General features: G+C 36.5%; 2 protein-coding genes and 1 long non-coding RNA gene across 4 annotated transcripts in view; 2 read left to right on the forward strand and 1 right to left on the reverse strand.

Moving 5' to 3' along the window:
• Positions 1–16,968: 16,968 nt before the first annotated feature.
• On the forward strand, positions 16,969–39,706 carry LOC103656321 (sulfotransferase 1E1). 2 transcript variants are annotated; one of them, XM_008683687.1, is made up of 8 exons: positions 16,971–17,347; positions 26,700–26,862; positions 29,348–29,473; positions 30,604–30,701; positions 34,245–34,371; positions 36,249–36,343; positions 37,476–37,656; positions 39,545–39,706. In XM_008683687.1, exons 2-8 carry the CDS (start codon positions 26,715–26,717, stop codon positions 39,655–39,657), a joined length of 888 nt encoding a protein of 295 aa, XP_008681909.1. In that variant the 5' UTR covers positions 16,971–17,347; positions 26,700–26,714; the 3' UTR covers positions 39,658–39,706. The 2 variants fall into 2 exon arrangements, with proteins under 2 accessions (XP_008681910.1, XP_008681909.1); XM_008683688.1 differs by lacking the exon at positions 29,348–29,473 and having other exon boundaries at positions 16,969–17,347.
• A 7,846-nt stretch (positions 39,707–47,552) lies between these two features.
• Positions 47,553–72,089, reverse strand: part of LOC103656320 — a 58,867-nt gene continuing 34,330 nt past the window's right edge. Inside the window, exon 4 of the long non-coding RNA XR_566595.2 lies at positions 47,553–47,687. This is a non-coding gene — a long non-coding RNA (uncharacterized LOC103656320). The remainder of the gene's footprint in view (positions 47,688–72,089) is intronic.
• The window catches only part of LOC103656319 (sulfotransferase 1 family member D1), a 16,453-nt gene continuing 12,352 nt past the window's right edge, over positions 67,989–72,089 (forward strand). The window contains exon 1 of the mRNA XM_008683686.2: positions 67,989–68,136. Coding sequence (XP_008681908.1) covers positions 67,989–68,136 — 148 coding nt within the window. The remainder of the gene's footprint in view (positions 68,137–72,089) is intronic.

Genomic DNA, 72,089 nt, shown 5'->3' on the forward strand with positions numbered 1-72,089 from the left:
GCATTAGCTATAATGAAAGTAGAGAAGATAAGAATTCCAAGAAATCTTATCAGCATAGAGAATAGAGAGAATGTATTTCCAGTTAGGATATTCAAGAAAGCTTGATGAACAGGTAGAATCAGAAAAGAAACTTGGCAAGTAATGGTAGGTAGATATTATTGAATTACGTTGAGAAGGTAAATCTTGTTATGTCTCTGTAAGACTGTCAGTGTTAGGCATTAGATGAAAGTAATTTAGGTTTATTTATATGATATTATATATGTATATGCCAATGTATGTAATTTACATGTGTGTGTTATAGATATAGATAGGTTATATTGATATTAATCACTTGTGCTTGTGTGTGTGTGTGTGTATTGAAATTTTATTGGAAAACCTCCAGGATTTTTAATGATTATATTACTCTCTTCCCACCTAAAAAAAACTCCATTAAATTTTTTATTAAAATAGTAATACATGTTCATTGAATAATTAAAGTTCCAAGTATTTTACATTAGTTATGCCTTTGAATCCTTACAACAACCTATGAAATTATGTCTAGTTTATAGTTGTTTTCAGTCGATCTGAAGAGGGTTGAACAATTTGCTCACAGCAAGATAGAAAGTGGCAGAGCCAGGATTTGAACCTAGATATGCAGCCTCAGAGCTAACACTACCATGATATATAATGACTGTATTTTCCATAGCAAGTTCTTTTATCTGTAAAAGTGAAGAAAGCATTCAAATACAAGTCCATCACAACTCAACAACTCAAGGACTTATACTTTTCTCATCTGTTTGTTAGCATTCTTGAGCCCTCTTCTTAGAAATGAATAGCACCCTCCCACTCCCCTGAATTCTCAGCTGACGGTGATAAAAACAAACAAACAAACAAACAAACAAACAAACAAACAAAACATACAAGAGTTTGAATATTCTGGAACCTCTTCTGTGGAACATTAAATTATTCACTTGAAATAAGAGGAATTACATCTTAATACAACCATAACATATTAAATAATGGAAATGTAAGGAAGAAAATCATGTATTATATTAATCAGCTGGTTAGTAAAACTGTATTCTTTGTGTATTCTTTTTTTTTTTAATTGTATTTATTTATTTTGAGTAATCTTTACACCCAATGTGGGACTTGACTCATGCATCCAGATCAAGAATCACATGCTCCTCCAACTGAGCCAGCCAGGCACCCTTTTTATGATACTATTCTTAACAATGAATGTTCTCAGGAGGCCAAGGGATCTTTGATTTGTCACTTTTCAGTAACCCCTACATTCAATTAAATACAAATATATCAGAGCTACCCTTTCAGTCTATTCAAATCAGCCTCCTCTTTCCCTTCAATATAATCATCCCACTTCAGCAGAATCCATCTCTCTTGGTTGGTTGGAGTGACCTCCACTGGACCTCACTTTTCATCCTGCAGCTTTGGTGATGTTTCTAGGGCTTAAATGAATAACGTCACTCTACTGCCTAAACCCCTAAACTTTCCATAATCCCTAAGGCTATTTAGGTGCCTCTCCTCTGTACTCTTAACCTCTCATGCTTATCCTTATCACAACACTTATCTCGCTATATTGTCTATTTACTTATTTTTCTGGGACTGTGAATTTCTTTAGGAAGACAAACAACAAGGCATCTTTAATACATATTCTACTCTAGGGCTCCAAAAGTTTCTTGGAATAATGTCCTACACATACCCTGCTTCATTCTTACTTCCCATTCCTTATGTACCATAAATTTGCCCTTTGCCTCATTATCCCCGGGAGCTGCTTCCTCTAGGATATGATTCCTTCTGTTGGGTTCAGAATGGTATCCTAGACTATCGTGCTAAATTTCTGTGCATATTTGTGTCACTGATTCTCCTATTTTCAAAGAACACTCTCTTCATATGTCATCCCTAAGAACCATCCTTCTATTCCTCTTCTCATTTTCCTTAACCATCTCTTATATTTTGATATTTTCAGGATTTTTTTTTTTTTAAGGAGCCATTGTAGGAGATACTTTTTATGTGTGAGTGATATTTAACTTCGTTGGAATGCCATCTCTATATTTTGCTAATTTCTCATCTTATGCATCCTCATCTCATGATGGAAACCTAAATGTTACTTTGTGAGTCCCCCAACTACTACTGCCAGGCATGTGACCTAGGTTCGGCCCATCAGATTCACTGTCGAGGTCTACAGTTGGAAATCCAGTGAACACGAAGAAGCAGTATCTGGGAAATTAACCTCTTAGTGAGGATGATGCTGAGGACTCTAGCTCTTTGCTGGCAGGTGGCAGACTTCTGGTGTTTATTCTCCAGTATCGTCTATATGAACTATAAATCCCAGGGTACTGGCATACGCTGTGTGAGCTTGTGTTTTCCCTAGAAATGCCATGTTTTAGGTTGTAGCACTGATCCTATCTAGTGCTAGACCTGGATCTCTGAACCAAACTTTGTAAACTCCTAAAAATCTTTCAATTTCCTTTCTGCTGAAGCACAGAATAGGGTTTATGTCAGCAACTGAGAACAGTGATCAATACAGCCTTGATTTTCCTCCTTCTTCCTTCCCTTCCTATCTTTCTTCTTTTCCACTCTGCATGCACTTCTCGAGTGATCTGATTCATTTCCATGACTGTGATTATTATTTTTATTCTAAAGACACCTAAATTATATGACCCATGCAGATGTGTTTCTTACATCTTCACATCTGTATAAAGACCTGATACCTCGCTGGTTCATCTCTCCACTTAACAAGTAAGAAGCATGTGTTCACCGTCTGCCAACATCAGACTAAGTTCTAGAAACCCAAAGATTAGCTGAAATCAGACTCATGAACGCTGACCCTTAGTGTCAGAGACAGGATCAGTGTAAACACATGCAAAAGTGCAGTTTTGAAAGATTCACAAAGCAGAGGTGCATGCCCTGGGTGCCGTGACAGAGGTGCTTGATCTAGACAGGTCAGTTCTTGAAGGCTTTTAAAGCTTTAGTCAATAGAATGAGAGAGTTGAAAGAGTATTGAAGACATTTCTGCAAAAATAGAGCCTGAGGAGGAGTAGACCTGTGAGGGAAGATCAGATGCAGCTGAGGACTGACAGACTGGCTGTTTGTTGGGTGGATGGAGGACTGGGGGATGGGAAGCAGAAAGGGATGTGTGATATGTGAGCTTGGCCATTCAGGGATTTGTAGGCCAATTTAAGGATTTGGCCTTAATCCTAGAACAACAAGCACTGCAAGGTTTTAAGTAGGATTATGGTGGGAGGAAGATCAGATTTATGTACTAAAAATGCTCACTCTGGCTTCAGAGAGGAGTGAAAGCAGGTAGACAGTTCAGAGCCTTTTGAAGTGATCCAAATAAGAGATGATAATATTTAAATAAGAAGGTTGGTGGGAATGGAAAGAACTGACAGGTTAAAGAGACCTCCGAGAGGAATATGTGGATTGAACTTGCAGCAATGATAAGGAGGGTAAGGAAATATCACACGCGTGGATTTAGAGCCTTCCACTGACATAGCCAACTCAGGAAAGATGAGGAAGGGCCGGCACTAAACTCGGTGTCTAGAAGGAACACACCACCTCTGCCTGAGCCTGGCTCTTGTTTCTCTAGATCATTCCCTCGATTGCTCAGGTCAGACACCTCTATCTCTTTTAACTGCCAATCTCGTAATGGACTTGAGGCTACCTACACAAATGTCCTCGGTGAACGCTCATGAGCACTTGTGAAGGCGCACACAGGAATTGTGTCTTTCCACAATGTCAGTTTTATTCAATCTGAAACAAAGTTAATCACAATTATCAAGCAGGTTCAGGATTCCAAACTCAATGACATTTTACCACGTGTGAAAGCGCATATTGCATGGCACACAGAGCAGGGCATAGACAAACCACACAAAGGAGAGACACAGCAGGATGCAGCAGTTAAGGAACCAAGGCGAGTCAGTCTGTGGGCACGCAGTTGAGATAGGGCTCTGTGATCTGGTCCGGTCAGCTCTTTGGCACTAGCTCTTATGTTCAAGCAGTGAAGGATCTTTGTTCTTTTCAGAGAGCAAGTGTTCAGAGCCTGGTGGCAGCTGCCTTTTAAGTGCTCAGACATAGAGAGGTCATCTGACAGTTAGCTGCCAAAATCCTCCCCTCTTAAAAGCGATTCGGCTCTCAGGCCTCTGACTGCTCTGGTTCTGCTTGGTGTCGCTGATGTGGCCCCACAATATCTTGTAGCTGCAGAGCCATTGCTGACTCAGGAGCCTACTTGACATGAGAGACTCCATTTTGCTCTCTACAGTAAGCCACCATCAACTCTCTGGAGGGTTGTCCTTTCACTCCTCTCACTGTGTCTAATATTGTTCCTATCTGATCTGTGTTCCACACCTGAGCAACAACGAGTCTCCAAAATGCAAAGCTGACCATGCGTACCTGTTTTTCCACTGGCTCCCCATTAAATAATGTATTCTTCTCTAAACTCACCTATAAATCCCTGCGTGATATGAGCACTGCGACTTCTTCAGCGCCACCTTTCACCAACCAGCACACTGTCTTTTCTGAAGGACACAGCCACAACAATCTTCTTGTGCTTTCAAGAGTGCATGAAGCTCCTTCTCCATCAGCCACGTTATTTCCTCCCCGTGGAATGTTTCCATGTTCTATGACAGCACTGCTTCCCTCTTTCCTGGCGAGCGCTGCCTCGTTACCACTTCCCCTGCACTGCTTAAGTGACCCATCCTTAGGTCTTTTGGACAGTGTTTAATTTCCATGTGGTCAGCATTGTAATCTATCAGCACCAGTTGCTGCTTGTACTTTTTGTCTTCCTTCTTATTTGTGAAATCTTGGAGGGCAAGGACAGACATCACTGTTTCCTCAAACTTTAGCACTTGAAATAGAAATTGAACTGAAATTGAATTAGCTATCCATCCCTAACCTAGCCTTGACATAAACTCAGGACAACGAATAAGGACATGCATGAAGGTAACGAATTCATTTGTGCATTTTGATGTCTAGTAACTAATGATTTTAAATATCAAGTACCGATCCATTGATAATAGAAATATCTGGAGCAAATTCCAATTAGCGATGCCTATTTTTTTTTAGCAAAGGTAAAATAATTCACGTGATAGTCATATAGGCTTTGTAGAATTTTTAACTAGTAATTTTTGCTATGATCTTTAGTGATTGAGAGGTTATCCTTCAGAAAATTTTAATAAATCTGTTCAATATTATTTCAGTCCAGTCCTGCCTTAGTAGAGATGATTTGTTGCTGAACATGCTCAGCTTTTCTTTTACATTTATCTGAGCATATTATATTGCTCTTTGGTGCCACCTAATGATCAAGGTCTTTTTTTTTTTTTATGGAACTACCATTCTAGCAATTCCACTTCTGGGAAAGATTTTTTTTTTTAAAGATTTTTTATTTATTTGACTAGAGATAGAGACAGCCAGCGAGAGAGGAACACAAGCAGGGGAGTGGAGAGGAAGAAGCAGGCTCCTAGGGAGGGACTGATGTGGGGCTTGATCCTACGCCGGGATCACGCCCTGAGCCAAAGGCAGATGTTTAAGGACTGAGCACCCAGGTGCTTTAAAGGGGTACTCTTTCCTGAAAAGAAGGGAATCAAAATAAAAATAGATCTATTGCCCCTTCTCAAGTCTAGAGGGTAGAGAGGGGATTAAGTCTCCCTTGGTTGTGTGTGTGTGCGCATGCGTGTGCGCGCATATGTGTGTGTGTGTGTGTGTGTGTGTGTGTGTGTGAGAGAGAGAGAGAGAGAGAGAGAGAGAGAAGGTAAGGAGAAGGAAGTGGAAGGGAGGAGAGGTAATCCTTTGCAGTTTCCCTTAGTCCATTCATTTAACATTGTTTTGCCACCACAACTCTTCCCCAGACACAAAATTCAAACATCTTCTTTAAGAGGAAAACACCTAACCTAGAACGCAAAACTTGGCTCAACACTAGTATGTTTCACAAAGGTGTGTGGAATTAAATCTTGAAGTCTGGATTTGCCCTTAGCTTTCAATGTGTCTTCTCTGCTGCTTCCGATTAAAATCCTTAGGTTTTACCTCCTCCTACTGGAACTAAAGAGAACATCACTTTCAACACCATCAGAAATGGAAATAGCAACAATTATTTTTAATTTAAATATTTAATAGACCTCTCCTGTGAAACTGTCAAATCTGATGCTTATTTGCTGTAAAGTACTAAATAACTTTTTAAGTTTCTTCAAAGGCTGTAGTATTATTTAACTGGTTATTAAATTATGAAATTTCTTAAGGTCGTGGTAACACAGTATTCAAGACTCATCAAGAAATGGAATAAAAACAATGTTTTGATGTTTTCTTTGTTTGTTGCTGATTAGAATCATTTTGTCAGGGATGTCTCCATTTCATCTGCTTTAATTTACTGACAAAAACAAAGCTGTTCACAGATGTTTTTGTCAGTTCCGTGTTATAAATCACTTGTTCGCATTTCCAATATTGTTCATACGTGTGATATTTTTATCTTTGTTCATTTTGCTTTGATTTCTTCCATTTTAATCTTTATCTTAAAGAGAAAGATTGTATGCCTTTGTTTTTCTTCTCTAAGTAGTCTTTCATTTTCTACTCTTGTTTGTAATTGAGTTCTGCATACTTGAAATTTACTGATATACTATTCTTTTTTCTAACTTTTAAGTTGAATTATCTCATTAGTTGTTTATTTTAATAGTCTTTTAATTTTAGAACAGTTTCATAGTTATAGAACAATTGTGAAGAGTAGTTTCTCACATAACCCAACCCAATTTTCTCTTCTAGTAACAGCTTGCATGACGGTTGTGCATTTGTTACAGTTAATACACATACTGGTACCTGATATTATTATTTACTGAAGTTCGTATTTGATTCAGATATTCTTAGTTTTCCTCAGTGTCTTTTTTTGTTCCAGGATCCTATCTAGGATACCAGATGACATTTAGCTCTTATGTCTCACAGGCTCCTCTTGGCTGTAACCGTTTTTCTTGTTTTTGATGACCTTGATAATTTTGAGGAATAATTGTCAGGTAGAAGGTAGAATGTGGGATTTGTCTGACGCTTTCTCATCATTAGACTGGAGCCGTGAGTTTTGGGGAGGAGCACCGCACCAGTTAAGTGCTGTTTTCATTTCAGCATATCAAGGACATACACTATTACCATGATTTGTCACTGTACATACTAACAGCTGGAATCACATAAGACTTTGTGGAAAACACCATGAAACCTGCAGAAGGCTGAAAGTGAAGACTTGAGTAATTGAAAGATTCTATGATTTTGCACAGGAAGACACAAACTCATACACCTGACAATTTTTCCTAAGGTAGCTAAGGAAGCATTCAGTCTCAAATCATTCAGTTTAGGTAGGTAGCTCCTTGGTGGCCTGGCCTAATCCAAGGGTAACATTTTAAATACCCAGAGGAACAGATAGAATCCACTCCCTTCAAACAACTGTCCATAAATATTGCTTATCATAACCAGGCTTTTGAGAAGTACTGGACAGCAGAGAATTCAAAGTTACTAGTTCTAGCAAGTTAAACTTAATTACTTTTCTGCTCGAGCAAGATGTGGAGGCAAGCTTGGGCAGAGGAAGCAATGTGTTCTAACAAACTAGCAAAGAAAGAACATGGGGCTCTTCTTGTCCCTTTGCATCTCTGCGTTCACTCTTCTGTTTAGCCAACGTTCATGCTACGCATATTAAAATAACATGTGTGATGTTTTTCAGTTTACAGAAATTTTAGTAATAATTACCCCTTTCCACTTATAGGGGGGCTAAATAGTATAATCTGTTATATTAAGAAATACTAAAGTAATTACTTTGCATCACTCAGTTCATAGTAAGCAGGGCGGGCAGCCTCATTATCAGGTCGCTCTTATTCACTATCCTGTGTTGTACAGTGTTCCATGGAGGGTACTGTGACCTCTTGAACATTTCATTCCTTATCTCAGTGTATTTACAGTTTTGTGACACTGCTGATGATGTTGAAATTTACCTGAACGCCACGTTCCTGGGAAAAAGGGGAGGTTGAAGGAATCCCTTCACCATTTTGTGTCCCAGAAAAAGGCTTACTGCAAAGAAACACCCTTCCCCATAGGACTCAGATGATACTCAGGGATGGCCCCTTGTTTACAGACAAGGCCAGACACAGACATCCCAGTTTCCTATTCTTTGTCATGTAAATGATTAGCTGACCAGGTGTCCGGCTATCAATGGGAAGAAAATATTTCTTAACTAAGCTTTGGTTAAGATTCCTTCCTTCCAGTATGAAATAATAGAAAATATATATTGGTTTCTGCTCCTGGTTCCTGGCACAAAACCTTTAAAACCCTTATCATTTCCTGAGTGATAGAAGCATCTCCTAAATCCACTGGAATTTCCCGGGTGATTGGAGCATGTTTTATTTCTAATGAGGTGACTCTGGGTGGGTCCTGGATGGCTCGTGGATGGGGGTTGGTTACCAGAAAGACAAAGCCATGATTAGAAGCTTGGCTCTTTCAGCCCCCACCCCCACCCCAATCCCCTAGAAGGGAAGGTAGGAATGGAAATTTAGTTAATACTTGATCACAGCTAAGTGATGAAGTCTCCATAAAAATCCCGAAAGTACAGGTTCATAGAGCTTCCAGGTTGGGAACACAGTCACCTACTGGGAGGGGGCACACCTCAAATCCACGGGGACAGAAGCTCTTATGCTCAAGACCCTTCCAGACCTCCTTTAAAATACCCTTTGAAATAAATTGGCAATAGTGGTAAAAAAGATTCCTGCCTTCCCCCTGGACTCTGAACTCTCGCTAACCCTCAGCTTGAATCAGTTAAAACCCCTTCCTTAATAGCCCATTCTGAGAATAGATAGGCTGGCCTCAGGATAAACATTCTCTTATCTGCTTTCCCTCAATGCCATCCTCTCACCCCACTTCTCCATGCATGGTTCTTTCTAGCCTTGTTGACTTCTTTGTATGAAAGAGAATCCCTTTTGTGTAACTCCCTCCCACCCCATTGTCAGTTTAACAGAGGCATAACGGACAAATACAAATTGTATATATTTAAGGCGTGCAATGTGATGATTTGTTATAAGTATACACGGTGACGTGATTGCCACGGTCAGGCTAATGGATGCTTGTATCACCTCACACAGTTATCCCCCCTTTTTTGTGTGCTTGGTGAGAACACTGAAGATCTACTCTTTTGGCAAATATCAAATGTACAATACAGTGTTATTGACTATAGTCACCATCTTGTACGTTAGATCCCCAGAATTTATTCATTTTATAAACTGGAAGTTTGTACCTTGTGACCAGTATCTCCCCGTTGTCCCCTACCTTCCAGGACCCTGGTAACCACCATTCTCCTCTCCGATTCTATGAGTTTGACTTTTCACTTCCACATATAAGTAAGATCATATAGTGTTTATCTTGCCTAACTCTTAAAATGCTTGCTAATCTCACAGAACTCAATGTTCTCCCTAGTGTAATAGTCCCTCTCCCACCAAGGGCCCCAGCAGCATGCAATAATTCTTTCAAATAACGTCCCTTCTTACTATGTCCCTTCTTACTTACTTGGGTTGAGAGGTTCTTTTTGACATTACAATATTACAATCTAGAAAGAACATTTTCCCTGTCACTACCTGAGCCAATGCTTTTTTTTTTTGAAATATTAATCTGACCTTGATATTCCTATGTTCTTAACTCTAAATATTGGATTAATTGCTATTGCCCAATCTTCAAAGTATCAGCCCTGAACTTTCGTAGCCTTTTATAGCTCCCTACCTTAGATAAAAGAAGAGAACAAAAAGCACAGAAGTCCTGATTACTTTCGTGTCTTTTGTACTATTTTGCTAAAATGCAGTGTTCTTCCCTTAATCTACATCACATATCATGATCTATGTTGATATAACCGTTATTTATTTAATTAGATAGGTTCATTTGGAAAAATTTAACTTAATTTTTTAGGACTCCTTTTTTAGTTGGCATTTTTGGAAAAAACACACAACTGCAAAACAGTGACTTACAATGAGAAAAATTAATTTCTTGACCATGCTGCTTGAGGGCTGCCACTCAATTATGGCATAGCTGGGCTCTGCTGAATTTCATGTGTCTTCTCATTGGGGTACCGAAGGTGAAGGAAGAACTATTATCTGGGACATTATGTTCTTACAGTAAATGATTAGAACAAAGGTGACAGCCAAAACAGGCAAAGATTTTCCAAGCTTTTGTTCAGACATAGCCTATTGTCATTTCTGTTCATATTCAATTAGACAAAGCAAGTTATGTGGTCAATTCTAAGATTATCGGAGTGGAGAACTATATTCTACCTGCAAGTAGCAAGGGCAGTACATTAGTTTCCTTGGACTGCCATAGCAAAGTATCACAAACTGAGAGGCTTAAAACAACAGAAATTTATTCTCTCCCAGTTCTGGAAGCTTGAAGTCCAAAATCAGGATGTCAGCAAGGCCATGCTTCCTTTGAGACTATGGGCAGAATCCTTCCTTGTTCATTCCTTCCTTCTGGTGGCGTCCATTTAACCTTGGTGTTCTTTGGCTTGCAGTCCATCACTCCAGTCTCTACCTCTGTATTCACATAGAGTCCTTGCCTTGTGTCTTTACTATTGTCTTCTTATAAGGACATTATCATATTGGGATTAGCACCCCCCCCCCACTACGGTAGGATATTATCTTGACTAGTTGCATCTGTAATGACCCTAAGGTCACATTCTGAAGTACTAAGGGTGAGAACTTTAATATCTATTTTGGGGAGACACAATTCAACCTATAACAGGTAGGGAGGGGAATCCCCACTTATAAACAAATTATAAATCTAGCACCATTTTTCTTCCTTCTGCCCTGTCTCTGACCTTTCAAAAGTATAAACTATAAAACTTACCAGAAATTGAGGAAGTAGAGAATGGGTTGAGATTCAAATGGAATCCTTTCCTAAGAAGTGGGTGAAGTAGGAGAAAGTGGGGCCGACTACGGAGTGGAGATCAGAGCAGAAATCCACAGGTGCTGTGGACCGGCATGAGTGTAAGCTATTTCCATAGCTTCAGATCTTCAGGACTTGCCCCTGGAGTACCAGTCCCCTGATCTTGTTGGCTCTAGGAAAGATTCTTGAGGGAGGGTGCAATTCAAACGTGGGAATTATCCCTAAGTCTCTGCATATGGAAGCAAAAGCCCTTAGGTAGGTGAGAATGATTCTAATGCTCTGTCTTGCCCCTTTCAGAACTCAAGTCTAACTAGGTGATTTCATCAGAGATAGAACTATAGGGAATTGGAAAAATATAAAAGACATGATGCAGCAATTGAATATTTTTAAATGTCACCAGGTACCACCAGGTTTGAGAATTACTGGACGAGACTAAGCAACTGGAAGAAGTCTAAGAAGCAATCTCCTCCCATCCCCCAAAAGGATTTCTTATCTATCACTGCAGAGATTAGCAACAAGAATCTGAAAGAAGTCCCATAAAGACACACTTAAATCCCAGTCCAAGTCTTTCCGGTTTCCACAGCTTTGGTGTCTTCCCGGTTTCCACAGCTTTGGTGTCTTCCCATGCCCTGATGCCAATCCTGCTAGGATTGAGGAGGAAGTGAGAAGTAGAGGGACGAAGCTAGGGGTGGTGCAGGGAGATTAAGGGTACTTAGCTGCTCAGTCCTTTGGCACAGGGGTCTACGATTGAGTTCTTGGATTAGTTGATTTAGGTTCAAAACCCAAGTCAGCCATGGTGGCTATAAATTTGTGCAACATAACTAGCCTCATTGGGCTTCATTTTTTTTGTCTTACAGTCAGGATAATAGTACTAGTTTGCAAGGCTATTATGAGGATGAAAAGAGATAATCTGTGAACAGCACTTAGCAGTTTCTGAGAAGCAATAAGCCCTTGTGAAACATTAGATATCATTATGATTATTCAGTTATGATTTAACAGTTTAACAAATCAAACAAGGGACTTTTTCTCATGACCCCAAACCTGCTTTATATCCCAGATTCCTCACATATTTTTTTCACATATCTGAATCTTCATCTGAGTACCTTATTTCCTCTCAGATAGGAATTTGACTTGCTTTTTTTCTGTTAGTCCGGCTCCTGAGCTCCAGGCTTGTCGCAACACCTCTACCACCTGCTTAGTACTTTCCTAACCTGTCTGGCGGCTGTCCACATACTGCCTGACCCTTAGAATACCACAGATTCTTCCATGCTCCAATTCCTGACTCCTGACGCCCACATAGCTATTACCTATTACACCATGTTCTCTCCATTCCACCATCCTAGCATCTTCTGCCTATCTGCTGTGTAATCATTATTACTTATTTTTATCAAGATATCTAAGTCAAATCTATATTATCTTAAAGATGAAGAAGATACCTATTGAAAGGGTTTATGATTAGCCCATCATCTCTCTCTTTACCCTGAAGCTTCTTCTTATAGCTGGATTCCAGTATCACAGTATCATCATTCCAGGATCCACCTGCTGAGCAAGTCTCAGAACACAGTTCTAGGACATACCTCCATATGAGAAATGTGATGATCATAGGTAACTATACATAAACTGCATGGCATATAGTAGGTATATTTCTATTTCTTCCTCTTCCAGTCATTGTTGCTGCCGCAGATGCATGAGTAAAGAAAGAGCCCAGTAACTAGATATAGGTTAACATGTTACCAGTAACACGGTTGAGTTATTACAAAGTAAGTATACTATTAATATTTTTTCAAAATATTTTATAATTTGCCAAGGATTTGCAGTAGAGAGTTCAGGAAAGGTTAAAGTGAAAAAAACTGAAACCTACGTATTGGTATCATCTTTGTGAATTAGACTCACTGAGGAGGAAAGGAATCAAAACAATAAAAGAAAAATGTGATTTCACAATCTTCCAACCTGCTGATACTTGCTTGAATTCAAGAGAAAGAAATGCCCACAAAATAAATAGATCCACAAAAAAATTAGGTGATAATATGAGGATTTTCAAAAGTCTTTACCAAATGATCAGTGCCATTTTTTAAGATATAGGAATAATACGCTAATTATGTGATGGCACAGGTAATAAAAGAATATGAATTATAGTCTAATTCACACGTGGCTTATTATTTTTTAAATGTGCAAGGTTGTTAAAATAATTGGATAAATCTAATTCGGAATTAACTATATAATTTTTAGGGCAAACTCCTGTTTTTAGCTTTAAAACTAACTCTAGGGGCACCTGGGTGGCTCAGTTGGTTAAAGATCTGACTTTGGCTCAGGTCGTGATCTCAGGGTCCTGGGATTGGCTGGCACTGGTCCTGTGTCAGGCTCCAGTGGGGAGTCTGCTTCTCCCTCTCCCTCTGCCGCTTCCCCAGCTCATGCTTTCTCTGTCTTTCTCAAATAAATAAATAAAATCTTTAAAGAAAAAAAGACACCTAACTCTAACGATTGGATAACAAAACTATATCTGATAGGAATGACAATGAACAGATAAACTAATAAATTTGACCTTGAAAATATATGAATTCAAGATTTTCTTCTACCAAGATTAAACAAAGATGCTGAGTTTTGTAAATTATTTAAAAATTCCCGACATTAATGTATCTGGCATTTCAAAGTACCCATGTGATCAATTACGTGCTACTAAAAAGTTAGTGTTTATGTCTTTCTTTTGTGATATGACTCCCAGGGACTTCTTCTGAGTGAGAGAAGATTGTAGTCACTTGCTTTTTTAAGCTCACAGAATGTTAAAGAGTGAGGCTACATCGATATACCAGAGCACAGGCACACCCCTGGTTTCAGCTCTGACACATAACGAGCTTTAAATAGTCCCTCCATCCTTGCAACAACGACAGAAACAGCGGTGGAAACCAACCATTCTTAGACTTATCAGAGAAAGGAGGTCACAGGGCAGACTGCAGCCCCCAAAACTGGTGAGGCAGAAATCAGAGAATAAGAGCCAATAAGAGTAGAAGCCACTGGAACCTTAAACTGGTTGGAGTAATTAGTGGTAACTGGTGAAATGCTGGAGGCTGAGTGTGATTGAGTTTAAGAGTTAAGAACTCCAGGGGACCCAGTCTTAGAAGGGCTCCGTGCTTTCCTGAGTTTTACTTCTGGGAGTCTCATCAGCTTATCATGGTGAAGAATGAACGGAGAAAACTCCCCCTGAGCTTCAGGCAGAAGGAGGTGGGGGGAGTAACCATTTAAAAATAAACCTAGAGTGTTCTCCACCACAAAGTCTTGCTATGGAAAAATATATTATCAGAGATTTATCTAACCTGGAAAAAGGGGAGCACATAAAACAGCCCCTCTGGCCTTTCTGTCTCATAAAAGGGGAGATAAAACAAGGACATTAGAGAAAATTGAGATCTGTGGCACCACACCACACAATATCCCAAACTGAGAACACTACATGCTGGTGACAATGTGGGTCAACGGCAATTTTTATTCACTGCTGGTGGGAATGCAAAACAGTAAAGCCGTTTTGGCAGTGCCTTACAAAGCTAAACGTGGTCTTACCGTATAATCCAGCAATTGAACTCCTAAGTATTTACCCAAGTGAGGTAAAAACCTCTGTCCACACAAAACCCTGCACATTAATGTTAATAGCAGCTTTGATCATAATTGCAAAACCTGGAAGCAGCCAAGATGTCCTTCAATAGGTGAAGCAATAAACAAACTGTGGTGTATTCAGACAATTGGATGATGTTGAGCAATAAAAAGAAACTAGCTATCAAGTCACCAAAAGGCATGGATGAATCTTGAATGTATATTGCTAAGTCAAAGCGGCCAGTCTGAAAAGGCTGCATAACTCTTTGATTCCAACTCTGTGACATTCTGGAAAAGGTGAAATTTCAGGGACAGTAAAAAGATCAGTGGTTGTCAGAAGTTCAGAGGAGAGGAGGTAGGATTGATCGGTGGAGCCCAAGAGTTTTTAGGGGGTTGAAACGATTCCAAATGATACCATAGTGGTGGCCCCATGACATTACGCATTTGTCAACCCCCACGGAACTTTACTATACAAAAAGGAAATCTGACTGTAAACTATGGACTTCAGTTAATAGTACTGTATCACTATCGGTTCATCAGTTCTAACAAACGTACCACAGTAATGCAAGATGTTAATAAGTAAGGGAAACCGTACAGCGCAGATAAGCTGTATGAGACCTCTCTGTACTATCTGCTCAATTTCTTTGTAAACCCGAAACTGTTCTAAAAAATCAAGTCTATTAACAAAATAGTTTTTAAAAAGTCATTTATTTTTTTCACAATTAATGCTGAAACCTTGTCAAACTTGACCCAAAAGAAATAAGTATGTGATACAGAAGGAAAAGAAAAAGCTCAGCAGCCACACGTCGGGAACAACCATTGCCTTGGGAACATTTTGTCACACAGATATGCCCATCTTGCATTTGTTTTCGGTGTTTTGGAGAATGACAGTGGTATGATACCAATTCTGCCCAAATGCTACGGGTCAAGATAGACATTTAAGAAAATAGGTCCTTATCTGCATTTTTATTTTTTCTGAGAATGAGGGTACAAAGGAGGAAAGCTCAGACCAAAGACCCAATCACTTTGTAACTTCTGTTCTCCTTGCTCATGGAGGAGGATGAAGGTTAGTTAAGTGGCCATTGTGCCATTGTTTTATCGTGATCAGCAAGTGAATCCTCATCATTTATAAGATTTTCTAGGATTGAATGTGTTTTGGTCTTTGGAGTTGACCAGCATCACATGGTTTTGAAACATTTGTAACATCCCTGTGGCCAGTTGTTTACAAGTGAAAGATAAGAGAGATGTCTGAAGGTTAAACCTGCTCAGGTTAGCTTGTATTTGTATCCTGACTGCTTGGATAAAAGATTATTTTTGGCAAACAATAAAGGAAGCCTTACATATCCTTATTATTAAAAAATAATAATGGAAAGTTAAGCTATGCAACAGGTTTAAAAATGATCATCTATATCAAATGTGTATATTTAATTAAATTTTTAGAATGATCAAATGCTTTTAACACACATTTTATTTAACGAAAAAATAAACAAAAGAGAGTGACAACTACAGAATACCAAATAATCTAAAATCTATATTCAAGCCTCTATGACTCCTGCTATACCTTGATTTTGTATCATGAAAAGCCTCATTTCTCAAAACCACTCAACTGTTCTTTTTTACTTTTGGTAGGACTAGATATTTGTAACTTCTATAGCTAACAATTTTTTTTTTTTAACTTCTTCTGTCTCAAACACATCGGCCGCTTTCATTCAGCTAGTGTGGTAATTACTGAGTAAAAACCCTCTCTGTAACTTATAACCTGCTATTAGGAAGGTGCACAAATAAATTCTAATCACAACACAGTGGACTGAGTGTTAATGAGTAGAGTGTAGGGTCTGAAGGCCACTTAGAGGGATGGTCAGGTCAGCAAGAGTCATGACAGGCCTTTTAAAGGAAGTGCCATCTCCTTAAAATCAAGAGACAAATGAGAAAGAGTCAGGTTTGGAACTATCTGGGTTGGAGGTATTGATGAGGGTAGAGGGGTGGGAGCAAGGGAGAATTTTGGGCTCCACAAACCTTTAGATTTTTATTTTTCATATTCTCTTATCTAAATTCCAGTGATATCAATGGTTAACTTCACACGGAAATTCCACACTATCCTATTACGCATGTGATTGGGTGCAGAGAGAAGTGAGATTTTTAAAAATAATAATCCAAAGGTGAATGATGTCTACATTCTTTCCTTAGCTGTCATCTGTTTTTGATTTTCAGGGCTGCTTCAGAGTTAAAAGCAAAGATCTTAAGTAGGAGGTGTTTTCTGATTGACTTGTTAGGACACAACCAGGCACTACAAAGCCTTCCTTGACAGCTCTCAGTGAACTGAGCTAGGTCTCCTGATCCAGGGTCTTCACTGCCCTCCTGTTTTGTCCCTCCTTTTCTTCTCTCCTCTCACTCCCCCAGGAAGTTAATTCTTTTGAAGGTCAATCTCATTTTATTATTCATCAGTGAGTAAATAAAGGAGCCCCCCCTTCCAAGCTCTCTTATATTTTGCTCCAAACCCCTCTCCCTCATTTCCCCTTCATTTCCTCTCCCTCCCTCTCCCCCACCCACTGATTACTACTGGCAAACTTAGGAATTTGATTATGAGCCAAGAAAGAAATAAACCAGAGGCTTTCCGCATCTCTGTGTGAATGAGCACGACTCCATGGCTAAATGCAGCAGAGGTTATGTATCCGTACCTGCGATACCCCATTGGGTCATAGACTCTAGAAAGCCAACCCACCAATGAACCTCCACCTCCTTCTCTGGCATTGGGAATAAAAGCTCACCAGAAACATTTCAGATGATCAAGTGGTTCTCATCTTTTTTGGCAGGCTAAAACCTGAGTGGAGATCGCAGAAAACTGGACTGGATCACGCAGTTTTTTTCCCCAGGATCATCTGGACAGGTTGTATTTTTACGATCATTACTGATGTTAATATTTAGACTTTGATATAGGAAACTTAGATGCAAATTATATATCGCAAAGCTGTTAAAAAAGGAAATTCAGAGAGAAGAAAGTCGTTGTTAATACTTAGTTACTTAATAATGTCAAGCATTTTGAAGCCTTTTTAAATCACTTGTCATTAAAAATAAATCTTGGATTATATAGTGCTTTGTTGTTTAAAGAATTCTAACATAAAACTTTGGAATCGTAGTGACCCGGTAAGTTCTGAATGCTGGACATGTTCTCCATTTCACTAAGGAGGAAGCAGAGCCAGCAGGGTAGAAACAGTTAAAGGGGAGCCTGACTTCTAGTGTGATTGCTTCTTTGAAATGTGACAGAAGCAGTCCAATATCACCATGGGCCTTTTATACATTACTGTTACTTTTAGATGAGAGACATCAAAAAAATACAGCAGAAATCCAAGTCCTTGCCAATCATCGGCAGGTAGATTATTTGCAAAAGAGTAGCTATTTATCTAGGAGTCCTTAATAGAAATGAGAAAGCACAGAGAGATTTGATCTAGCAGTTACATTTAGCAATTATTTTTGAGCTTCTGCCTTGTGACATAGCGCCGAGGCTGGATGTTCCCTGCTTTCAACCATTTCCCCCAAATCTGAGTAAGTAGGAGATGGTGAGGACAAAGTGAGCTCTATGCATCCGTGCTCAGCGTGTATCTCTGACACTTAACACTGTATCTGGAAATGAGGTAGGTACTCACACAGAGAGTATTTGCTGGAGGAGAGGCAGACTAGGGGATGGACAAGGGGAGGATAGAGAAAGGGAGAAAGAAAACAGGAAGGGAAGAAGAAATGAAGAGGAAAAAGAAAAAATCTTTCTGAATTCAATTGAATTTATAAAGCACAGCTTTAACAATTTTTCTTGGTTGATGTTTCTAGATAACAGTAACCTTTATACTCAGTTAGAAAATAAAATTGACAATTTCTAACTGAAATACATCTTTTGAAAAAGAAGAGAGCAGCTAAAGGGTGAGTCCACACATTGTGATATGAGATAATTAACAAGAGAAGTTAGTAAGAAAAGAGATTTAATTATATGCCACTCAGTTTAACTCTGACACCAAAACTGACCATGAGTGGGGCAGCTAGAAGTCAGCCAAGTGCCCAATGATAAAGCAGCTACTCCTAATGGACTGTAAGCCAATATTTGCAAACTTGGCAGAACACCAAGAAAGTTGTTCACATGAATAAACAAATCAATAGGCTGGGCAAGTAACACCTGTTACACACATTTCTTCTAGTGAAAGATTTCTATTTTCTGAGAGCAAGGAAGGCTTAGGGAACAAGCTGATCTACTTTCCTTTCCTTTAATTTAATTTAATCTTATTTTTTTAAAGATTTTTATTTATTTATTTGAGAAAGAAAGAGTGTGAGCAAGGGGGAGGGTAGAGGGGGAGGGTGACGCAGACTCCCCACTGAACAGAGAGCCAGAACAGAGAGCTCCATTCCAGGACCCTGAGATCATGACCTGAGCCAAAGGCAGATGCTTAACAGACTGAGCCACCCAGGTGCTCAACAAGGTGATTTATTAACGAGACTGATTCATAATCAAAATCTCATAATTTCGATGAGATTACAGCTAACATATTTGAGAGGGATGTCTTCAAAGAGTTGAGTCTGCCATTAGGGACTGGTATTTTTTTCATTTAGCGAGAACATGCAGGACTAGTGTTGTTCTGTGTTTCCAAAACACATGTTAAGACATTCTTTAGGCAAAAACAAACAAATGAATAACTCTCTTTCATTGTGTCTCTCTTCTGGTGTGTAATCTGAGGCCAAAATGAAATAAATATATTGGGTTGTCCAAAAGAACTTTAGAGAAGCAAATGGAAGTCATGCTGTGTCAAAATGATACTGGAAATTTACAGATTTGTGTAAAAATCGTTGTACGTTTACGGATTTTACACTCTCCAGTGGGAACACAGATTACTGATTATCAGTTTCTCCAGATAATTTTATATTTATGAAATATATTCTTGGGAATTTATCAACACATATTTCCCTGCTTTAAAGGAGACATTACCCTGTTATGTATACTGTTTCTAACTGAGAGGGTGCAAAGTGCCTTATCATGAGCATGCTATGAGGTGACACGTAATGCCAGCTTTATTCAATCATAAAGCAAAGTTAATCACAATTATAAAACAGTTTCAGGATTTCAAACTCAATGAGATTTCACCATGAGATTAACTTGGCTTTTTACACAGCACATAGAACAGAACATAAGACAAGCCAACAACAAACAAGATAACAGAATGGTGGGGCACCTGGGTGGCTCAGTTGGTTGAGCATCTGACTCTTGATTTCTGCTCAGGACATGATCTCAGGGTTTGGAGATTGAGTCCCGCGTCGGGCTCCTCACTGAGCACGGAGCCTGCTTGGGATTCTCTCTCCCCCTTTCCCTCTGTCCACCCCTCCCCCACTTGTTCTCTCTCTCTCTCTCTCTCTCTTAAAAAAAAAAACAAAACACAACAGAAGGGTGTAGGAAGTTAATGAACCAACCTGCAGTCAGTTTGTGGGGGCACAGTTGAGACAAGGCCTTGGTGTAGTCTGGTCAGCTCTTGGCACTCACTGCTTATTATGTTCAAGCAGTGAAGGATGTCCCTCTATTCAGAGAGCAAGCGGGCCAGAGCCGTGGGTGGCAGCTGCCTTTTTAAAGTGGTCAGATATAGAGAGGTCGTGTCTGAAGAGTCTGACAGATTGCTGCCAAAATCCTCCCCTTTTTAAAGGGATTTAATTGGTCTTGGGTCCTGGCAGACCTCCTCTGGTTCTGCTCGTTATCAGTTCTGGGGTGTCAGCTGATGTTGGTCCTGGCATATCTCCTAGCTGCAGTACCTCACCTCCTTGCGTCATTGCTTGACACAGGGCCCTGCTTGACATGAGAGACTCCATCTTGCTCTCCACACTCCTCTATATTACCATAATATAGTAGTTGGCGTAATAATATAATCTATTTCCATAATATAGGATTTGGCATAATAACAATAGAAGCTCATACTTATTAAGCATTTATAATGGGAATTTATAATACCCATTCAGTGTTTCAAGTAAGTATTATCATTTTATCACCTTTATTTGTAGATGAGAAGATGGAGCACAGCTGACCTGAAGTAATTTGCCAAGATCATATAATTTCAAATAGCAGAGCTAGGATATAAACAAGGTGGTCTACTTTAGGACCCACACTCTTCATAACTATATTCTATTCTCTGTTATGTACACATTAATCCTTTAAATTAATAGGATTAATTTAAAACTTTTAACACATATATATGTTTCTCATTGTATGAGCACATTTAAATATTTAGGCAACCATACCAATCATAAGGAAAAATTTGACACATTTGATTATGTGAACAATAGACTTCTATGAAATGCTACTAAAAGATTTATTAAGATAGTTTAGGGGGTGCCTGGGTGGCTCAGTCAGTTAAGCGTCTGCCTTTGGCTCAGGTCATGATCCCAGGGTCCCGGGATCAAGCCCTCTATGAGGGGCTCCCTGCTCAGTTGGGAGCCTGCGTCTCCCTCTTCTACTCCCCCTGCTTGTGCTCTCTAACTGTCAAATAAATAAATAAAATCTTTAAAAAAAAAAAAGACAGTTTAAAGATTACTGGTATGTAAGACAGAAAAACCACATGTATCTTCAATATAAAATCAACAATAAATTGCTAGCTATAAGTCAGTTAGGAAAAAGCAACACTCCTGGTGGACAAAATGGATCAAAATAATTAAAATAACCAATTAACTTATAAAAGATGAAAACATGAAAAATTATAAAATATCCCTAAAATACAATTTTATTTTTATTTATTTATTTATTTATTTATTTAAAGATTTTATTTATTTATTCGACAGAGATAGAGACAGCCAGCGAGAGAGGGAACACAAGCAGGGGGAGTGGGAGAGGAAGAAGCAGGCTCATAGCAGAGGAGCCTGATGTGGGGCTCGATCCCATAACGCTGGGATCACGCCCTGAGCTGAAGGCAGACGCTTAACCGCTGTGCCACCCAGGCGCCCCTAAAATACAATTTTAAATACATATTTTCAATAATGAAAGATTACAACAAATGATTTCCAATACAAGTGAGGATGTGAGAATACAGGCAATTTCATACAGTGTGCAAGTTGGTATAATTTTGGCAATTAAAAAATATTTAACAATATTTTATATGCACATAATTTTTATTTTTGCAATTCCATTGTCACTGCAAAGATAGTGTGAAAAGACATACTCAAAGACATTCATTACAGTGCAACTTATATTAAAAAAATTGGGAAAAACAGGAATTTCCATCAGTAAAGAATTGTGTCATCTATGCTACACCCATACTATGGACTGCCACATGTCATTTATGAGAATAAAAGCAGAATTTATGCATTAACACCAAATTATGTTCACATTATATAGCAAAAAATTACAGTGCAAAAGCCTTGTAAAATATGATACAAATTAAATTAGATATGTAAGTGTGTAGGCTTTATACACATTTAAATATTTGGAAGCATAAATACAGTGCTATCAAGAGTGATTATCTTTTGAGAGTAGAATAAAGAGAGCATTTTTATTTTCTCTATAATGTTTCATTTGTTTTCACCAATCATGTGTCAAAAATAAGGATATTTATATAAGCACACCTAGGTGTATGTGTAAATATGTGCATATTTGCCTTTCCTTCAGTAAAACAAATATGGTTTCTGTCTTCAAGGTCTGGTACAGGACAAACTTAACCTAATTGATAATGATGTCTGCTTTTTTCACATAATTTTAGTTTCTTTATGTATGTATGTATTTATTTTAAGATTTCTGTTTATTTATTTATTTGACAGAAAGAGAGAGAGAGAGAGAGCACAGCAGGGGGAGAAGCAGGCTTTCCACTGAGCAGGGAACCCAATGCGGGGCTCAATCCCAGGATCCTGCGATTATGACCTGAGCCAAAGGCAGATGCTTAACTGACTAAGCCACCCAGGTGCCCCATTCACAGAATTTTATGACATATAAATAAGATTTTAAAAGAAAACTTTTCAAATCTGGCACAAACTAAGTGCCTAGTAAAGAATGTCCATTCCCTTTCTTCTGGTGGTTGTAGAAAGAAGAGATTTGCACTTTTTACAGTAAGGTCAGCTGAAAGGCTACTCTCATATTCAATCAACAGTTGGGAGAGGTTCTGAATGAGGGCAGGGTGCACAAATATAGAAAAACAAGGGAAATGACAGGGATTTAATCCGTGGGACTTAGTGTCAGGTGCTGGTGATGGGGAGTTAGGAGGCAACATCTGAAAGTCTCCATCTGTAATGCGCAGCCTAGAAATATCGTGGGGAAAACATGACTGGAAGAAGCCTTCAGAATAAGTCAATGGTCTAACCATTTGGTTTAATTTGTAGGATTTATCTTCCTAAAATTGTATACCTTCCTAAAATTTTTAGGTTGGGATAATCGATCTGTTACAATAATTGTAATTTCATTTTCTTTTTATAATACATTTCTCATGAATTGGGATGCTCTGTATCAAAGGAAGCACATTAAGTGACTAAAAGAACTACTACCTCCGGAAGCCTCCTATTATACTACAGGCTCTCTGGAAAAGACAATAAAAGCCATAGCCATTACAAATGTATGAGCATATAACTTACCAGGTGGCTTTTTGGGCAAGGTGACGTTTGTGAAAGGGAGGTATACGAAAACAACCTCCAAAGGCTGAAGGATCCATAACACCGAAGAAAAAGACCAACTCCAGCTTCGCAAGAAATGTTTTTATTAAGGGGACTTATGACTGAAGTGTGTCTTTGGTCATAGAAGATGAGTAGATCTCTGCAACCCCACCTCTTTTAAGACTTGCTTTGGTAGCCCTAGAGGCTGGGAGTACTGATAGGGGACCACCCAAGAGGAGAATGTTTAAGAATGTGTGTGTCCAGGCAGAAACCTCTTTAACCTTGGCCCTAGCACCTTCTTACTAGACATATCACCATAGGCAAAAACAAAAGCAGAAATGAAGTATTGGGACCTCCATCAAGATAAAATCTTCTGGACAGCAAGGGAAATAATCCATAAAACTAAAGGCAGCCTACAGAATGGGAGAAGATATTTGCAAATGACATATCGGATAAAGGGTTAGTATCCAGAATCTACAAAGAACTTATCAAACTCAACACCCAGAAAACAAATAATCCAGTTAAGAAAGGGGCAGAAGACATGAATAAACACTTTTCCACAGAAGACATCCAGATGGCTAACAGATACATGAAAAGATACTTAACATCACTCAGGGAAATACAAATCAAAACCACGATGAAGGACGCCAGGGTGGCTCAATCAGTTAAGTGTCTGTCTTTGGCTTAGGTCATGATCCCAGAGTCCTGGGATCGAGTCCTGAATAGGGCTGCCTGCTCAGCAGGGAGTCTGCTTCTCCTTCTGCCTGCTGCTCCCCCTGCCTATGCTCTGTATTTCTCTTTCTCTCTCTGGCAAATAAATAAAATCTTAAAAAAATAAAATAACCACAATGAGCTACCATCTCATACCTGTCAGGATGACTGAAATTAACAGCATAAGAAACAACAGTTGTTGACAAGAATGCAGAGAACGGGGAACACTCATACACTGTTGGTGGGAATGCAAACTGGTACAGCCACCCTGGAGAACAGTATGGAGGTTCCTCAGAAAGTTAAAAATAGAACTACCCTATGATCCAGTAATTGCTCTACTAGGTGTTTACGCAAAGAATACAAAAATACAGATTTGAAGGATACATGCACCTGATGTTTATAGCAGCATTATCGACAATAGTCAAACTATAAGAGAGCCAAAATCTCCAATGTCCATATATCATGGACTATTACTCAGCCATCAAAAAGAATGAACTCTTGCCATTTGCAATGATATGGATGGAGCTAAAGTGTATTACGTTAAGTAAAATAAGTCAGTAGAGAAAGACAACTTCCATATGACCTCACTCATATGTAGACTTTAAGAAAGAAAACAGATGAACATATGGGAAGCGGAAAAAGGAAAAAAGGAGAAAGGGAAATAAGCTATAAGGGACTCATTAAACAATTGAGAACAAACTGAGGGTTGATGGAGGGAGGTGTCTCGGGGATGGGCTAGATGGGTGATGGGTATTAAGAGAGCACTTATGATGAGCACTGGGTGTTGTGTGTAAGTAATGAATCACCGAGTCTACTCCAGAAACCAGTATTGCACTGTATGTTAACAACCCAAAATTTAAATTTAAAAAAAAAATTTAAAAAAGGAAAGAATAAGTGTGTGTCATAGTCATATCTCCAGAGCAGATCAAGGGCATTTTGCCTCGAGGGTGTACTTAAGGATATGGTTAAACAAAAGGAAAGCATGTGGGGAGGTGATGTGCTCAAGAAGGCTTCGGGTCACAAAGCAGTCATCATGGCAGATTTGCATTAGTCTGGTTCACACGGATGAATTAAAGGAGATCTAGAAAGGAGATCTAATAACAAAGAAGGACAAAATTTGTTGAGATGCTATATCACAAACTCAGAATGGAGAAGGAAAGACAGTGGAAGAAGTAAAGCTTGCTTAATTAAAAATTCTATGCCCAACCCTGAACGTGAAGTGGGTTGTCATGGGATCAGGAAATGAATTATCATTGATAACCATCTTGTTTAACCTTATATGTTTCAGAGAAGTCAGTCAATGAGAATATCCACTACTTTACTGATCAAATGAGAGAGAAAAGTCAAGGTAGTGTGAGAGGTCCCAGAGGAACCTACTACACCCTCAAGAATCCATCTCTTAGATATATTTATTACAGTGTCATTAATTTCATCTTTTGAATACACTTACCAAGCATTTGAATTTTTTCATTAAATGAAACATATTCAGGAACTAAGGAAGCTATGACTTTGAGATCTGGCAGTAGCTATCAAATGTGGCCATCAATCTTCTATTGTTAGTTAATGTATACATCATTAATCTAAGTGATTATTTGCCAAAATATTGTTGTATTTTTGAATCTCTTAGTCTTTCTATATACCCCATCAATTTTGACAAAGAAATGGAAGGCTCTGTTGTTTTTATTCATCATGGAATTTGCTAGGTATAAATATTATGTATAAATATAATACAATTTTTTAGAAGTCTTTTACTTCTTTATTTCTGCACACAAAAGTATTCTACCTCTATTTCTAGAAATAGTTCTAGGCACCATTCATTGAAATTGATCTTCTGAAATAATTCAAACTCACATGCGTATGTAGCATTAATGCACAATTTTGTATTATCTGTCAAGTACTGATGGACAATGAAATATGGGTTTTTTAAAATAGATTTTATTTATTTATTTGAGAAAGAGAACAAGAGACAGCATGAGTGGTGGGGAGGGGAAGAGGTAGAGGGAGAAGCAGGCTCCCCACTGAGCGGGGAGCCTGATGCAGGCTTGATCCCAGGACCCCAGGATCCTGACCTCAGTGGAAGGCAGATGCTTAAGGGACTGAGCCCCTCAAATGTCCCTAATGGTGTTTTTTTAGGTGCATGGAGGAAGGTACAATAAAATTATTAAAAATCGTCGAGATTATCCAGGGGTGCCTGGGTGGCTCAGATTTTAAAGTCCTTACAAAAATAAATATAATACAAATGCTTCACATTATATTTTACATAGTTTTTTTTTTTCTTTCTAGGATTTATTTATTTATTTTAGAAAGAGAAACAGAGAGAGAGACTGAGGTGGGGTGTGCAGAGCTAGAGAGAATCCCAAGACTAGTCTGCATTCAGCACAGAGCCCAATTGGGGCTTGTTCCAAGGGTCCTGAAATTATGACCTGAACTGAATCCAAGAGTCAGACGCCTAACAGACTGAGCCACCCAGGCGCCCCTACTTTTTACATAGTTTTAATGGGGCGCCTGGGTGGCTCAGTCGTTAAGCGTCTACCTTTGGCTCAGGTCATGATCTCCATGTCCTGGGATCCAGCACCGCATCAGGCTCCCTGCTTGGCGGGTAGCCTGCTTCTCCCTCTCCTAGTCCCCCTACTTGTGTTCCCTATCTCGCTGCCTCTCTTTCTGTCAAATAAATAAATAAAATCTTAAAAAAAAAACACTTTACAGTGTCTTATACACTCTTATTCTTTTATATTGTTAGACTTACCTTCTGAATAGGATTAGAGATTCTAAAGCACCAAAACTATGTTATATACTTTTTTAACATGCCTTCCTCTATATGCTCAATAGCTAAGAAATGCTAGAAACCCAAGAGAGCCTCAATGTACAGAGCTATTATTAATTTTAAAACACTTTGAAGTACATATAAAGTGGAAAAACATACCTTTTCCTTTCAGTGCACCAGCCTTAGGATGGATTCTTCTAAATCCGGCTATGGTACATTCTTTGGCAAAGTCCATGGAATTCTAATGTATGAAGACTTTATGAAATATTGGGATGATGTGGAGACATTCCAGGCAAGACCAGATGACATTGTCATTGTCACCTATCCCAAATCTGGTAAGTTTCCTTATTATGTCAACGCTCTTCTCTTTTCACCTAGAAATGACAAACCCACCTTGAATGGTAAGTATTAAGCTCGTTACCTCTTCCACACATTCTTTATATTAAAGACAGACACAGTAGTTTTGGTAAAGACATAGAAGAAGTGGATATTATAGCTTTATTCTAAGAGCACAGTCTGTACCTGGAACTTGGGCACACATTGACAGAAGGGTATTGTTGATGCCTTTAGAAAATTATGTAGTATAAATGGATGAATACAGAACCATAACTAAAATTTCAAACTACCGACTGTGCTTACCTCATGTCATTATTTTCATTGTTGTAAAAACAAAGTATAAGCAATTTTTGTAAACTTTTAAAAAATTATTTTTCAGTTAACTAGCTCTCCCTCCTTAAGTCTGCCCCCAAACCCCTTTTTTTGCAACGTCTTTTTTCCTGAGATGAGCTCAACTGTTAATCAAAGTTTTGGAGTCTCACAATCATAGACCTTTAGAAATCAGGAAGATCTGACCTAGACTTCTCCGTCTGGTTGTTACATTTAACACTTCCATATCTTAAACACTAAATACGTCTCACTCCATTGTTATCTTACTTGGCCACTGGAGGAATTCTTCCAGAACATAACCCTCATAATCTTGCTCTCTTGCTTAATGCATGTCATTGCCTTTCCAGAACTTTTCAAAAACTCGAACTCTAGGATGAACTCCAAGGCATTTTATGCTCACCATCTGCTTGCCTCTGCAGCCTCCTCCCCACACATTTCTTCTTCAATTTAGGCTTTATAATCTATTTCCAATTCTTTTCCTCACCACTATACTATTCTTAAGTATCTGACCTTTGATTGAAAAAAAAAAAAAAAAAAAAAAGAAAAGACAGTTGTGCCTGGTAGAATCCTTTTCCACCTTACAAAACTGGAGAACCAATGTCAATAATGTGTTAAGGTCTAAGTTTAATTCTCATGTCGTCTTGAAGGCATTTCTTGTTGAAACATCACAGAGGCAGCAGCACACTGAGCTAGATGTTCTTCCTCTGCAGTTCTTTAAATTCCTGTGCCTACCTGTATTATGGCATCTTGGGAAAAAGAAGTATTGTAATTATTGTGTACTGTTTCCAACCCTAAAAGTGCCTTTGAGCACCAGAAGGCAAGGATCAGATCTATTTTTTCCTGTATTCTCTCTACTGAGGCTCAGCTTGAGGCATCAGAAGCTATCAGTAAACTTTGTGGTTGAAGCATGCTTGAATGAATCACCTATTATTCAAGTCTCCTTACTTCTTTTTCTTTTTTCAAAATTAACATTTTTATTTTGGTACAGTATTTGCAGGTATCTATTAGACAGAAAAGATAGTCCAAATCCATGCTCAAACTATGTGTTTGGAGTATAAGTCTCCATAACAGATGGAACACTAATGTAGTGTCTATATCTTGTTTAATTGTGTATTCTTGGCATTTAGCATAGTGACTATCATATACTCAATATATATGTGTTGAAAATTATGAATGAATGAATGACACCTCCCTATTCACCTTATCCCCCCAGAAGTAGGGACCATCTAGTCTCATTGATCTGCCTCTTCACCACGTCTTTGCATTTTTTTCCATTTCTGTTTTCTCATTTATTCATTCAGCAAATTTTTATTGAGTTCCTGCTATATGTCAAGTGTGATATTAGCCACTGGAGATATAATAGTGAATAAAACACATCTAATCTATACCTTCTCAGCTTTTACAATCCTGTGGGGAATATAAGTAGGTAAAGTGGCAGACGACAGTACAGTATGAAAGGGCTGTGGGTGAAGGAAGTCCACTAGGGTATCGCGAGAACATATAGCAGGAACACCTTTCTTGGAGCTCTTCAGAGGCTTCTTAGGGTAAGCAAAGCAGAGACATGAGAGATTTAGCTCCTAGAAGAGTGTTCCAGGCTGAAGAAATAGCACATACATGGATGTGGGAGCCTCCTCCCTACTCCAATCCTCATCTTTCCTTTCTTTGAATTAAGCTCAGCATTCAATTGTGTATTATTTTCACTTGCACGACTTTAGTCAGCTGAAATATATTTATTGTTGATGTGTCCTAGATGTCAGGAACAACATCTTATTCCTCTTTGTTTTTCCTGATAATGACTAATTAAATACAATGCTTTCCGTGTAGTAAGAATTCAATAATTCAAGCCTCCTTACTTTTTAGATGTAAAAATTTAAATCCCAAACTGTTACCAGCTTGCACAATGTCCCAGTTCATCGTGGACAAGTTTGGACTCCTACCATAGGTGTGTCTTACTACAACGTTCATCTCTATTTATTGAGGTTATTTTTGGGTCTTATAAAATGAAATATGAGAAGAAATATTTCTTGGTGTCTGTGGCTATTCGGACATCTTTCAAATAATATTGCATTAGGACATTCCTACCTTATCCAGCTATAAATACACTGCTTGTATTGTCAGCCCTGCATGGTCAGTGGATTTGTCTAATTTTTACAGGTACAACGTGGGTTAGTGAAATTGTATACATGATCTACAAAGAGGGTGATGTGGAAAAATGCAAAGAAGATGTCATTTTTAATCGAGTACCCTATTTGGAATGCAGAAAAGAAGAGATAATGAATGGTGATGTTTAAGTAGATTTTTTTAACTTTAAATTTTAAAAGCTATGTACATATATTCTAAAGTGTAGATATAGACGGTGCAAGGAAAGAGACTGTAAGCAAGAGTGGCAATTAGTATTATGTCTTCTCTATGGAAAGCATGTAAATTTAAATTTAAATTTTGGCAGAGTTTATGGTATAACATTGGTTTGAACTAGAGTGAATAAGAATAGCCCTTATATGCCTTCAGTAGAGCCCAGTAATATTTAAGCATTTATTCCTATAATGGCTGAATATGATAATACATTAAAAACTAAAAAAATCCATAAATTTATTGAGAATATATCCAAAAGGATATTCATCACAGATTCTTTTAATATTGTGAAAAATTAGAAACAATGTGTTAATCAACAGAAGAATAAAGTGACATAATAACTTTATGAAATCATTAAAAATTTTAGAACGTCTTCTATTTCAGTATAATATATTGAAGAAAAATCAATTAGAAAGTATTAAAAATTCCATCTGCATGTGTGGTAGTTAGATGGTTCTTAGTCTGGTCATATGGATCCATAGTTGACCCTTGAACAATGGTGGGGTTAGAGATGATCCCACCTCACACAATAAAAATCTGTATAGAAGTTTTTACTTGCCCTAAATTTAACTACTAAGAGTCTACTATTAGACTGGAAGCCTTACCACTAACATAAACAGTTGATTAACACATATTTTGTATGTTATATATGTATTACATACTGTACTCTTACAATAAAGTAAACCAGAAAAAAGCAAATGTTACTAAGAAAATAATAAGTAAGAGAAATTATATTTATAGTAATGTAGTGTAAAAAATCCATATATAAGTGGACCTGTGCAGTTCAAACACATGCTCAAGGGTCAGCTGTATTTATATGGAGTGTTAATAATGATTGTGTTAATATGTTACCAAAATGTTAATAAAAATTTTCCCCAAATGGTGAAATTTTATTTTATCTTTTTTTCTTTATAATTCCCTCTATCTAAGTTTGTCATGGCATATATTGTTATTACTATGAATCTTAAAGTTACTTTTATTTTTTAAATGTCTATAAAAATCCATATAAATATTTATAATTTTTGAAGTTATATAACCTCTAATTTTTTAAAAATCAGGGGTAAAACAATTAAAACAGATGGCATCTCCTAGAATAGTGAAGACTCACTTGCCACTTGAACTTCTTCCAGCCTCATTTTGGGAAAAGAACTGTAAGGTAACCAGAGTCAAGTATTCTTAAAACTTCGCATTTGTTAATTTGTACTTTTATGGAATCTACAGACATTTAATAAATGTGGATTAAGGTCAGTATAGTCAGAGTCTAGCTTTCACTCCAACTCTAGAGGTGATTTGGGAAAAAAAAAGTAAACTCTAAGCCACAGCTTCCTCATCTGTAAGAGAAGGATTATGATACCATCTTACTTGTGGAGTGTTATAAGGATTCAATGATATAATGCTTGTTAAGTACCTAACACGGTATCTAGTATACTGTAAATATTCAATAAACGGTAGCTACTTTTATATATTTTTTTAAGATTTTATTTATTAATTTGAGAGAACAAGTGTACACGAGCAGCGGGAGGGGCAGAGGGAGAAGCAGACTCTCCCCCGAGGAGGGAGCCCATTGTGGGGCTCGATCCTAGAACTCTGAGATGATAACCTGAGCTGAAGGCAGCCGCTTAACTGACTGAGTGACCCAGGTGCCCCTATATTTGTTGTTATTACTGACGGTTTCGAATGTATTCCTTTTTGCAAACCATTGTGCTTTGCATTATGAAGCATGCAAGTGAACTAGACAAAGATAAACCAGATAGTATCATATAATAATTATTTACTGAGTGCCTATTATGTGCCAGCAATACAGCGGTTAAGAAGACCCAGGCAATCCTTTCTTCATGATCACGTGATCTGGTGGGGGAAAGGGGCAAATAAGGAGACAATGCAGAAGGTGTCATAGGTTAAGTAAGGAGAAGAATTCTAGCCCAGACAATGAGGGCAGGCGAGGTACCTAAGAGCAAGTAACATCTCAGCTGATATTTAAAAGATGTAAAGCAGTTAGTCTGTATGATCCCAGAGGCAACCCCAGTGGGGAACTGAAACAGGTTGTTGAGCTGCAAGGTTGAGTGTACACATTGCCTGGATAAATGAAGGGAGATAAGCTAGGACTTGATGGCAACAGACATTGAAGCTAAGTTAAAAAGTTTGAACTCTATTTAATGGTAATGAGTTGCAGGCATTTTAAGTTGATGATTGACATGATCAATTTTGCTTTTGACAAAGAATGATACATGTGACCCTAAAACATTAAGTCTTGGATCATTCATGCTGTTTCTCAAGACCTTTTCAGCTTTTTTAGGACACACTATGACCCATATATCCTATACATATGAGATATTAATGTACTATATGTAGCCTTAATAACAAAATAGAGGGTTTATCACTATCATGAAACATTTTTATTTTTTATTTAATGTTACATGGTGTATTTAATATTTTTCTGGTGATCCATGGTCCAAAACTCTGAAGATTCTAATGTTTTTTTTTGTTTTTTAACTTTTATCAAAAGCAATTCTAGATAGAACGCATACATCATGCCGACATCATTCCATACATAAATTTTCTCTTACTAGTTAATGGCATTTATGTATTTTGCAAGAGATGTGTAATCACCATTTTTTCAAGAGATTCGACCAAGTCACTTTTTTCCTTTGGAGAATGGGTTGTAGCGCTTTCATTTCTCAAATGAAAACAGAAACATTTACAATAGTCTTAGTCTTCTCTAAACTGCTTAGTCTTCACAAAACTGCTTATCTTCTCAGAGATTCATCAAACGGTTAGATGGATTCATGTCCTGACTATTTCTGGGCTAATTCACTGGGGCACAGGAAGATAGATGGATTGAAACTATGAGTAAAAGTGAATTTGGAGTGGTGAGCCAGAAGCTATAAGTGATTTTTAGAAAGTGTGTGAAGGGGAAGGGATCAAACTAATAGATAAGAGAAACAATTGAGGCCAATAAATTTGAGGTCTTGGAATTGTTGCAGGACAAGTATATTGGGAATAACTGATAAGGACGAAGGGAAGAGTAAGACTGTCTTGGAAGAAAACACGATGCTCCAGAATAGGGCTTCAGAAGTGAAATCTTTAGGGTGCTGACAAGATTCATGATTTGGTCATGAAAGTGGTTAGGTGACGTAAAATAAAAGTAACAATCAATGAATACCAGAACCAGGAGAATCAAGTGGTTCATGCATACAGATACTAAAATTATGCTGAATGAAGCCAAGACTAGGAATGGAGAATAATACTGTGAGGCAGATGTTCCCATTTTCAATTAAAGCAAGGGAAGGACCACAAGTTTAGAAAGGCTTTAGCTGGGAGAGGTATGAACTGAGAATCACAGGAACAAGGGCTTTTCAAGTGCAGGATTTTTAAAACGGATTATGATTCCAAGTGAATTGTGGGTAAACCAGCAACTTTGACTTCAGAGAGCTGCAGGCAAAATCCCATCTTTAGGAAAGACCTAGATTTTCCTCGAAGATGGGAAAAGCATGTGTGGTAAAAAGTTAGAATAGTATCTGCTAAAATGGAGATAAGAGAAACTAATGGGAGTTTAGGGGAAGAAGGATTAGTTTTGTTCACACCCTAACACCATCTGGGAAAATAAAAAGTTTCATGGAGACCTGGAGCCAAGCTTTAAAAATACGCATTTTGAGATGTAGAGAATATTCAAGACAGAGGGACCAGCCTGAAGAAATGCAAGGGGTGAAAATTCTGAAGTAAATTCATGGATATAGTGGCAAAGAGTTCCATTCAGCTAATATGCAAAAAAGTAGGAAAAATATTAAATTAGATTGGAAAAGTTCAATGTGGCTAATGATAGCTTTGATAAGAAAAGAAAGTTCACTTTTGGTGGGGTAGCAATTTCAGGTTTTTCTAGCAGGACCTTAAAAATGAGAGCCATGTTTCTTTTTTCTTTTTTTTTTTTTAAAGATTTTATTTATTTATTTATTTATTTAAGAGTGACAGAGATGGAGAAGAGCCATATTTCTTAAAATAAACTAGAAGATTTCATTGAAATTGTTTGAAAAGTGTAGAAACTTGAAGAGTGAAGACAAGCTAGTGAGTCAATTCAAACCCAGGAAATAATGAAGGGTCATAAGCAGCCTTCCCTAATAGCTTTGCTCAGGTGCTTGAGGGCGGGAGTGGAGACCACAGGGATATTGGAGTTTACTTCTGCAGATCTTTTCCTGCAGCACTGAGCATCAGACTTAGAAGAGACCATAAAGATGCCAACTTACTTGTTTATTGGCTAGAACATTTAGAACCAAAATTGGTGCTTTGCACAAGATGATAGAACTTTTTAGTGCCAGACTGGCAGTTCTATGTGTAATACGGAAACTCACCAATGTTGGTGAAAATTATATTTTTACTGAGATAAATGTGCATTTGAGTAGACCCTCAATAAACATGTTTTTCCCTCTAAGATTGCATGAAATTTGTGACTTTAAAATGAGTTATTATATGTGAAAATGGCATGAAAAATGAAAAGTGAGAACTAACCCTCCACAACTGCACAAAAGAGGCTCTCACTTCAGGTTACTGAAGACTTTTTCTTCTTTATATTGTCATATATTTTATACCCTTTCTACATAAATATGTATTATGTTTGTAGGTGAAAACATGTTTTCGTTTTACATCTTGATGAGACTATGTTTGAAAACAATTTGTGATTTCATATACAATTTCACCCTTCTAGATGATCTATCTTTGCCGGAATGCCAAAGATGTGGTTGTTTCTTATTATTATTTCTTTCAAATGGTAGCTGGTCATCCAGATCCTGGATCTTTTCAAGAGTTCGTGGAAAAATTCATGGATGGAGAAGGTAAGAGCAGCTTCCTTACTCCCAATTCTTTCAAGGTAAATGATATAAGACAAATGACATTTCTGAGCAAAAACTTTTGTTGTCTGTTCTGGCCTGTTATCCTCTCTGATCCTTAACTAAAACACAGAAATTCTAGAAGCCCTTGAACTCCAGAGCAAGCACAGGGTTTCCAGATGTGGATGGCAAACTGCAGAATTTGGGCACTCCAGTTCAGTGCCTAAAAATAAAAATATAAAAGTGTGTTTGGAGGTTGGAGGTAACAGGTTTTCCTCTCTGCAACAGAGATTCAGTGTCCACTTTTCTCTCATTTCTTTTTATTAGGAAAGTATTTCACAGCATTACAACACTACTGAATAAGGGGTCAAAGAAATAGAGAAGAGAGAATGCCCATCTGTTTCCAAGGAAAATTTCAAGTGCTTTCTGGGGTCAGAATTCACAAGGAAGTCTGAATATCTATAAAGTTCTTATTCTTTCCACCAGGGTACAGTCTGAATGTTTCAACTCGATTTCTTAGATCCATACAAGAGTTACTTGAGCAGAAAAATTTTAACTTTTTTTTAAACTGTTGACTACAGCGACTATTTAAAGTTGAGGAAGAAAGGGTTCAGGGGAGTCCACTATTACCTGAAGAAGGCCATTCTTATCCTCTAGTAAGAATTGCAAGAAAAATGATAATAATACCATCTTTATATCCATAGAAGGTAATATTGACTTAATGAAAGTGGAATATATGTACTTTATGTTTATTGCATTTTGGAAAAAGTTATGCTAAAGCATCAGGAATTAAACAAATACCTCGAGACCGTCCAAACCCCCACTGTAAGGCAGAGAAAGATAATGTTGCATCTCTGCAAAATGGATGAATAAGGCACTATAAATATCATGGTATAACTTTTGCTGTTAGGAACAATTGTCAATAGAGTCAAAGAACAGTAGTAGGTGATGACAATGCAAAGCAGAATACTTTGACTCAGACAACATTATATTATTCTGTCAGCTTTTTATTGAGTGAAACACTGGGATATGCATGAGACAAGGGAAGAGAGAGACAGAGAGACAGCATTTCAGCATATCATATCATCTTCAAAATCTTCTAACTTTTTTGAAATGAGGATAACACTAAGGGTCCCTAACAAAACACCTCTACTATATAAACTGCAAGTAGTATAATAAAAAATTATATAGTTCCTGGCTTTAGTTGCCAAAGATAGTTTGTAAATGATAAACTTCAGACCTAGACTGAATTCGGATTATAAGATCATTATAGTTCCACTCACTCCACTCTCTTCACTGACAGCTTGACTTTACACACACACACACACACACACACACACACACACACACACACACACATTTCAAAAATGCTCTTATAAGCTCTGAATCAAGTTAATGGGAGGGGGATTACCTTCACCTTTTCTGTGTCATAAACCATGTCATAATGATGAAAGTGTAGGATATGTTTCTGTACGTGGATTACTCAGCATACTTTGCCTCTCTTGCTGCAGAGAAATTTGCTTAAGATGTGTGACAGCGGGGCACCTGAGTGGCTCAGTTGGTTAAGTGTGTGCCTTCAGCTCAGGTCATATCTCAGGGTCCTGGGATCGAGTCCTTCATCTGCCTCCCTGCTCCGTGGGGAGTCTGCTTCTCCCTCTCCCTCAGCCTCTCCTCCCACTGGTGCTCACGCTCTCTCTCTCCCATGTTTACTCTCCCTCTCTCTCTCAAATAAATAAATAAAATTAAAAAAAAAAGCTGTAGGCTAATCTCTAATTTTCATTCTGTGATCCTTTTTTTATATTTATTTGTTGCTACTGTTGTTTGAATACTCATTTTCAAGCCGTGTAAAGATTCCTTTACGTTGTTTTTATCTCTGATTTTAGTGCCGTATGGTTCCTGGTATAAACATGCAAAATCTTGGTGGGAAAAGAGAAATAATCCACATGTGCTATTTCTTTTCTATGAAGACATGAAGGAGGTGAGAAATTGAAAACATATGGGCTATTGTACCCCCGAGACTAATATAACACTTTATGTTAATAAAATAAACACTGAAGAAAAAGAAAACAAATGCCTAATTTAGTAATTTCTAAAATACTAGCATTTAACAACACTCTAGATACAAAAGTCTGTCTTTAAATAGATGGTGGAACCACCTCTAAAAGTTACAATAATCCAGATATTTTAGCACAGATTTGAAGCTAGTAAATAAAACTCTTTTGTGAATGAATATATTGAAAAAAATTCCAAAGATAAAATTTGAAAGAACTTGAGTTCATAAAATAAAACAAAACAGCAGACAAACAAGTAAATAAATTATGAGAATAAAGACTTACATGGGAATTTACAAGAGCAAAAATAAGGTCATCTCACTCAAATTGGAATAGTCAAAGAAATCATGCCAAAGAGGGTGATACTTAAGGTGAAGTTTGACAGGCAAGTTGTAATTTGTAGGATGGAAAATTTGAGAAGAACATTCTTTGTAAAGGGAGCTATGTACCAATACCAGCATTATAGTTGGTATTGCAAATACTTGCATTGAGCGATTGAGCTGGATAATAGGGCACACTATAGAAGTGATATAGGGATGGGGATGTTTGTAGCTATCGTTCACATACATCAGATGTTCCACGTTGAATATTTGAGATTTTATACCTTTTCTTAATCTTTTTGGTTACTTTGTTTCTTGGTACGTACACCAATAAATTAGAAGAAAAAATGAAAACTATCTACATATTTTCAGCCCCAAACTTATTCTTTCACAGGGGACGCTACTCTTTGAGAGTATATATTCATATTCATAGATAACAGTTATTGAGCATGTGCTAAGCATCAAGGACTACAATAAATATTTTATAAACATCATCTCATTTAGTGTTCTAACACTCTTTGAAGCAACTTTTATATCCATTTTATGGATAAGGGAAATTATGCCTAGAGAAGTTAAAAAAAATACCACTTCTCTAAGACGTTTTTCCTCATTAGAAGCCTAATTCCAATACCAATCGGGACAAAAGGGGAAAGATTTTTTTCTCTTTCTCTTTTTAAAATCCAAATAGTAATGAATTTAACTTTAGTAATTGAGTCTTCAAAATATTTTTTCTTCCTAGGATATCAGAAAAGAGGTGATAAAAGTGATACAATTTCTGGGAAGGCAGCCATCAGAGGAGCTTGTGGACAAGATTGTACAACATACTTCATTCCAGGAGATGAAGAACAATCCATCTACCAATTATACAACACTACCAGATGAAATCATGAACCAAAAAGTTTCTCCCTTCATGAGAAAGGGTGAGATAGTCATGCAATTTGCCTCGATTGCTACAGGAAGTCACAAGTTGAAATAGTTAAAGGCAAAAACTTACTGAAGTCTGCTCTTGCCTGCGGATCCAGTGTGTTTTCTTCAGAGCTGTTTCACATTTGAGCAATCTTTTTCCTGAGTTACCAGTTCTGTAGAGGCATTAAAATGGTAGTGTTACTACTACTACTGCTACTACTACTACTACTACTACTAGTACTAAATTGCTACTACTTGCTGATTACTTAGTATATGCAGCATAGTAAGAATGGCCAGCGGCCACCCCAGCCTCACTGTCAGCAATAATACCACACGCTACTAGCTGTCATTTATAAAGTCTGTGTGCCTTGGTACGTAATATAAATGTATATAATTTTAAAATTCTAATCCTCTTGAAATTCAAATCAGATACTCAAAAGAAAATTTCTATTATTATCTTACTTTGAGATGAGAAACAAGCCTAGAACAATTAGCTTTTCCTTGAACAAATGGCAAACATTTTTCAAGACCGAGTGGCAAATATCCAAACTCATCAAATTGTGCAAATATGTACAGTTCTTTGTATATCAGTTAACCTCATTAAAACTGTTTTAAAAGTTTCAAAGCACTTACTAGCAAAGACAGCAGTATTTGGCAAAATATCAACATACAATGAGTTGACATTCTATTGGGAGGAGGAATGTTCTGAGGAGATGTGATCAGTTTACAAATCCAAAGGCATGTTGAATATGTAGAGTATTGGGAGATCAGTCTACTGATATGTGAAGCAGAAACAGAACAGAGAAAATCTTGCCCTTTGAGCTGAGTTTTCAGTGACAGAGTCAGGAGTTTTTAAGATAATAAGAATAACAAACCTGTCACTGACACCCACAGAAAGCCCTGAAAAAAGAGTTAACATACGGATTTTATTTTAATTGTTTAGTTCTCAGATGATCTCAGTCTTCTTTTTCATAAGGTCCACATGTACTTTTAAGATAACAGAATGGACTTAAAATAGTTGCCATGCTTGTAAAGGGCTGCTTAGTGCCAAACACTTAGAGCCTATCTAATTCTCAAGATACATATTTTCTGTCTTTTGGGGCTATTTCACTGGGAAAGGTTAGAGCTCCTTGAACTAAGGGGGCAAGTGAACTACTAACTTAAAATACTCCTGCCAGGGGAAGGTTGGATGTGATGGAATGCAAAAGAAAAGGACCTGCTAGTCTTGAAATAGCACAAGGTGGGAGATGCTGAGAAGCTTACCTGTCAGTGACAGCAAAAAATGGAATGGAAGAAATGGATAGGAAGAAAGTCTGAATGAGTATAAAATTAGATATTGTGGTTGAGGGGCAACTTCCAAATTAATGCTTTGGATACCTGGTGCTGCCATTAATCAGGTTATGGAAAAGTACAGAAAAAAAAGCCCACAATTTTGTGGGAAAGAAAATGGATTTAATTTTGAACTAGTTGAATTTGAGATACTCACATGGAATGCAGGTGGCAATATCATGTAGGCAGTTGGCTATGGAGACGTAAGCCTGTGTTTAAGTGCTAGTATGAAGATGATATTTAATATCTTGGAAGTGTGGCAAAACATGGATCTCATCTTAGGAGCTCCAACATTTCAGGGGCAATTGGAGAAGAAAAATTAAGTAAAGTAGCATAAGAGGAAAGAGTCAGAGAAATAAACTTGCTGGGTTTTGTTTATTTGTTAACAATCAGGACAAACCTTGCTTTGCAAGCTCAAATACACACACACACACACTCACACACACACACTGGTATATATTTTGTTTTTATAATTGAAGATTATATTAGGTGTTAATGAAAGTAATGAATATTAGAAAATTTCATGATTCTGGCTGGAAAACATAATATTTACTGTTTTCTCTTTTGTTACAGGAATTGCAGGAGACTGGAAGAATCACTTTACAGTAGCCCTGAATGAGAAATTTGATATACATTATGAGCAGGAAATGAAGGGCTCCACACTGAAGTTAAGAACTGAGATCTAAGAAGAGTTTTCTTAATATATCTGAGATTAAAGCTTTCTTCTCATCATTCCTCACTGTTTTCAAATGTTAGATTAGTAGAGGGGTGCCTGGGTGGATCAGTTGGTTGTGTCCAACTCTTAATGTCAGCTCAGGTCGTGATCTCAGGGTTGTGAGATCAAGCCCCACATTAAGGTCTGCGCAGAGCGTGGAACCTGCTTAAGAGCCTCTCCTTCTTCCTTTTCCCCTCCCCCCACTCATGCTGGCTCTCTAAAAAAAAATTAGATTGGTAAATAAGTCATATGAAGGATCATGATCAGATTCACATGATTATTAAGATGTTCATATAAAAACAAGAAGATTTTTTCCCTGCTATGATCTTTTTTGTTTTCTTTTTTCTTTTTATTTACAAATATTACACAAATCTATAATCTATAAATTATTACAAATCTATGATGTATGTGTATGATGTAGGAACACACATATAGTTTGAATTGTCAGAATCTCATTTAAAATAACAAAGCACTCCAAATTCTTTATTTTTGTGAATCCTTTTTTCATTAGTAGTACATTTAGTATATGAATATGTTTATATATACATACGTGCATAAATATGTATATTAATAACTGTGCATGGACTTTGAAGACCTTGGGAGGAAAAACTAAAGAATATATACATTCGGAGGCACCACTATACCTACTATTTCCTTTTTGATTTACTTTCATTTTCTGCAAAATGGCTTAGTTTGGAATTTACCTTAGTCTAATATAAAGTGTGGGCAGAACAGAACTGATTTCCAGATGTATATAAATAATCCCAATGAGTACTATTTATGCTTGAATATCTTCAACTAATTTGCAACATTTATGCTCTAGAGGTCCCCCTGTCCTATATACAATGTAATGAATGTAAGTTCTGTAAACTAAAGTTTTAAAGAATGTGATATTTGCCAGTAAAACAAAACAAAAACAAAAGTAAGGGAAGAATAATTATTATTTTCTATTTAAGCAATGTTGTTTTGCCTTGTGTCTCCTATTTTTCTGTTTTTTTATGGTGATTTTCTTTTCTATACTGTTTATTATAATACTCAATGTTTCCCTTCTCTAAATCAGAAGACACACAAGGTCATGAAAAATTCACTATGTGCCTTTAGTAGACTATTATAGATATTATATATCCTTAATTACTAAACTAAAAAGTCAAATCTAGGGATAAGTTGATATGATTTGTAATCTTATACCTTGGAAAAAAGTCTAGAGATTGCTCAACACTCTGTTCAGTAATTATGATTTTTCAGAATCAAAACTATTTTTTAAAAAAAGTATAACATAGTTACACACTATGCAAAAATTGGAGAGTCTTGATAACTATTAAGATTTGGTTGGGGTAAGATGAGAAGTAGAATTTCAATCTCTGAAGGGAACAGTTGTTATTTTTTAAATACCCATTTTGTCATGATTTATTTTTCAGTAACATTACAGTTTATAATGATAGCTTTTTAATTTTTTGGTTTGTAAAACTGATGTTTGGTGTTGCCTACATCTAACTAAACAAGAATAAACTCATGTATCTTTCTGACTTTAGTTGTTTAGTGAAACAGTGTATTCCAAATTGACCTGACTGAAATTTAGACCAATCACATTTCCCCACAGCTTGTCCAGAAATCTTTGTAATTTTTTTGGAGAAAGGAAGAGACTAGGATCTAGTTTACAATTCAAATAGGAACTTCAAACCCTCTGAGATTCTTTGTCATCTTCCCTGAGCTGGGCTTAACATCTCTGTGAGCTGGAGACAATTGAGAGCCTTGGACAGTATCACGTGGTGGGGTCACAGGGATAGCCACTGTAGCTTTGGTTCTGGGCTTCCAGGAAAACTAGAAATTTCTCATTACCTTAGTGTTTAAGGTTTCCCAATAATTAAATCTCTAGAACAATGCCTTCAGGACAAGTGCTAGATACTTAGAAATACTAATGCTTATTGACTGACTGACTGATTGATGCCATGTTAAGACCAGAAAGTGCTTAGTAAGCATTTATTTATGACGGCTTCAACTGCATAATAACTTGAACCATGCTATAGAGTTCCTTTATATGACTAAATCACCTGAGAATTCAATCTGGGCAACAAAATAAATAAAATAGTACTAGATTATAACCCACTGTATAAAATAAATATCCATGAATCCATGCTGATATAAATTAATTGAATAAATAATTAAGTGTGGGAACATATACAAATATCCCATAAAGAAGAATTCCAGCTATGTATAACTCCCCATTCCATCCCGTAAGTGTAGGACTCAATAGTGACTTCCTTCAAAAGAGTATGGAAAGGATGAAGGCCAGAGTGAGGAGGGAAGAGTAACTTTACAGTGGGGAAACCTGGCAAATACTAGCTCAGCCAGTTGATCAAGGTTAACATTTTCAATGATAAGATGTATTCATAGAAATACCCTTGGTATATGATGAAAATGTCTCTTAACCTTGCTGATCTTTTTGCAAAAAACCTACCATCATTGTATAACCATAGAAAAAACATTAGATAAAACCAAACTGAAGGAAGAACAATACAAAAAATACCTGACCAGGACCCTTCAGTTTTATCAAGGTCATCAAGAACAGAGAAAATCTGAGAATCTTGTCATAGTCAAGAGGAGTCTAAAGACACATGACTCCTAAGTATAACTTGGTACCCTAGATGTGATCCTGGGACAAGAAAATAAACTCGGCTAACATTTATAAAATTCTACTGAAGAATGTCCTTTTGTAAATAATAATGATTTAACATTGATTCATTAGTATGTAACAAATGTACCATGGAAGTATTAGAGTTTAATAAGAGGGAAAATGAATGCCGAACATACAGAAACTCTTTGGAGTTCTTTTTCTTCCGCAACTATTTTTTTTTCCTGTAAAAGTCCAGATAGTAAGTATTTCCAACTTGCTGACTATATGGCCATCATTGCAACTCTTCAACTCTGTCATTGTAACTTGAAGGCAGCCATAGACAACAACACATAAATGAATGAGTGTGTCACTTTGTTAAAACAAAATTTCATTACAAAAACAAATGGAAATGCAGATTTGGCCTGAGGGCCATAGTTTGCCAGGCTCTCCTCTAGAAAACAATTTTTCTTTCTCCCATTTTTAGAAGTGTAGAGACACCTTCCATTTTTAGAAGGCTTAGGAATGCACCAAATGGTATATTTTATCCATAACTTACTTGCTCTTTGTTGATTGTCTCTCAAAATATCTTCATAACCACATTGCTAGAAGCAAGTGTCTTTTAGCTTATATTAAGTATACAGGTATATTAAGACAACTGTTGGAAGTTAAAATCTTTATCTAGAGTTAATCTCTACCAAAATTAATCATCACATTTTTAAAAGTACAAGTACTGGAATTACAAAGGGTACTATAGAGATTTTTCCTATTCCTTCTAATCCCAAATTAAAAAAAAAAAAAAAGATCCTCCACCATCAACAACAAATATGTCTCTTTCCTTAAAAATCTAAATTTCCTTTACTAAGGATGAACAGTCTTTCGTATCTGAATAATGCAAACTCTCTACTCGTGCCCTGAATTCTTCAACTGTCATCTATTCTAGCAATTGATATTTCTCCTCTGTAACCTCATTATTTTCTCTTCCTGCATAATCAATTCCCATCAGCAAAAATGCTGGAATATCTTAAAACAAAACAAATATTTGCATCAAGTATCCTCCAGACAGTCCTACATTTTTCTGTTCTCTTTTACATTGGAAGCATTTGAGAATTATCTATTATCACTGTATCCAGTATTTCACTTTCCTCTTCTCCTGCTGCGTCTTTTTCTGAATGTTTCATTAAATTATTTGACTAAGCATTTACAAAGAACATACATATTCATACACACATATGCATTTGTATAAATATAGATATATATTTATTTCTAAGTCTAGTATATATACTATAAAAAATACAAGTTTATATCAATACCTACAATTTCAATCCAAAGCCTCAAGGATATTGTCTAGCCTTCTTATTTTCCAAAATTGTATATTTGTTCCATCTTTAATGTACTTGTTTGTTTGCTCAGTTCCCCCAACCCCATGATCATGCTGGCCACCTTCTCTGTCCTTCCCCCTACTTGACCTCTGGTCTCACTGTCACTTTCTCATTCTCCAAGCATGCTGTTGCCTGCTGGACCCCAGTAGCTTCTTAGCCTTTAGCAATGCTACCACTTTCAAGGGAAAGAAATAAATGAGGAATTTGCATACTTTTGTGGCCTAAGGTTTTCAGGATTCATTTAAAACACAGGGTTATACAGGCCTTCCCCTCCAAGCCCATCTTTTTCTGGGACCTGGAATCCAACTTTTATATTCCTAAACCCACAGGCTCTCAAAAGTTCTGTTCAGCTTCTCAGTCACCTTTTAGAAAATCAGAAAAAGGCCCATAAGAATAGCAGAGTTTAATTCTGTAGATTCTATTTCTTCCCTATTTTGGCCCAGGATTTTAAAATTTTATCATTAGTTCACCAAAGTAAAATGAACCCCAAAGAAGTGGAGAAAAAGAAATAATAAAAACTAAAATCAGAATTAAATGAAATTGAATCCAGGAAAATAACAGAGAAAATTAAAGAAATCAAAAGCTAGATCTTAAATAGATAACACTGATATCCCTTTAGGAAGAATGTCTAAGATGAAAAGATACAAGATGTAAATCACCAATATCAAGAATGAAAACAGGAAATATCATCACAAATTTTACAGCCAATGAAAGAATAATAAGGAAACACTAGAAACAATTTTATGCTCATAAATTTCACAACACAGAAAAAAATGAACAAATTACTCAAAACCCATAAAGTATAAAAGCTCACATAACATGAAATAAATAACCTGAATAGTCCTCAACCATTTTAAAAATTGAATTTTTAATTAAAATACTCTCAAAAAAGAAATGCCCATTTTCAGATGGTTCAGTGCAGAATTTTACCAAAGATTTAATGAAAAGTTGAGATCAATTTTACATAAGCTCGTCCAGGATATAAAAGAGAAGAGAATAATTTCCAACTCATATTATAAAACCAGCATAACCATGATACAAATTCCAGATGAAGATAGTACAGAGAAAGAAAACTACAGACCACTCCCTTCCATGAGCTTACACACAAAATTCCTTAACAAAAATGTTAGCAAACTGCATCTAATAGTATAAAAGGAATTACACACTGTGCCAAATTGGAATTTTAGTCAGATATGTAAGGCTGTTTCAACACTTGAAAATCAATCAGTATAACCCACTATATTAATAAGCTAGAGAAGAATTATCATATCAATTGATGTAGGAAAAGCATCTGATGCAGTTCATATGTCTGGTGATGGTAAAAACTCTCAGCAGTTTGGGAATAGAGGAGAACTACATCAACTTGATCCAGAATTTCTAAAAAGAATCTACAGCTAACATCATACCTAGTTGTTGAAGACTGAATCCTTTCATCTTTTTTTTTTTAAATTATTATGATATGTTAGTCACCATACAGTACATCATTAGTTTTTGATGTAGTGTTCCATGATTCACTGTTTGTGTATAGCACCCAGTGCTCCACGCAATATGTGTCCTCCTTAATACCCACCACTGGGCTAACCCATCCCTCTACCAACTCCCCTCCAAAACCCTCAGTTTGTTTCCCAGAGTCCATAGTCTCTCATGGTTCATCTCACCCTCTGTTCCCCGCCCCCTTCATTTTTCCCTTCCTTCTCCTAATATTCTCCCTGCTATTCCTTATTTTCCACAAATAAGTGAAACCATGTGGTAATTGTCTTTCTCTGCCTGACTTATTTCACTTAGCATAATCTCCTCCAGTTTCTCCATGTTGATGCAAATGTTGGGTAATCATCCTGTCTGGTGGCTGAGTAATATTCCCTTGTATATATAGACCACATCTTCTTTATCCATTTGTCTGTTGAAGGGTATCTTGGAATCCTTTCATCTTAAAACCAGAAACAAGGCAATAATACCCGTTTTCATCACTTAAGTTCTCAAACCTAATAGAAGTTTTAGACACTGCAATAAGGCAAGAAAAAAAGAAATAAAAATTAAACATATGTAAAGGAGGAAATAAAGCTGCCATGCTGATAAATGGTGTTGGAAAAACTGCACAGCAACATGCAAAAGGATGAAACTGGACCACTATCTTACACCATACACAAAAACTAATTCAAAGTGAATTAAAAATTTGAACATAAGATCTGAGATCATGAAACTCCTAGAAGAAAATGTAGGCAGTAAACTCCTTGACTTCAGTATTGGTGATTATTTTATGGATTTGACATTAAAAGCAAAGGCAACAAAAGCAAAATAAACAAACAGGACTACATCAATCTAAAAGGTTTCTGCACAGCAAGGAAACCATCAACAAAATGGAAAGGCAACCTTCCAAATGGGAAAAAAATATTTGGAAATCATATATCTGATAAAAAAACTAATACCCAAAATATCCGTGGTCAAAAACCAGACAATTTGATTAAAAAATGGGCAGAGGATCTGAATAGACATTTTTCCAGTGAACACATACACTTGGCTAACAGCTATATGAAATGGTACCTACTATTCATCAGCAAAATGCAAATCAAAACCATAACGAGATATCACCTCACATTTGTTAGAATGGCTTTTGTCAAAAAGACCAAGAAATAGCAAGTATTGGTGGAGGACGTGCAGTAAAGTGAACGCTTATACACTGTTGTGGGATGTAAACTGGTGCGGCCATTATGCAAAACAGTATGGAGTTTTTGAGGAAACTCAAAAACTGGAGTTTTTGATGCAGCAACTCTACTTTTGGGTATTTATTTAAAGAAAATAAAAACACTAACTCAAAAAGTATCTACACCCCCATGTTCACTGCAACATTATTTTTAATAACCAAGCTATGGAAACAACCTAAGTGCTCATGGATGGATGAATGGATAAAGAAAATGTGGCGATATTATATATATATTTTAAATTTTTAAAAAATTAATTAATTAAATTAGTATAATTTATCTAGAAATTATTACTCCTGTTGGGCAGGAAAGTATTCTCCTTCCATAAGCAAAGTAGAGGATAGTGAATATTTGCCCACATTAATATAGTCAACTCCCATGGGCTTCTCTCCCCTTTTTACAGACTTTTATTACCAAAACTGTTGACATTGATTTGATATCCTACAGGAAGAATTTCATAGTGAAGAGTTCAAGCATTTCCCAGTTTTGCTCTTAACCCCCTGCCACACTTAAAGCTCAGTCAGTTATTTATTTTCTTCTGGTGAAAATGCTGAATTCATCACATAACACTGACTTCATCACATAAAGGCCTGTGAAATTCCCAATACTATACTTGCCCATACCATACCTTAACCGTACCATACCTTACCGTACCTTATCATACCATAACTTATCATACATACCTTGCTCCATACCTTAAAGATCATCCAGAGTACATATTACATACATACTAACACAGGTATGAGAAACCAGAGATTTAAACTTTGAGATATCTTGTCTTAAGTTTCAGTCTTGTCCAAGAGGGTAGGGTAGGATGAAATCCACTGATGTGTTACCACCATCCCTCAAACACTTATAGTCTCATGCTTTGTATAATTCATCTTTAGACTAAAGCATGTCTTTACATTTATTTCATCATGATTTATGTCTGTATATGTTTTGTGCATAGTCACAGAGATGTTATATATAGTCATATGTATGTATATGTACACATTTATATGTGCATACATGCACAAAGTTCTGCAAATTTGTAAAATTTATTTCTAAACAATATTTATTTATGAAATGTATCCCTGCAGAAAAGAAAATTGAAAATATTGTTTCAGCAATCAAATTGACAATGCTTTTTAGACAAGTAATAATTAGAGTTTGGGAAAATAGACCCTCTGAAAAGTGGAGCAAGTTTACCACACTGGATATCTTTGGCTTATCCCTCCAGATTCCATCCTGTTTTCTGCCCTGGGAGGCTGATGTGTATGGATTACATCAACAAGATGCTGGGCTCTCTGGTTTGTATTTGGCAGGAGATCTGAGGGAGGAAGGAGAATGAAGTTAAGTTGATTATTTCCCTGGGTTTTTCCTATGACATCAAATTAAATGGGCTGCATACTTTTTATCAAACTAACTTGAAGGGTCTCATCACTTAATTCCCTTCTTTTCATTAATGACACATTTTCCTCAGCAATATCTAGTGACCCTAAATCCTGAATCCCTAAATTACACTTTTTCTAGAACATAAACCTCCAATCTCTTTCAAGGGACATAATTGGAGACATGATAAGAACCTGAGGATCATTTTCTAGCTGCAAAGCCTAGGGGAAGGCAAACTAGAAATATTTTTCCCTGTTTTTCAGACTAATCTATAAAAAGTATCTAATTGTCTCCAGTTGTTTTGCCTTCCTGTAATTCCATAGCAGTGTGACATTCAGGTTGTTTCTTAGTTTCTTCCCTGAAACCTACTACAAGATAAAATCTTAAGATTTAGAGTCAAAGATACTGTTTGGGATGTTCACAGAGGATGATAATTTATCTTTATACTTTGCATCTTTATACTTAATTACATCTTTATACTTCGTTGAATGAGAGGTTTCAACTTCAAATTCTGTTTTTGTACAGATTGATAAACTCACAGATTTAAAAAACTTTGCCTTTTGTCAGCAGCACAATATAAAGCAGCACAATATAAAGACCTAGAGACAAAAAGGAACCGTATTTTGATCATATGGAAAATGGCAAGAGTTTCAAACCAGTTTTTTTCTATTTTTGAAACAGAGTTTTTACACAGTCACCACTATTACCAGGCGGCTTAAAAGTGATCTACAGATCTGCCTCTGGATAGTGCAGGCATCATTTAAGGAACAGAATATACTACAAATTTTCTTGGCTCCACCTGCCTTTTCCTTTGCTCCTACACAGGGACCATGTTCTTGCTGGTCTAACTTGTCCATGCAGTTCTAGAGGCACAGATAAATCACCTTTAAGTGAGGGTTTCTAATAAGAGCACTGGAGCCATGAAACAGCACGTGTCTGTTTTGTGTGGCTTTTACAGTTGAAATCAGAAGCAAAAGTAAAATAAAGGGCCTCCATTTACTACATGTAATTATTGGATAGCAGTTAATTCCGGATGCCAGGCTTAGGAGATTTCCATGGGCTCTTTGTTTCTATCTACCACCACAAGTAACAACGAAAAGCCGTCCTTAAGCATTTAATATTTAAGCCAATAATAGATTTTCTACAGTTAATCATTAACCTCATACAGCTCTATGGACTTCATTGTTTGCCTTCCTAATGCTTAGATGGATTGTCTTGGTTGACTGAACAACATACAGAGGGACATTTTCAGTAATCAATTCCTGTAGAAACAAAATCTGGACCTCCAGTTCCTCAAGACAGGCATCTGGTAAGTGATTTATCAACTCTGTCTTTAAAGTGCCCATATTTTGTATAAAACTGGATTTCACAAGTGAAAAATTAGAAAATGTGAAATGGAAAATTCTAGTGTGGATGTTTTGGTATACAAAGAGAAATATTTGGGGATTCTTAGGTCCAGATTTTCTAGCAGAAATTCACAGGATTATTTTTCATATTTAAAATTGCATTGAGGTAGTCTACTAACTTCAGCTTCATAAAGCTAAAAACTAGTTTTAAAGGTTATTAGTCTTCCACCTTCTGAGCCTGATGTGGGACTCGATCCCGGATCACCAGGATCACGCCCTGAGCCGAAGGCAGACGCTTTTAACGACTGCGCCACCCAGGCGCCCCTCTTAGGTCCAGATTTTCTAGCAGAAATTCACAGGATTATTTTTCATATTTAAAATTGCATTGAGGTAGTCTACTAACTTCAGCTTCATAAAGCTAAAAACTAGTTTTAAATGTTATTAGTCTTCCACCTTCTAGTATTTCTGTTTAGTTGAAAGGAATATTCTTGTATGGTCCACTGCTAGGCAGAGATACAAGTCAGGTTTTGTGTACTTCTTGAGATTCCCAAAGAATTGTATTGTATAGATAGTAGATAAATGCATTTTCCATTGATGACTGCTTTATTTCCTTTTTTCAAAAATAATTTGACTACATAGCATGTTTTTCACTGCAATACATGTATGATCTTTCTTTATCTTTAAATTAGAGAACCACTACTGTGATGTGTTCTTCAATTTCTAGAAATTTATTACTTCCTAAAAGGTTTTGAAACAAAATTTGAGCTATGTTTTTTTTCACATGCACCCTTCTATTGTCACTTTAATGAATAATCACTTGAGAATGGTCTCTTCTATATCTCTTTGACTTTTACCTTGGATTTATTATCAAAGGGATATTCTAGGAACACCACATCAGTAGAGAAAGTCCTAATGAATGAAGAGCTGCTTGATACCATTAAATTCTTACTGTAGTAATGAGAATATTTAGCATTATATTTTAACAACAGACAAAAAAGCTTAATACATTTTAAATCCAAATATTTTAAATTAAAGTAATTCTAGTAGGTTAGACTAACCTAAATTATTAACCTAACCTAAATTAACATTAACCTAAATAATGCAAGTTTTTCAATGGATAAATGTTTAGTCACTTTTTTTTCTAAAAAGATACAAATATTTTCCTCAGATACATGAAAATTCATAAGCCATTGTTCTGAAAATGTTCCAAGTTATATTTTTACTTTAATGTTATGTAGATTTGTTAGCTATCAACATGTATAAGTCTATACTGAACTTTAAAATCACTACATCCCCCACCGAAATTGGGGATAATGTAGTTGAAGCCTTAGTATCATATGATACCTACATTTCCAGATGTACTAAAAGAGGTATTTTATGTGGTTTAAAAAAAAAAAAAGTTCATTTGCGGTCACATGACTCATTTAGTATCTCCCGATGGTTCAGAGTCTGCAGAGGGTATTTTGCAACAACAATTAGACTCTCTGTTTTCTCTGGAATGTGGACAAATTTATATCTTTCTTCACTGCATCTAAGAGCAACTTCCTCTTGTGTTCTGAAACTATAGAAATAAACTTAAAAGAGTTTGAAACTGATTTCAAAAGTCATTTGGAACTAGCTTTCCAAAGCTTTTGTGAATTTGCAGAATACTTTCAAGGATCTGTGTCCAGGCAGAACCTAACATGTTCCTGTCTATGCACAAGTGAGGCAAAACCATCTGCTCTTGTGAAGAACTGAAGCTTTACTAAGCTTCACAATGTACATGTCACATCACATCTCATAGCACCACATCCTGAGAATAGATTTTAGAGAAGAGGAGGAGTGGCGAGAACACTAATCTTTTCTAGTGAAAAGAAATTCGTTGTTTTGGAGAAGGTTTGGTGACATTCCTCAGATACATTTCTTTAGGTCTGATCCAGCCCACTATGGACCACTGTGCCCTTGGCAATGTGGATTTAAGGTTTGATCTAACTCCAGTCTTCTCAGGTTAGCAGAAATCAATGTTTTCAGCCTATATAAATGTTATTTCTCAAAGACACTGAATTTTGTATCCCAGCCTCCAAAAAAAGTTGTGCTATAAAAATTACAGTACTTATAGAAGTTGAAGACAGGCAAGAAGGAAACACTTTATTTTTTATTTTGTTTATTTGTTTATTTATTTATTCATTTGAGAGAGAGAGAGAGCAAGCACAAGCAGGGGGAGCTACAGGCAGAGGGAGAAGCAGACTTCCTGCTGAGCAGAGAGTCCAATGGGAGACTCAATCCCAGGACCCTGGGATCATGACCTGAGCTGAAGGTAGACATTTAACTGACTGAACCACGCAGAAGAGGAAGGAAACATTTCAAAGGAGAATGATGAAATACTTCTGTTAACACAAGTGCTCAAATTATTTTAAACATTAAAACAGAAAAAACGTGTGTGTGTGTATACATATACACATATATCAGTATACACACACACACATATATATACCAATATTTCAATTCTCACACATATATATCAATTTTTTAAATGATGAGTTAAGAAACAGATAACAGATATAGGCCAAACCCCCCCCCAAAATACCAATACTATTGTCTCATAAGATAGGAATCAAAACAAAATGATCAAGTGTTAAGTCAATCTATGATAATAAATATCATATTCCATAATAAACGCAATCATAATTTTATCTTTTAGAGAGCATATTTTCAAAATAAAAAGAAAAACTCATATACAGCGTATGTTAAAAGTTTTGATAGAAATTGATAGAAACATGTACAGAGGGGGGCGCCTTGGTGGCTCAGTCCTTAAGTATCTGCCTTCTGCTCAGGACGTGATCCAGGCATTCTGGGATTGAGCCCCACACCAGGCTCCTCCGCTGGGAGCCTGCTTCTTCCTCTCCCACTCCCCCTGCTTGCGTTCCCTCTCTTGCTGGCTGTCTCTCTGTCAAATAAATAAATAAAATCTTTAAAAAAAAAAAACCATGTACAGAGGGAAATCTTACATAATATGAATCTATCTGATAGATTGTTTAAAAAAGATATTTAAAGATTTAAAAATATATTGATATTGAATTAATTTGTACATATGCATATATAAATACACACATTTTTGCTTATACTACCAATAGGTAACAAAATGATCATTTTGCAACAAACATTTGCAACAAAATGATCATTTATTGACACAAAATCACAATCAGATATAAAATACAAAATTTATGATGTTTACATTCTCTAGACCAGCAAATTAACATAGACTATGTAATTAAAAAGTGTTGTAAAATGCAACAAATTAAATTAGCAAATCAAATACATTTTCTTTAAAATAATCTGTTGGGTTAGCAGTTATCATTTAATTAAATACAAATTATATAGTAAACAATAAAAACTGAAAATTATTAAAGTCTCTGGGCTTTGGCCAAAACTGACTGTGGACAAATACAAAACTTTAAATGCTTTCATATTAAATCAAAGGAAAAAAAAAACCCTAATTATTCAACTGAAAAACAAAAAACAAAAAAAAGGAACAGGATGTTCTTCAGAATCCTTAAAATTGGTTATGATTTTTTCTGAGTACAGATGATACATAGTGTTGCATTAATTTCAGGCGTACAACTCAGTGATTTGACAAGTTTATACATTATGTTATGTTCACCACAAGTGTAGCTACAAGCTGTCCTGTTACATCACTATCAAAATATCATTGCCTGTTCCTTATGCCTTTAGCTCCCATGATACACTCATTCCATATCTAGAAGCCTGTTTTTCCCTTGCCTTTTCACCATTTTGCCCAACCCCACACCCCTCCCTCTGGCAACCATCAGTTTGTTCTCTGTATTTATAGTTCTGATTCTGCCTTTTGTTTTTTTACTCTACTCCTTTTCTTTTTTTTTAGTTTCCACTTATGAGTGGAATCATATGGTATTCTTTGACTTATCTCACTTAGCATAATGCACTCTAGGTCCACCCATGTTGTCTAAAATGGCATAATCTCATCCTTTTTTATGGCTGAGAAATATCCCACATCTTCTTTATCCATTTGTCTATTGATGGACACTTAGGTTGCTTCCATATCTTGACTATTGTAAATAATGTTGCACTAAACATAGGATAAACATATATATTTTCAAACTGATGTTTTCATTTTCTTTGGGAAAATACCCAGTATCAGAATTATTGGATCATATGGTATGCCTATTTTTAATTTTTTGAGGAAACTCCGTACGGTTTTCCACACTGGTTGTACCAATATACATTCCCACCAACAATGCACAAAGGTTCCTTTTCTCCACATCCTCACCAACACTTGTTGTTTCTTGTCATTTTGATTTTAGCCATTCTAACTAGTGGAAAGTGATAGCTCATTGTGGTTTTGATTTGAATTTGTCTGATGATTAGTGAGGTTGAGCATCTTTTCATGTGTCTGTTAGGGATCTGTATGTCCTCTTTGGAAAAATGTTTACTCAGGTCTTCTGCCCATCTTTTAACCAGTTGGTTTATGTTTTTGGTATTGAGTTGTATAAATTAGTTATATATTTTGGATATTAACCCCTTATTGGATATATCATTTGCAAATATCCTCTCTCATTCGGTAGGTTGACTTTCTGTTTTAGTTGATGGTTTTCTTTGCTGTGCAACAGCTTTTTAGTTTGATGTAGTCCCAATAGTTTGTTTTTGGATTTATTTCCTTTGCCTTAAGAGACATATCTAGAAAAATGTTGTTATGGCTGATGTCAGAGAAATTACTGCCCATGGTTATGATTCTCTATTTCACTACGTACATGTTGTTTGACTTTGGGAATTGCTTAGAATACCTTCAAGTTTCAGTTTCCTTTACTGAAAGACAGGATGAAATAATATCTATCTCAAATACTGCTATAGAGGTAAATTATTATTAAAGTTATTTTTAATGTTAATATTTATTGATTTTTACTCTGTGTCAAGCATTGTTTCAAGTACTTTACTTATTTAATTCTCTCTCTTTTTTTAAATTTCATTTATTTATTTAAGAAACAGAGAGAGAGAGAACAGGAGCAGGGGAGGGCTTGGGGGGCAGGCAGAGGGAGAAGCAGACTCCCGGAAGTCTGACGACAAGGGACTTGATCCCAGGACCCTAGGATCATGACCTGAGATGAAGGCAGATAGTCAACCGACTGAGCCACCCAGGCACCCTACTTATTTAATTCTTATGACTATTCAACATGGTGGGATGTAAAATGATTCATATTTTACAGAGGAGGGTAATCTGGCAAAGAAAATTTACAAAAATTATTCAAAATCACACTTGAAAGGTCCTTTTGAAAACTGGCTCCAATCCATTGTAGGTGCTCCTTAAATGTTTCTTTCTTTGCCTTCTCCCATCTGCCCTTGCCTACTTTTGATCTTCCAAAATAGGAAACTTGTTCAACTCTCTAACCAACTCTGCAGATACTGACTTTCTCTGCAGGAGAAATCCAAATCTTCTACTTTTCAGGTGAAATCCTACAGCACCATGGTGACAGAAAAACCAAATTTTAAAGAAAGGAACAAAGACAAAATAGAGGTAAAGAAAAAAACAACCCATATACAAACACACACAACACAATTACATTTTTAAGGAAGATACATGTTTGTTATCCTATTCCTCACATTTCATTTAGGCTTTCAAACAAGCCGGCCTCATTATAAAGCAGAGTTGTTTATGCTTTCAGGAACTGAGACAATGACTTCACCAATCTCTTCCATTGCTATGGTACTGGAGAGCTGTTTTCTGGATTTTATTAGGCCCTGGGGATCCCAAATGGAGAAGAGTATAATTAACTCTTCACCATCAAATACTCACTAATATAAAAGATCCTGGCAATAAGAGAGTGCCTGGTACTTCCTGCCTATGTACAAAGAATTGCCTGAGGATATCAAGTAATAGGGTACATCTAACTTGGGAATATCTGTATGAGGTGGAGGAGACAGGCAGGTGCAATTATCTCTACTTAAAGGCTAAAGTTGCCAAGCACTTTTAGGGTTGATGACTTGTTCAAGACTGATTATAAAGCATAGATTAAATGTAAAAACTTCAGCCCATAATCTTTTTTTGTGGGACTGAATCAAGGATAGAAAAGTTTTCCAGGTGAAAGAGAATGTATTTTTTTCTTTTCTGATTTGAGTCAGGGTTGAAATTTTTCAAAAAGGATGAATTTTGAGATTATGCTGATATAAATGGTGCTAATATGATAACACGTTTAGAAATACATGCCAGACAACATACGGCATTTTCATACACTTTAAATTGTTTCATTTGTGAGATTTTTTCAAGTTTTATTTAAACTTCAGTTAGTTTCATTTTTGAGATTATAACACTGACAAAGACACAATGACAATGATTCTATGAAATGGATGCTATCTGGTCATATGAAATATTCTATGCTCACAAAATGTTCACTTGCCCAAAGCTACGTAGTTGGTAAGTTCGAGATTTTTCGAACAGTGGCTTTTCCAGCAACAAAGCTGAGTGCTTTTACCATTAGATGTGTATTCCCAGGATTTGAAATCTGATTTTACCATATACATTTTGTATCATAGGGCAAGTTGCTTAAACTCTGAAAATTTCCAATGATAATATGAATGTCAAAGCTATTATTAAGTTGAAATGGAAATATACAATGTGGAAATTAGAATGACTGTAAGTGCTCATAAATCTCAATATTCTTCATATATTACGCCTTAATGTTAATCCATGTTATTTTAGCCATTTAATTTGATAATATAAACTAAGATCATTTATAAGATACAACGTGTGGGAAAAGAACATGGCCTCATTTGTACGTACACAGCAAGCAAACAAAAAACAACAGTCAAAAGACACATAAGTAGATAATTTCTTACAGAGATAAATTGCCAAGATCATGGGAGAAATACAGGACACTCTGTATTATTTTTGAGATTTCATAAATGAGAAGTTTTTAGAAATGTGCGCTTTGAATTGTGATAGAAGTGAAGCAGCATTTTAATTAGTAGTACCCTAACGGAATTCTTTCTAGCAATAAGGAGGGTTGTGTTACACATCTCCCTTCTTTCTTGTTTCTACTGTGGTGACATAAAGCATACATATTGGTAAGAATATTCATTTTACTTAGAATTGTGTAACGTTAGAGGTGAAACCACCTGGAGTGACCATTTTGTGCATTTCCCACGTTGTTTAGACAGGTAAAACATGGCTCAGAAATATGAGGTGAGTAGCTCAGGGCTCTACTGCTGGTGTAGAGAGAGCTGTGAGTGAGCTGTGCCCAAATGTCACTCTTCAGGTTCTCAATGCTGCACTGCAAAGAGCCCCACAAATACAGCATTTGTATTGTCAAAACAGTTGAGTTTTTACACATTTAAAAAGGAGTTAATAAAATCTGTCCCAAAAGGTCAGAATCTGTTGAATATTAAAATACTATCACTTTCAAGGAGAATAATGTATTGATTATTGTGAGTTTAATATTAATTTTTATGATTAAGACACAACATATGCTCAGGTACGATATTTCATTATTTTAACTCATGAATGGGCATGAAAGTCAATTGTTTTGTTCAAGTTAACATGGACTAACATTGGCTTCTATCAGTGAGAAGAGTATTAAATAGTTCCAAGGGGTTATAATGATCTTCCAGAGGAAGTTATGTTTCAAGGGACATTTTCAGAGAAGCAAACAAAGAGACCTAAGGGAAACAATCACCTTCCCATATGTCCTGAGCTCTCATCAACTCAAGTTCTCTCACACAGTAACTTATATGCAACTCAAAGGGGTCATTCTTTTAATGATTTTTTGGCTCTGATTCGTAACTTGAGGATATTCATTGAAAGCTCTCAGGAGTTTAAAGGTAAGTTAAATTTGACTGCATGTTTTACAACAAATACTTTTTGCTTGGGGCTTTTTAGGAGTCACGATGCCAACTTAGAATATTAAACTCATGCAAAATCTGAATCAGATTTAGGAAATATTAAAATACACCCATTGATTACATCACCTTTAATGTACAATCTATAACAGCCAAATATTGTTACAAACACAAATATTCCAAAAGTAACAAAAAATTGTATATAAATTAAAACATTTCATTATACAGTTTTCATAGATGAAACAAAGCTAAAAATGTACAATTTTTCCCTTTAGAAATGGTTCCAAATAAAATTTTATGCAATCGGATAAAATATATGAATAAATGAGAATAAACATTATTAAAAGAAATCATTAGCAAGATTCAGTTTTTCTAAAAATCATTTTATATGCATTTTAGTAGATGACATCTCTATGTATTTATAAAGTACTTTTAGTGTGTGTGAGATGTTGAGCAAAAAGGAATACTGTTTTTTCTCTTTTCTACCTAGAATATTCTTCTGTATCTTTAATTACCCAAACCTCATGGTCAAAATCAAATCACACCACTTGTACTATAGATTAGGTGACCACCTCCACATTATTTGGCACTTTTAAATGTCATCTTGTATTAGGAGTTAAGTCTTCAGTGTTTGTACTTAGAAGGTAGTGATAGAATAGCAATTAAGATCGCTGGCCTTGCAGTCAAGACTATCTGGGTTCAAACCCAGTCCTGCCACTTACTGACAGTGTGATCTCTGCAAGTTACTAAAGTTTCTCTATGTTAATTTTGCCCTTGAGAAATGGGTATAATAGGACTTAACTTAGAAGATTTTTATGAGGATTAAATAACAAAATACATGCACTAAAAGCAGGGTTGTGTGTGTTTGTGTGTGTGTCCATGTGTGTGTCTGTGCACATGTGTATAAATGTGTGTGCATTTTGAATAATGATTTAGAATGTAAGCTCCTTGTTGATTGGGTGTGACCTACTGATACTTCTCAGCACATCCTAAAGTGCTGGCTTCATAACTATAATTACAGTGGCAAGATAAAATAATTTAATCCCTGATTATTCCACCTAGAATATTGCAGAGGTTTTATTTCATTTCAATATACATTTATTAACATCCATAAAGTAAAGGCTTTGGGATTACAGCATCAAATATATGTTCCAATATTGGGACAATGAATCTAAATTCTAATCATGGAAACAGATATTGTAAACAGATAATAGCAACACACTGAAATATAGAAGAGAGTATCAGTCTATTCAGGATTTAGAAATGGAGAAAAGACGGTAATTGATTTTGTCCTTAGGTCACTAGGAAGGCTTCTCAGAGAATGTGAAATTTGTGCAAGGTTTTGAGGAATGAATAGGAGTTTTCCAGATGCACAAGAGAGGAGTATCAGCTCGAAGACAGAAAATGCAGGTGCAATAGCTAGATGTGAGGGGGTGGAGCCATCTATATAGTTGTAGATATAGATATAGAGGTAGAGATACTTTTTTCATTGTCTTGTTGTTGGAGGTTAATGTCCAAGTGAGGAAGAGATAAGCAGAGTCATAGAGATTAAATGTGAAAATCAGGGAAAAGCTCTTTAAACTTTATCCTTTCGACTTTGGGGTTGTGATTAGGTTATAGAGATCATACTGGTAGTTGGCAGGTGGAAGGGGAGGAACTGAGCTTGGAGATAAGAAATTAAAACTAATTTTAAGATCATTGCCACACTACAGGGTGGATGATGAAAAAGATATAAATAAAGGCAAATTTGGGGGCAATCATAATAATGATAATATTAATAATGGCTGCCTTTTACCAAATATACCCCATGTTTTATCAATATACACATTATATCCATCATCTTATTTACCATCAAGTTAGCTCTATAAATTAAATAAATCATTACCTCTGTTTTAAGATTAGGAAATTGAAACTTGGGTTTATGATATATGCAGAGTCCAATTGGTAGTACATGACAGATTTGGCCTATGACCTCCGAATCTAGAGACCTTACAGTCTAAACCACTAAGCTAGTTCATAAAGAGAAGCTGCTTTTCGCAAGAATACTTGAAAGATAAAAATAATCAGATTTGTGAGCCATCTGGATTTGGGAGCTTCAAGAAGAAAGCAGAATCTGGATGACTTACAGACTTCTGACTTGAGTGTGGGATGAATGCGGTATCACTACAATATGAGATACACAAAAAATCCAGGACAAGAACTGGTTCAGTGGAGAGCAGGGCTAATGAGTTCAACTATGATTACTGAATTTGAAAAAGTTGAAAAACATCTGGGAAACTGAAGAGAACCAACTACAGGAATCCAAAGAAAAACAACACTTCTGGCTTCAATCCATAGAAATATTCCTTTGGAAAATTGAGAATTAACAAAGAAATAGAATATCAGTCAGAATGTGATAACATGGAAATCAAGAGAGGAGAACTTCAGAAGAACATACGGATTTAATCATTTATATTGTGTTTGATCATTGCAAGGGCATTGGCAAGTTATAAGGAGAATTATATAAATTTCTTTATTTACATTTGTCACATCTTTTCCTCACATTTCCATATTAGTTCATTTACATGATTCCTCTGTTCAAAATCTGAAGTGGCCTTCTGTTTCTTTATTAATTGAATACACACTTGGCATTCCAATATTCACGGCTGTTCACAATAGGGACAATTTTTCAGCCATGTCTTTCATTATCCACTAGATAGCACATTTTATGGAGTGAAAAAGCTTTACAGTCTTTTGCCTGGTCAATTTTTGGCACATGGTTGGCACTTACTAGGTATCATTAAAGAAGTCAATGAATGGATGAGGCAACTTCCTAAACATGTATAACTTTCAGTCAATGTGACCTGCTCATCCTCTCCTGAACATATCTCATACTTTTCTTCTCCTTTACTGTTGTTCATGCTTGCACACTGTCATGAATAATCCTAATGTCTATGTTCATTAAAACACTACTAACCCCTCACATATTACCTCAATGTAATTATACCATTCCAGGTCTTTCCTAATGTCCCACATTTGCTGTCTTTCTTTTTTGAATCTTTGTAAAAACATTATTTTATGCTACTATATTCAATCAGGTTTGAAATATAAACTTCTTTTTTTCTTTTTTTAAATGTTTACCTATATCCATCCTTCCTCGCCTTAGCAATGACCTGGGAGATACAGATAAGGGCATTATCTTTCCAGGGTCAGAGTAAAGGAAAGGAAAAGGAGAAAAGGTTTCATTTTAAAAGTATGAGGTCTTGATTTGTTGTCTTGGGTGGAAGCAGTCTACCTCAATGTCAGCTACTTCTCTTCTTCATCCATTTGATTTAGAGGTCTTCGGTGTCTCTACGGGACCAGGTGACACATGCAACCTTCTTTAGCTGTGTGATGTGTACCCAAGGCTTAATACTTTTTAGTTTTGTAGCAGTGTCAGTGTCAGGATCACTCAGTAAGGTCCTTTCTGATGGGTCTTCCTCTGATGATGTTTCTACAATACCCAGCCATTAGGAGCCAGACTATGACCAGTAGGACCCTATGCATTTAGATCCAAAAGCCTTCTTCAACATGCTGATGATAGGCTTGAGCATAAGACATTAGAGACTTATAGTACTTGGTCATGCTAGTATAAGATGGTGAGGGACCAGCAGGAAGTTGTACACTGAAAGAATTTTAAGACGTTTGTAAGGTTTTTGTTAAGGCTCATATGATTTGTCTGGTGAAGTGGGTTCCTCCATCACTGGAGATCATGCACAGTATACCCCGAGTGGGGAATACACGTTCTAACAGTTTCTTGTGTACAGTGGGGCCATTAGCCTTGCAGCAGGGGAAAGCTTCAGCCCATCTGGGAAACACTCATCCAGTAACTAGAGCATGTTGATAACCCACACTAAGTGGCAGTAGAATGAAGTCCAGATGTGGGTGTCCAGAGGGTCCAGAGGGAGGAGTCGGAGGCCTCTGGAGACACAGATTGTTTTTCCAGGATTACGGACCTGACAAGTCAGACATTGTTGATAGGCTATTTTTACGGTTTTGCAGAAATCTCTCCGTTAATGTCTGTTTATAATTTGAGTCATCTTAAATGCATTATGGTGGGTAAAAGAATGCAAAAACTGAAAAATGGGGTTGGTCAGGGAGCTGGAGAGAACCAAACAGGTGTCTTGGGTTTCCTAGAGCCCTGACATTCTTTAATTTACAGCCATTGTTTACTCATCTAAATTTCTGATTTTGGAATAGACCATTGCCTTGTTTCAAGGCCATCAGGAAGGCAAAAGTCAGACCATGAGGGGTCAGTTTTTGCAGAAACAGAATGGACTTTACGTACAAGTGCCACAATCTTACAAATACAGTATAAAGAAGGCTTAGTATTACTTTTTGACAATGCTTCTCATGTAATTTACATATCAAATAAGCCTGATTAATCTAAAAATCCTTTGAAATATTACAGCGAAAAATGACTTCATTTAGAATTTCATTTGAAGAAGTTTGTCAAAAATATTAAAAAAGTTTCATAGCACTTCATTAAATTAGATCACAAATTATTATGATCATGACCCGAGCCGAAGGCAGACGCTTAACTGACTGAGCCACCCAAGCGGCCCTCTAGATATTAATTTAACCTAATTCATCATTTAATTTAACACAACTTTAAGGTTTTAGCCTTATTTTTAATTTTAAATATTTATGCAATATTGAATATCTCCGTCAGATGTAAGATGGGTCCCAGAGATGGTTCAAAAAATATTACCTTCTCAAAAACCAGAGGCACTTACAAAAATTGCCAAAAAAAAGAAAATAAAAAACCCCAAAAAACCAAAATCAAAACCTAAAACCAAAACAAAACACCACAAAAACAAAAACAAACAAACAAACAAGAAAAACAAATAACCCCAACAACCTGCATGTTCCAGGCAAGCAGAAAGCCAAGCACAATTATGAAAATGAGACAAGCAAGAAGGCCACAGCTCTCCCTGGGATAGAAAAATTCAATTAACAGTGGGTTTGGATTTGGAAAGAAAAGGTCAATGTGACATTTTATTTTGTAATCTCTACTGAGCACTACGAGCAGACATTAGGAAAAATTGATTCTAAGAGAAATAAGAGTCAGAGAAAGACAAATATATGGTTTCACTCACATGTGTAATTTAAGAAACAAAACAGATGAACATAGGGGAATGGGGGAAAAGAGAGAGAGGTCAACCATAAAAAACTCTTAGCTATAGAGAACAAGCTGAGGGTTGATGGAAGGGAGGTGGTCAGGGGGATGGGCTAAATGGGTGATGGGTATTAGGAGAATACTTGTTACGATGTGCACTGGGTGTTATATGTAAGTGATGAATCACTAAATTCTACTCCTGAAACCAATATTGCAGTATATGTAAACTACCCAGAATTTAAATAAAAACTTGAAACCAAACCAAACAAACAAACAAATAAAATAAAAAAAATACAGGGATTGCAATATTAATGTTAACTTATTTTATGGCATGATGATTTTTGAGCAAGATTATTATACTACTGCCAAGTAGAAGATACCAGAATTTTGGGTATATAATAGTAATTTTTAAGAATACGATATATGCCATTCATTATGATAAATTATGAACATTGCCCCCTTGTCTTTTTTATTTTTGTACTCAATATATTGTCATAGAAATTTGGAATCCATCTTTTATTAAAATTATATGCAAATATCAAAAAAAGAAAAAGAAGAACTCATTCTGATAGGAATTTTTCCCTTTTGCCACGTGCAGAAGAATGAAAATGGACCATTTCCTTACACCATACACAAAATAGATTCAAAATGGATGAAAGACCTAAATGTGAGACAGGAATCCATCAAAATCCTAGAGGAGAACACAGGCTGCAACCCTTTTGACCTCTACCACAGCAACTTCTTACTAGACATGTGTCCAAAGACAAGGGAGACAAAGGCAAAAATGAACTATTGGGACTTCATCAAGATAAAAAGCTTTTGCACAGCAAAGGAAACAGTCAACAAAACCAAAAGACAACTGATAGAATGGGAGAAGATATTTGCAAATGTCTTATCAGATAAAGGGCTAGTATCCCAAATCTATAAGGAACTTATCAAACTCAACATCCAAAGAACAAATAAACCAATCAAGAAATGGCCAGAAGACATGAAAAGATGTTTCTGCAAAGAAGACACCCAAATGGCCAACAACTATATGAAAAAATGCTCAACATCACTCAGCATCAGGGAAATAGAAATCAAAACTACAACGAGACACCACCTCACACCAATCAGAATGGCTAAAATTAACAAGTCAGGAAATGGATGTTGATGAGGATGTGGAGAAAGGGGAACCCTCTTACCCTTGGAAATCCCAGCTGGTGCAGCCACTCTGGAAAACAGCACAGAGATGCCTCAAAGAGTTGAAAATAGAGCTACTTTTTGACTCAGCAATTGCACTACTGGGTATTTACCCCAAAGATACAAAAGTAGTAATCTGTAGGGGCCACCTGCACCCCAAGGTTTATAACAGCAATGTCCACGATAGCCAACTGTGGAAAGAGCCAAGATATCTGTTGACAGATGAATGGATAATGAAGATGTGTTTCATATATACAATGGAATATACTCAGCCATCAGAAAGGATGCTTACCATTTACATCAACATGGATGGAATTAGAGGGCATTACGCTAAGCGAAATAAGTCAATCAGAGAAAGACAATTATATGATCTTACTCATATGTGGAATTTAAGAAACAAAACAAGGGACACAGGGGAAGTGAGGGAAAAATAAAACAAGATGAAATTAGAGAGGGACACAAACCATAAGAGACTCTTAATCATAGGAAACAAACTGCTGGGGGGCAGGCGGTGTGGGATGGGGTAACTGGGTGATGGACATTAAGGAGGGCACACGATGTAATGAGCACTGGGTATTACATAAGATTGATGAATCACTGAACTCTACCTCTGAAGCTAATAGTACATTATATGTTAATTAATTGAATCCAAATTTAAAAAAAAAGAAAAAGAAAAAAAGAATTTTTACCTTTTGCTGTCTTCTACCTCAACCTGTGCCCACTAATTTTTCAGCGTTTTGGCCTCCAAGATCCCTCTAGCAATAGCCTTTACTTGCATAAAATAAGACAAACAAACATGTACACCTTAACACACCTGCAGTAAGCAAAACATGTCACTGTGGGCTGGCCAAGAGAAGTCCCCATGCACACCACCAGCCATCCCCAGTGTGGACTAAACCAGCAGACTCCATTGGACAGGAAATGGGGAAAGGACTAAACCAGCAAACTCCAGTAAATAAGGATCTCAGACTGGAATGGGGAAGGGATTCCAACATGGGATTGTGGACTGAACCAAGGGCTCAGGAGGTGCGCCATTAGAGCTTCCTGTGAGTCTAGACTGACTCGCTAACCCTGGACTGGAAAGCCAATTAGATCAGTAGCTTGAACGCAAGAACAGAGCTGAAACCAAGAGGACTTACCGACAGCCCTCCAAAAGGGCAAGAAAAACAGTGGACTCAAAAGAGCTTGCAGGTGCTGCACCCCTGTTTCTAGTTGTCCCTAAATGTCATTCATTTTGGATCTCAAATCTGCTAACAAAATTCAACTGAGCATGTCTTAAGATCTAATTTATTAAATGATTCATGAACTGGGTAGCCTCCCATCAGGCAAGTAGAGAGACGTTCCCTTATGTTGTTACTGGTGAGTTTCTCAAGAGATTTGCAGTTAAGGTAGGGCCTAGATAAGACAGTAGGAAAAACATATTTGGGATGAAAGAAATGACCTCGGATTTAAATGTTTTAAATTTGCGCAGCAGTTGGGACACTCGTGGAAATGTTTAGAATCTGGAAGTCTTTGTCAGGCTGGTGATACTGACACGTGTAGCTCAGCATAGGGAGGGTTCACAGAGTAGATGAGGAGGCTGAAGCTACATTTGAGGCTTATCATATTTAAGGTATGGACACTCATTTATCTGTCCTTTCTGTATGAATTCTAGTTATCATTTCTCTCTCACTACTCAACTCTTCATTCTTTATCACTTTACCAGGTTCTATTTTTCTTCATGGTGCTTATCTCCATATAGTATGCCTATTCTTCCTTTGTCTAACTCCACATGGACTGTAAGCTCCATTAGAGTAGATATTTCATCTGCAAATTTTCCTGTGGCATCCACAGTATGTTGGAAAGTACAATATAGACTATACCATAGTAAAAAAAAAATGCAGACACCAGAATACGATGGCTTAACATAATGAAGAATTCCTTTTCACTGTCACAGTCTGATAAAGGGTGGGAAAACCACCTCAATCTTGGATCTAGGCATCTGAACGTACAGACTAGAAGGGCTCTGTGACCATGGAAGAGAGGAGTGGAAGGTCAAGGAAAGGACTTACATCACCCATAGCCCAGGGACCAGAACTTAGTCAGATGCTCCCGCTCCAACTGCAAGAGGGATTGAAAAATATACTTTCTGTGCTTAGAAAGAAAGAAAGTTGTTATGAATGTATGGCATATTCTCTGCCCCAGTTCTTGTCTGCAAACAGCTTGTGGTACCCAGAACTTCCCAGCAAATACTATTAAAAAAAAATCGGAATTTGTTATTTAGCAACTGGGGGGAGAACGGGGGCAACATCTACTACGAGCTTTTAAAACTTTATGTTTCTTACATTTTTTATGCTTTTTTTTCACAGACAGATATCCATGAAAATTAGCAAATATTAACAGGAAATATGATAGTACCAATACCATCAAATCATAACCCAGTGCTGTCGTAAGTTTACTTTTGAAGTATAGCAAACCTATGGTATTTATAAATCCCAAGACTTTTGGTAAAAGCAGAATAATAATAATATTCGAATATATACTCCTCCCCAGGGATGCTCACGAACATCCCAGAACCACTAATGTATCACTACCCTTTCATATTAGGACAGAACTATGGTTGAAACTGTACATCATGGTGGGTCAGCGGACTCCCTTGTTTGGGTAGAGAATAGCCAGAAACCCCATATATTTCAGACACACTTAATTACGTGGAAAAAATCCTGAAGTCTCTAGTGTCTTACCACATAACTTGGCAAGTATTTACACACTCCTCCTCATCAGCACTCCACGCTCATAGGCCTTATTTCTCTCTCCCATTTTAGCATCTATGCACATGCTTTTTCCTGGCTGGGAAGTTGGCCTCTTCTCCAAATTAACTCTTAGTTATTTCCCAGGGGAAACTTTTCTAAGCAGCTTGATACTGTCAAGTTTCTTTTATTTATAGATATATCTCTGTTTCATAGCCCTTACCTCCAATGAAAATTTCAATTTATTGGTATGATTGTTTAGTCGGTATCTATCTTTCCCCCTCACTTCTAAGCACCAGGAAGATAGCCACAAGTTTTTATATTCATTAGATTCCCAGTGCACAGTTTCAGCCAGATATTCAGTAAATATTTTTGAATTAATTAATTTTGCCTTCACGACATTGTCCTTTATGTTACTATGTACAAGTGTATTGAAAAACAAAACAAAACAAGTAACAAAATCAGTAACAACAACACCTTGTTCTAGAAAACAAACAAAAACCTGGTAGCTAGCCAAGCAAGGACTTGTACAGTTTGTCTTTTGTTCTGTGATACACTTTGACATAGTGGAGAACATAGCTGGGATGACTCTGGGTAGTATGGACATTTTGACAATATTAATTTTTACAATCCGTGAACACAGAATATCTTTCCATTTATTTATGTCTTCTTCATTTATGTCTTATAGTTTTCAGTGTACAGTTCTTTCACCTCTTTGGTTAAATTTATTCTGAGGTATTTTATTATTTTTGATGCAAATGGATTTATAAATGGGTTGTCTTCTTCGTTTATTTTTCTGATAGTTTGTTAGCACATAGGAACACAAAAATTCTTGTATATTGATTTTGTATCCTGCAACTTTATAACCTTTTAAAATAAAAAGTATTTGCATGGGGCAGGGTAGAAGTGGAGCTGAGAGGTCTTGAAAAAAAAAAAGGTAAGAAATTGCACATCAGGAAAGGTGCAGTTTATATTATAGCCACCGACTCCAGAGACTTCTGATTTTAATTCTTGAAGAGAAGTTTAGTAAGTGCCGGAGGACCTCATGAAGTCTTATAAACCTGAGCTTGTTAGATAGTCTCTGTTTTTATAGAATTTCGGAGAAAGAAAAATAACTACTTCGGCCCCTGCAAAATTGGGAAAATAACAACATGTTTTGAAATAGGACTTAGGATGTCTATTTCAAGCTCACCCACTTTTTATATATGATAGTTAAAGAGACATAAAACTACCTTTATTAGAGCCCTGCTCAGAATGGAAAATGACACATGTTGCCAGTGTTAAAAAGTTCATCAGAGCAATCTCTCTGATGCTACACCTACCTCCAGTTTGTTTCTTTTCCCAGCCTTTTTTGTCATTTAGTTCCTCTTTCCCACCCTATGTTAGGCCACTCTTCAGTTGTCAGTTAAGAAGGCCCAGTGCATTATATGGCGTATTTAAATTCCCCAGCAATGAATGGGCAGCTCTGTGGTTACACTCCCCTGACTCCAAAGTCCAATACTTCTTTATCTATCCCAGCAATCTTTGCCCGAGGAATCGTGTACAATTCAATATACCAAAAGAAAGTGTTGCTATTTCACATATAAACAGCGTATATGAAATCAATCCTGCAAGGCCTTTTTAGTTTGTATACTCTTTCTTCTTCTACTGATTCATAATCCACAGGAAAGTGATCTAGTGCTGTTGGATCTATAGTAATGAAATACTAATTTATTCAATAAAATATCAATTTATTTTTTTAAGATTTTATGTATTTACTTGAGAGAGAGAGGGGAGAGAGAGAGCACAGGTGAGGGAGAGAGGCAGAGGGAGAAGGAGAAACAGATTCCCTGCTGAGCAGGGAGCCCTGATGAGGGCCTACATCCCAGGACACTGAAATCATGACCTGTGCGAAGGCAGATGCTTAACCGACTGAGCCACCCAGGAGCCCTATTATTAATGCTATTAAAACAAAGACTTTTTAACATGCTTCCTTTTGTTTAAAATCTAGTTTCTGAAAAATGGACAAGAAGCTGGATGTCTACAGGAGGGAGTTAGTGGATGTTCAGGGTGTCCCCCTCTTCTGGAGCACTGCTGAGCAGTGGTCCCAGGTGGAGTCCTTTGAGAGTCGACCAGATGACCTTCTGATCTCAACCTACCCCAAATCTGGTAAGATCTTTTTATGTATTTCTACTCACTGATTGGTTGTAGATCCATATGTATAAGCCCACTGATCTTCTGATCATTGGTCAAGGGAACACAGTAGCACTTGCTGGGACAGTTTTGTCGCAAATCAGATAAACTCACTTTTTATTGTCAAAAGGCTGCAATTGAATGGGAGCTAACCTGAGGGAAAATTAATGCTGTTGTTTTATTTTCCTTTTTAAATTGAAATAAAAATTATTAAAACTGCTTATCTAAAATGATTTGGGTCCATTAGAATATTTGCATATCTATAGTCATTCTATGCATTTTAATGTTTACATATTTTGTTCATTGTATTTTAATTATACTGCATAAAATATTAATATTTTATTATTTTAAACACTTTATAAATGCATTTAGAAATATTTTGTTATAAAGTTAAACAGCTGCTGACCTCAGTATATGATCTCAGAAAGGAGAATTTAAGATGCCTCTGTAAGAATCCATAATTTTAATTTCTCCAAATCTTTTCATGACAGAGTCTTCCAATTCACTCAGTGATAGATATACAGAGAGATCAGAGAATGGGTTTTCTCTGGCCTTTTATCCACTTAATTAACTTGAGCCCATAATCAATCAACTGTTCCAATTGCTAAATTCCCTAAAGTCAACTTTTCTTTATATTTCTGCTTCATTTCTTAAAGGACTGACGGACAAGAAGTTTTTAATAAGTACTAATCTTTTTATATGATAAATATTAAAATTACTTCATGGGGATATGTAGCAAAGCCTGGAAGAAAACACCTGAATTTTTGGAGATTCTAATGTCAAGATTATAACACTGTATGACAACACAGAGATCCTGTCAGGAAATAAACAAATGTACAATACAGAACTTTGAAGAAATAGAAAACAAGCTTCTTTTGGCAAAAGCTTATTTTTTCTTTCTTTTCTTACTACATACATTGCTCTTTGAGCAATTCACCAATCCCAAATTGTTTGGAACCAAAACTACTCTGTATCTCCTTATGGAGATACAACTTTAGAAAAGGTAGGGCAGTTACTGAAAATGTACACGCTCTTTTTGTTTTGCTATTTTAAAAACTATGTTCACAGGCAGAGAACCATGAAGACCATCTTTGGAAGGTACCACTATACAAATAGTTTATTTATGAAAGTGGTCTTTGAAGCTGGATTTCTTCTGACATAGTAAAAGCTAGGTGGCTTGATGGCTACACATGAAGTAATTATATACTCTTGGTCATTTTTTTCTTTGCTTTTTTTTCTCTTTACAAACTGTTGAGAACATGTCTTAAAGTTAATAATATATCATTTCCCTGTTAATTTTGTTGTAAAGGATCCAAGCTAACTTACTCCTTATATGAGGTAAATCATGTGTTTTTTTTTTTTTCAAAAACTATTGAAAATAAACATTGCCAATTTGAAGCATAGCTAAAATGGTATTTCTTTCTATCAGATTTCAGTGGCCATAATTTGAACCATTCACTGACAGGAAACGAAATGTGTTCTGTTGTACTTTAGAATTTAGGTCTCTTTTTTTCCCCATGAATCATTCCTTAAGCTAAGCCAGATGAGGCAACAAAATCTTCAAGGATAGTATTAATTTGACTCACCTTTTTCTTAGCACTGTAATTGTCTGTGTTAAAGGGATGAGGGAGATAGTCTCATATTCATGATTTAGGGATGAAAAGGAAGAATTGTCCACAAGAAAGGACTAAAAAGGCCTAAAGTATTCTAATTTATGGAACCAATCCAAAAGTATATCCTTGTGCAGTTCATTGGCCAAAAATCTATGCAGTGCATAGATTAATTACTTCATTTAATTTTTTAGCTTCCACCCATGATTATTCAATTTAGAGACTATCATTCATTACATGTTCGGTAAAGAGGAAGGGGATGGGAAGAGTTAAGAAGATATTGTTCTCCTATCTTATAATTGCTTTTTCAGCCCAGCCTCAATAACCTGATCATTGAATACTGTAGACAATTAAATAGATCATATCCTTATATACTTATGACTTATGATGATGTTACCTCCCTATAAACTCATCATAAGTTGAAAATGTATTTAATACCAAACATCATAGCTTAGCCTAGCCTACCTTAAATGTGCTCAGCATACTTATTCTAGCCTGCAATTGGGCAAAATTAATGCAAAGCCTATTTTATAATAAAGTGCTGAAGATCTCATGTAATCTATTGAATACTACACCTTAAGTGAAAAACAGAATGGTTGTGTGGGTACAGACTGGTTGTAAGTGTATCAGTTGTTTATCGTCATTATTGCCTGGCTGACTGGGAGCTGCAGCTTGCTGCTGCTGTCCAGCTTCATGACAGAAACCTTCAGATTGCTGCTTATCACTAACCCAGGAGAAGATCAAAATTTAAAATTCAAAGTTCAGTTTCTACTGAATGCCTATGAGTTTCACACCATTGTAAAGTCAAAAAATCGTAAGTCAAATCATTATAAGGAGGGGACCATCCAAATTTAAGGGCTGTTTGTTCCAGTTCTTTGAAAAATATCATTGGTATTTTGATCGAGATGTCATTGAAAGTGTAGATTGCTCTGGGTAGCATAGATATTTAACTATGTTTATTCTTCTGATCCATGAGCATGGAATATTTTTCCAACTTTTTGTGTCTTCTTCAATGTCTTTCAAGAATGATCTGTAGTTTCTAGAATATAGCTCCTTTACGTCTCTGGTTAATTCCGAGATAACGTATGATTTTTGGTGCTATTGTAAATGGAATGGATTCCCTAATTTCTCTTTCTTCAGTATCATTGTTCATGTATAGAAATGCAACTGATTTCTGAGCATTGATTTTGTATCCCGCCACATTACTGAATTGCTCTATAACTTCTAGTCGTTTGGGGGTGGAGTCTTTTGGGGTTTCCATATACAGTATCATGTCATCTGCGAAGAGAGACAGTTTGACTTCTACTTTGCTGATTTGGATACCTTTTATCCCTTTTTGTTGTCTGATTGCTGTTGCAAGGACTTCTAGTACTATGTTGAATTATAATGGCAAGAGTGGGCATCCTTGTAGTGTTCCTGATCTTAAGGGAAAGGCTTCCAGTTTTTCTCCATTGAGAATGGTATTTGCTGTAGGCTTTTCATAGATGGTTTTTATGAAATTGAGGAATGTAGCCTCTATCCCTACATTCTGAAGGGTTTTAATCAGGAAAGGATACTGTATTTTGTCAAATGCTTTTTCTGCATCAATTGAGAGGATCATATGGTTCTTGACTCTTTTCTTGTTGATATGATCTATCACACTGATTGATTTGTGAATGTTGAACCACCCTTGCATCCCAGGGATGAATCCCACTTGGTCATGATGGATAATCCTTTTAATGTACTATGGGATCCTATTAGCCAGGATCTTGTTGAGAATTTTGGTGTCCATAGTCATCAGGGATATCGGTCTGTAATTTTCCTTTTTGATGGGGTCTTTGCCTGGTTTGGGGATCAAGGTAATATTGGCCTCATAGTTTGAGTTTGGTAGTTTTCCTTCTGTTTCTATTTTTTTGCAACAGCTTCAGAAGAAAAGGTATTATTTCTTCTTTGAATGTTTGGTAGAATTCCCTGGGGAATCCGTCAGGCCCTGGACTCTTGTTTTTGGGGACGTTTTTGATCACTGCTTCAATCTCTTCATAATTAATCGGTCTGTTTAAAAAATCAATTTCTTCCTGTTTCAGTCTTGGTAGTTTATAGGTTTCCAGGAAGGCATCCATTTCTTCCAGGTTGTTTAATTTATTGGCATAAAGCTGTTGATAAAAGTTTCCAATGATCTTTCCTATTTCATTGGTTTGGCTGTGACCTCTCCCCTTATTTCACAATTTTATTAATCTGGGTCCTTTCTCTATTCTTTTGAATAAGACTAACCAGAAAAGGCCCTGAATTGCCAAGGAAATGTTAAAAAGGTAAAACAAAGCTGGGGCATCAAGTTGCCGG

The sequence above is a fragment of the Ursus maritimus genome, unplaced genomic scaffold (assembly GCF_017311325.1).
Source record: "Ursus maritimus isolate PB19 unplaced genomic scaffold, ASM1731132v1 scaffold_8, whole genome shotgun sequence".
Taxonomy (NCBI): domain Eukaryota; kingdom Metazoa; phylum Chordata; class Mammalia; order Carnivora; family Ursidae; genus Ursus; species Ursus maritimus.

Coding starts and splice junctions, on each gene's coding strand:
- LOC103656321 (XM_008683687.1), top strand. CDS start 26,715: ATGGATTCTTCTAAATCCGGCTATGGTACATTCTTTGGCAAAGTCCAT. Junction 29,474..30,603: donor AAAAGAAGAGATAATGAATG/GTGATGTTTAAG, acceptor TTTAAAAATCAG/GGGTAAAACAATTAAAACAG. Junction 34,372..36,248: donor AAAATTCATGGATGGAGAAG/GTAAGAGCAGCT, acceptor CTCTGATTTTAG/TGCCGTATGGTTCCTGGTAT.